This window comes from Lactuca sativa, chromosome 5, assembly GCF_002870075.4.
Source record: "Lactuca sativa cultivar Salinas chromosome 5, Lsat_Salinas_v11, whole genome shotgun sequence".
In the NCBI taxonomy this organism is placed as follows: Eukaryota; Viridiplantae; Streptophyta; class Magnoliopsida; order Asterales; family Asteraceae; genus Lactuca; species Lactuca sativa.
Window position 1 is genome coordinate 61,274,713 of NC_056627.2, and position 72,089 is coordinate 61,346,801.

Consider the following 72,089-nt stretch of genomic DNA (forward strand, 5'->3'; position numbering starts at 1 on the left):
TAATGTATTCACCACAAGTCGACCGGATAATATCAATGCAACAAGCTTATGTGCTCGGTACCAAGATGACCCTAAAGTATCTCACTTGACCGCAGTCAAGAAAATTCTTAGATATATAAAGGGAAGTATAGTGTTAGGCCTCTGGTACCCTACATGTAATGACTTCAGCCTGCAGCCTTCAAGGAAGCAAAATTGTGTTTCTTTGTCTACCGCAAAGGAGGAATATGTGGCTGCAGCCAACTACTGTTTCCAAGTTCTTTGGATGAAGACTCAACTTATGAACTACAATTACGGAATGATGTGGGTGCCAATTTAATGTGATTCAGAGAGTGCTATAGTGATTTCTTATAATCCTATTCACCATTCTAAGACGAAGCACATCGAGCTACGGTACCACTTCATCAAGGACCAGATCCTCAAAGGTAACATCGAACTCTTTTTTGTTCCCACTCACAAAGAAATAACTAATGTTTTTACTATGGCACTTAATGCTCCAAAATTAAATGGCTTTCTAGAAACTATAGGAATGATGAACCCAGACCCGCAATTCTTCTTGAATTGATAGCTACCATAGACCACATTTGGTCTCCAAGCGTGAAGGAATTTCCTCTTTTCTTTTTAAATAAAAAACTTTTGAAGCACTCTGTTCCCTACGGTTCTAGAATAATATATTTATCATATTTTTCAGTATACATAGTATACCGTAATCACTTATGACCGACATATTCTCTGGGTATTTTGTTTCTTTTATTTATAATCTTCTTGATCAAGTGTTCTTTCAGCTAATGGTACCACAGTCATACTACATACTACCGCAATCACCGAAACCAAACCGCAGTTGCAACGAATGATCCTGCAGTGAAAACTTCATAAACGCCTTGAGTAATGTTGTGTGATATTTAACGAACTTTAATAAAAAACATTCTTCAAAAAAAACAATCATTTTTTCGCACATAACATTCTCGGTCCTTTTCAAATAACTTTCCTTTGTCAGGTTCCTTTTTCGGATAAAAACATGTGAATCGTTTTTCCCATAAACAAAATCTTTTAAGAAATCTTTTCCTCAACCAGTCATATCACTCGGCCGTTGGATATCAAATCCGTTTCCACATCCCCATTTTTCACAACGGGTAAAACGACTCTCAACCCCACGTTCAGGCGGAGTGTGATCATCGTTATGTTAATGCAATAAATACTCCTATTTTCGTCGAAACATTTTAATTTCGATTTATTTTAATTGTGGCTGATAATGGTAAAAAACCAAAAGGTTTTTTTTGAAACTTCAATTGAACATTCAAAGTTTGAAACTTCATTTCAACATTCAAGGATTTATACATTACACCAACTTAATTGTTGGCACCTTTAAAGTTACTGCAAGCAGTTACCCAGTTACCCTTCAAAGTTTATACATGACACCAACTTAGTTGTTGACACCTTTTCAAAATTACTTGTATTCTCAGAAAATCAGTAGACAGGTACATCCAAGGATTTTTGTGAAGACATAGCTTCATTGACTCATGTCTTTTAAGTTTTTCGTGTCATGTATACAATGACATGTACTATTCAATACATAGTTGTTGTAATTTGATTACTATTATGCAATTGTTGTGATAGTGTACATGAAGTCATCCGCCCCCGAACATTTCCGCCGTTCCGGTTTCGTGGTGTGATAGATTGGTATCAGACCATTGTTTATATTGAACTAAGTATATCAAACCATAAAAAGATATACAATTATAAATACTATGGGGCTAAAGCGCTCTGACTAAAAGTATACTTTTAAAATCTAAATATTTTATTAGATGTATACTAACATGCATACATACAAGAAACAGTATCAAAGTAAAAACTACATAAAAGTATTTAGATGTTGGACGTTGCAGATAAACCTAGACAGTTATGTAATCATATCTGGGATAAATATAGCCTGATCAACTATATTTATTTGAGATATGACCAACATGTTTTTGGGAGTAATCGTGGTGTTGCAACAAGTCTAAAACTTACCAAACCTATATACTTGAAGAACTCTAGAACCAAACATAAATTTAAATACTATAGGAGTATTTATAACACGATAAAACAATCTCTGGATTTATTAATATCTCTTACACGCCTATTCTCGCATAGATAACATGGCTGGATTTCATCTACTAAGGGATTCGTACTTTCCCAACCAAGGGAACGGAGGACGGCTCGAAGAGGAACCAGAAGACGACACTGTGGTCCAATAGAAGAAGACTTCGAGGAAGAGGATCTTAAGGAAGACTCTAACTTGGAACCAGAAGTCTATGATCCACCTTAAGTTGCCCAAAATCCCAATCCTCGACAAAACTTCCAAGGTCCGACACCACATTGGGCTATAGACTTAGAGGGATGGAGTCGTGAACATGGTCATCACCTTCCCTATAATGGAGAACGAAGCTTCTACAACCTTGATGAGGGAGGCTCAACAGGCAGACCCATCCCTGTGTTAGTACATTGAGTTGCTCGTCACGATGAGCAAGCAAGAACAGCCATCCACTAATTCGTAGAGGTTGGTGCTACCACAGTAGTGAACACGGTTCGCCTCCGCTACTTGGGCGAAGACCAAGAGTTAACCAGGAATCACACCGAGGCCCGACATAGATAACTAACTGCCAGCCGAGCCGAAGTTAGAGAACTTCAGCAGCGCCAAGCAACATTAGAAAGGTGTGTGCTGGAAGCAGAACACCAGTTGGCCACGTCTAGGGTTGTACTTGTACGAAGCAGAACGACACTCCTCGCGAGTAGGGCATACCCTACTCATTCTTTTGGATATACATTAAGTTTACTTATAGACTATAGTGTTATTTTTCATGTCTATCGTTAGACCTCGAAATTTCATTTTCGAAAGGTCAGTATTTTGTCAAAGTCTTCTTGTTAAGTTGGTATGTTGTAGACCTAGTTCAGGGTCAAATTTTCCGAACTCTATACATCTAATATACCAATGAAATTGACATAAATTTTCTTTTCTTTAGAAAATATCTATGAATATTCTTTATGATATTTTACAATTTATTACTTGTGGTAGACTCTATTTTCAACTCTTTGCAAAATACGTATTGAACCAGTGTGTATTGGTTCAAAGTCTCCTGATTTATAACCACTGTTAAATTCTTACCATCATTTTCATCTTTGAAAACTTTATAGAAAAAAGGTGCCACCACATAAATCAAATAGGCATTTCAACAACAATCCACTTATTCCACCACCACCACCTCCTCCATAGTATGATACTCCTGTTTTCCATGCAGCAGTAGCCACCGTCGTGGCTACTGCCAAGACGCAAATAAATGCCTGTGGTACTAGTGGAGCTCATAATTCAAATCACAGAGAAATTCTTGGACACCCAAGGGAGTGTTCGTATAAAGACTTCTCAAATGCTACACCCGAATTTTCGATGGCACTAGAGGTGTCATTGCACTGACACGCTGGTTCGAGAAAACTGAATAAGTGTTTGAAATCTGTGCTTGACCTGAAGCAAGTAAAGTAAAGTTTGAAGCATGCCCCTTTTTAGACAGAGCCCTTTCTTGGTGGAATGGCTACATCAAATCGTTATCTCTTCCGGTCGAAAACGCCATGAGCTAGGAAGGCCTAAAGGTTCTAATGCTAGCAAAATATTGTCCTAGGGGTGAAATACAAAAGTTAAAGCAGGAACTCTGGAGTCCGGCGATGAAGGACTTCGATATTGCTGTGTATACTGCTAGATTCAGAGAACAGACTCTACTATGTCCCGAAATGGTCACCCCAGAGAGTAAAAAGGTGGGGAGGTATATTTTGGGATTAACACCCCCGACTCAAGGAAACATTACTACCGCCAATCCACTTACATTCAACAGTGCCAAGCATATGGCTCAGATCCTTGTAGATCATGGATATCGTCAAGGATCCATGCCAACTGTTCCTAAAAAGCCCAAAGAAGGAGGCAGCAAAAAGAAGTTCTGGAATATGTGAAAGGTGTAATCCCCACAGGAGCCCTCCAAGAAATAGTAAACTGTAGCAGTACACACTACTATTGCTCATATTGTTGTTCCTACTCCTACACCTACAACCGTTTCTACTACTCTAAAAACCCCGATTCGATACGTTGGAACATTGCCAAAGTGCAATAAATGCAACTTCCATCACACGGGAGTTTGCAGGGAAATGCACTACATACTACTCGCTTCTCTAAAGCACCAGCACAACCCATCTCTCAAGTCCCTGCTGTAGGAGTAAGCCAAGCTTGTTATGAGTGCGGCGAAATTGGGCACTTCAAGAGAAACTTCCCAAAGACAAAGAATGCTGGTGGTGTGGGAAGAATATTAGTAATTGGCCATGAAGAAGGGAGGACATATCCTCATGTGGTTACCAATACGTGTCTTCTCAACAATTCTTACACATGCATTCTTTTCGATAGTGGTGTGTAGAAAAGCTTCGTGAGTCATAAATTCAATACTTTACTAAAACAAAACCCTCAATCATTAAAAGATACATTCACAGTAGAGATGGAAAACGGAAAAACGAAGAGCACAAATTGTTGGGTTTTGAGCATTCTAACACTCCTATGGTATACATGCAACCCTATAAACCTTGGATCTATGTTTTATCTATTATACATGAAAATATTCAATATTCTAAAGTTTCATCCTAACTAGCATAATATGAAGTATATACAATACAAGAATCTAGTAGAATGACATACATTTTATCGAGCTTGAAGTCTTGAACCTTTAAGAGCTTAGTGCCCCAAGTGTTGCACCTCAAATGGTTCACACTACACCAAAAATAATTGGAAAAACTTAAGAAGAAGGTTACTTAGGTTCACCTTATGAAAATGGGTGTTGCCCTCTTTTGTGTATGCAAACTAGCCCATTGCATGAACCATAGACCTCTTTATATAGTGTGGAGGATTAGGTTTACATTCATGTAAACCCTAATACCCATGACCTTTCATTTCCATAGGATCCATGGGTTAAAACTCCATGGACTATCCATGAAAGCTTAGCCCAACCTAAATGAACTTGGCCCATCCTATATATATTAGAGTCCAACTTAATTAGTTTCTTTTTTATCACTAAATTAATTCTAAATTAATTCTTGATCAATACTAGTTAAATAATATTATTTCATATTAATATAATAGAACATATAATATATTAATATAAATCATTAGTATCCTTTTTCTCATTTTGTCTATCCAATTGTTCCGATGCCATGCAACCCAAACGGACCATGCTACTCTTGGGTCGAATACATACCAATAATAGTTATGGGATTAGACATCCAATCCAACAATCCCCACATCATAATTCCTGATCGGTTGCCATATTTAGTTCCAAACCGCTTCTTTTCGAGCTCAGTCACAGTCAATTGAGGCTAGTCTCCACGAACATTCTTATCAGCATTCTTCATGAAGAGCCATTTCCCCTTCTTTTGAGTAGAGAGTCGCTTATGGGCTAGCTTCAGAGTAACTCTGGGAGTAGCTTGAACATGTTTGACTTCAAAGCGGTCAACAATATGAGTGGTTCTGACAGGTGGAGGATCATCAAGTGGATCTTGTTGAGATGCTTGGGCAGGGGCAATGAGAGGAGTCTTGGCCGCACTTATCTCTCCGCTGGATGTTTTGAATTTGTCACCAAATTCACTTATCAACTTGTTCTTCAGATCGTAGTATCTAGCAGAGAGAGCGCCGAGATTGAGCTGCAGAGCTGAAATTTGTTGTGATTTTTCAAGGTTTTATTTTTCAAGATTAGAAACTCTAACGTCTAGAGTTCCTATCAAAACATCTTTCTTAATGATATTTTGGTTTAAAATTCCAATCACTGTTTTGAGCTCATAAATTAATGGATCTTCTCCCTCGGAACTCCATGCACCAATTGATATCCCTTTGCCCCGAGGTGCAGGGTCAAAATCCTGTTGAGCTAAGAACCTGGCAAGCCTCTCCGAGGCAACATCGTGTGCAGGTTGGGGAGTTGATGAGCCACCAGGAGATGAAGAATTCCCTGCTTCAAAAAATGAGAGAACGGTGTTGGGCTCCACATGAAATGCTTGGCTGTTAGAATGGGTTGGTTGGGTTGGAGTATTGGCTGCAACAAACTATTGAATATCTTGAGTTTGTTCCCTGATAAGCACTCCCGGCCTTAGATCGGCTCTTCTCCATTTAAGTGGAGGTTGGTGGGCTTGTGTCTCATGAAGATCACTCTCAGATGGCGTAATGGCTGGAGTAGCATCTGCTCGGGGAGGAATCCTCGCAAAAGAATCCAGATTAGCAATAACATGGACCATCTGATCATTTGTTGGAGGTGGCATTTTAAGAACATTAACATCTCCCCCAGTCTCCGTTGAAGGATTTACAACATCATTGATGTTATTAAAAAACTAATTGAGGTCATCATTGCTTGGCTCAAAATCAATACTCTTCTCGAAATCAAAGCATAAATCCTCATTATCAAAACCTGAAAAAATCATCACCTTGAACCATTTCATATCCATCATCATCCTCATCATCATTAGAATCTAAGACATTATCCTCTTGACGCATCTCATCATCACCTTGATCATTATCATCATCATCATTGTCATCTACATTAGTCACTAGCACATGTTCCTCTGCAACAATTGCGACAGAAGGAACAACATCTTCTTCATGATTAGAAACAGTTACATCATCGTCTTCATCATTTGAGGAACTTTCTAATTCAGAGGCTTCGCTAATCTCAGCAAAATGACCAATCTTCTCAAACAAACGCTTTCCTTGAAACACAAGTTTTGTACCTTTGTGGTTTTGCTTCATTAGACCAAATGTGTTTGCACCCGGAGACTTCAAATCCAAGGTTTCACCTCTCCTTTCTAAATCCGAATAGTAACTGTCAAGGATCATATGAAGAAACCTTGGATACATTAAAAATTTGTCCTTCCTTTTCCCTTATAAACTGCTCTTCATTTCATTCAACACAAATTTTGAAAAATTGAATTCCAGATGCACGATTAAAGCAACGATGGCTCGAGTGTTCAAAAGGGAAATTTCATGAGCACTTGTTTTCCTGCCAGAGATGCAAATCACAAGGGAGTGAGCAAGAAACTGCCAATACGGAGGCAAGAATTTCTTTAATGTTAAAGGGAACAATTCTTCATAGCCCATTCTATCAAGAATCTCTTCGGTCTTATCTTTACGAATTCCAGTTGGAAATCCTGGCTGGTCCTTGAATTGAAGCACTTTGCGAATAATCTATTCAGACACCACGATCTTTCTTCCTTGGATAAGGGATTCCACTTTTCTTTCTCCATTTTCTCCTTCATTAATTGAAGCGTTGTCCCAAAACTGCCTTACTAACTCTTGATAAATGACAGGATTCGATTGAAAAGCATAAGCAAGTCTGAAATTTCTAAGTCCATGAATCATGGACCTAAACTCTTCACGTCCCACTGGAGGATCAGACAAGTATGCAACAATGTTGTGACTTTCCGAAAAAATCAAGTTAGCCATTTGATCTACATCAAGACGAACCAAGTGAGAAAATCAAGAAATTAAGCAATTAAAAATAAAATTTTCTCAATTACAAGTTGATTTGGCCTTAAATTAAATTTTCATTCAAATGAGAAATAAGTATATAGATGGAAACGAGTTTACAAATGTAAACAGGTTTACCCTTGTCAACGGGTTTACGGCTATAAACGTGTCTACAGCTGTAAATAGGTTAACAGATGTAAACGCTTCTAGTTTGACGGCGAACACATTTTGGCTTCTATAACCTGTAAAATAAGATCGAGTCAAGTTATATTTAACAGTGTGGGCTTTGCAATCGATATACCTTGAGGAATCGAGGTTCATTTTCAGAAATAAACACAAACAGATGATGAATCAAAATCAAAATTTGAGAGAAAAAAGGAATAGGAGTTTCCAACTGTAAACGATAGAATGAGTAAAGTGGAGTTTATAGCCGTAAATCCTCCCTTTTATACCTTAGACCAGATCAGGCACAAAAACCCATGGGCTGCAAACCAAAAGCCTTAAATCCAAACCCAATATATCCAATTTTAATTAAAATGAAAACACATTTTGAAGACATAAAAATTAAAATTAAAATTAAAATTAAAATTAAAATAAAATCTAAAAAATCAAATACAAACTAATATTTTTTAATTTTTAGAAAATAAAATAAAAAATAAAAATAAAATAATATAACTCTAATAGCTTTTCACCATTTCAATTTTTATAATTTTGGGATCAAAGATTTGAGACAACCTTAACCTGTTTTTCAGTACCTTCACCATCAAAAATAGATTTGGTTAACCGTAGGTATTGTGGCCCACTTAAATAAGAAAGATTGAGACAGTATTTTACAGATTATAAGTGACAAGACTTTTGACCCTGTATACCTAAATAATATTCCTAAAGGGACCATTTGGCTGACCACAACCAAGGATATTGTTGTCCACCTAAATTTAGCAACGAGATCTATAGACAACCTATTAAATGTTCAATTTTAGATGAACTAGAATGTGTTTCCCACTTCCCGGTAATCAAAAACTTCCAAAGTAATCCTTACTTTAGATGTGCAAGCAATTATTAAGAAAGACGATAGGTTTAGAAATGCATATGTCTTATTCCCAGGTCGGATATCTTCCAATCACACAGATGGAAAACATATGACTAATAAGAATAGAGGGGTTGAGAAGTAGAGTGTTGCATATAATGTGCTCCAGGTCGGATCATTTCATATCACGCAAAGGAGACAACATATGACTAACAGACAGAAAGAATTACATATAGAAGGAGATGCATAGAGATAGAATTGCATATGTTGCATTCCAGGTCAGATCTCTTCCAATCACGTAGAGGAGGTAACATATGACTGGCAGAAAGAAAGCGAGAAAATAGTCTTCTACAGAGCTATTTTATCGGAATTCCCCAGTCGCCCTATCAGTCCCAGAATAAAGAACACGAGACCACACATCGAGGAAACGTTAATCCACTATTCTAGATACATATTACTTTAGTGTATCCCGTAAGTTCCCATGTATATCTCACTGCTCAATACCCGATCGTCGTATTGTCAGACCAACCGAAACTAACTAGGTCCACAAAGTCAAGTCCTTTCAATTGTCAATCTATTTCTAGTTTGTTTGAATTTTTTATTCCTACCAACTCATTGAACACAGAGCCTAAAAAATTTAGATTCGGTACTTTACACAAGTTAAAATTGCCCATTATCACTTGCTTGATATGACTTCCCAAATAAGCACCTGCAAACGAACCATCATGAGACAATATTTTTGGGGTTTTGTTTTATATTTCTTTTGTGTTTTATTTCTCCCCCAAAATTTGTGCATAGGAAAGAAACGAAATAAAATGCACAAATTTAAACTAATAAAGTCTATCCTAAAAAATTAGTCTTCAAAACGGATCATTTTAAGAAAGCTCACAAGCACATAGAATTGAGATTTGTTGAATGTTTTGGTAAACAAATCCACCACATTGTTATCAGTGTGGATTTGTTCCAAACAAATGAGCGAGTGCTCATAACAATCTCGAATAAAACGAACCTTCATGTCGATGTGCTTGGTTTTGGAGTGTTGGACTGGATTTTTAGCAATTTGGATAGCAACATCATTGTCACAAAATATTGGAGTTTAAAGAAAATTCAAACCATAATCGAGAAGTTGATGTTGAATCCAGATGAGTTGGGAGCAACAAGGAGAAGCAACAACATATTCAACCTCAACTGTTGATTTTGACACGGTTTGTTGTTTCTTACACTGCCTAGACACCAACTGGTCTCCCAAAAATTGACACCCTCCCGATGTTTATTTCCTGTCAAGCTCACATCCTCCATACTTATTGTCAACAAATGCATATAAATCGAAATCAGGATTTTTAGTATACCAAAGACCCAATTTAGGGATACCTTTTAGATACCTACAAATCCTTTTGACAACAATTAAATGAGAAAGTTTAGGATTATCCTGATAACTCGCGCATTGAAAGACTACAAACATGATGTCGGGTCTACTGACCATTAGATACATCAGGGAACCAATCATCCAGTGGTAGTATGTCTGATCAACAGGCTCCCCCTTAGGGTCTGGAGACAACATCGGTCTTTCAGCCATTAGAGTCAGTGTGATCTTTGAATCTTTAAATCTAAACTTCTGCAGTATGTCTTCAACAAATTTTCCTTGATGTAACAAGATTACTGCTGAATCTTTTTGAACATGAAGCCCTAAAAACATCGTAATTTCACCCAACGAACGCATCTCAAATCTTTTCTTCATTACAATATCGAACTCTTTGCACAACTTGGAACCTGTCGAACCGAAAATGATGTCGTCCACATAGATTTGTACAAGAATCAGGTCTGCACCCACATGCTTGATGAATAAGGTCTGATCGATCGTTCCTCGTGTATACCCATGCGCAAGCAAGTCATCTGTAAGAGAGGCATACCATGCTTTGGGAGCCTGATGTAACCCATATAGAGCCTTGTCCAACTTGTATACATGATTCGGAAACTTGGAATTCACAAACCCAGGAGGTTGATGAACATAAATTTCCTTCGTCACAGTTTTGTACAAGAAGGCGGTCTTGACATCCATCAGATAAATAGTAAAGTTCATGTATGAAGCATATGCAAGGAATATACCAATGGATTCCAAACGTGCAACCGGAGCATATACTAATGTTTAGTCTACACCCTCAATCTGCCTGAATCCACGAACGGCCAATCGAGCCTTATTATGCAAAATTACCACGTAATCGTCTTGCTTATTTCTAAAAACACAGCGTGTGTCTAAAGACTTCTTTCCCTTCGGTAACTAAACCAGCTTCCAAACACCTAGTTTTTCAAATTGATTTAACTCTTCATGCATCGTATCAACCCAGCTCGGTTCATTTAACGCCATTGCCACACTCTTGGGCTCGATCTTAGAAATAAAGCAAGAATAGAGACATGTGTTCATATCTCCACCATGACTTCTCGTTTTAACGCCTTCTCCCAGTGGGCCGATGACATTTTCAATCGGATGATTGCGTTGAATTCTTGTTTAGATTTCATGGCTGATATCATCGACTGAGACTGGAAGTGTGTTGATATTAAAGAATCCATATTCAGCTGAATCACTCACCTTAGACGATCTAGGATCGTGATAGGTACTCGCCAAGTATTCATTTGAAATTGGTTCACGAAAGACAAGCTCCATGAACAATTGAGTAACAACGGAAGTATCCCTTGACATGACCTCTCTTTCAACAGGAGTAAGTGGAGTGGCTTCAGCATCAGAACAAATTCTATGACTTGGAGAACTTTATGAAATACTTGGAGCAGCTTCATCCACTCTAGGAGAAGCGGGATTCACCAGGGGTGGTCTGTAAACAACATCTTCCTCTTCATCTTCAACAACTATACCTGAGCGTGAGTAAGAACCTGAAACATTATCAGAATACACAATAAAATATTTAAACAATGATGTATAATCAAATAACCAGTCAGGTACAACTCTCGCATCTGTCTTATTCTCCTCCAGCTAATGCACGTCATAAGATTCCACAATTTTCTTGGTGGCTTTGTTGTATACTCGCTAACCAGTGCATGTAGTGTATCCCATAAAATAACAGTCATCGGCCTTTAAGTTGAACTTGGGGTTGGATTCGAGGTGATGAAGGGTGCAAGGACATCCAAATATTCTGAAATTAGTAACTAATGGCTTGTGATTGTATAATATCTCGCACGATGTCTTCATCTGAGCTTTGTTGATCAGGACTCTATTCTGAATGTAATAAGCATTGTTGATCGCCTCAGCCCAGATGAAGACCGACAATTTAGAATCACAAAGCATCGTCCTTACAGCATCCATCTGAGTACGATTTCTCCGTTTTACAACACCGTTTTGTTATGTTGTCCAAACAGAACTGCATTGAAACAAGATTCTCTTTCCTCCATAGAAGTAATCAAGAACTGCATTCCTGAACTCCATGCCATTATCAGTTCGAAGTGCCTTTACCTTTTAATTCGTCTGATTCTCAATAAACACAATGAACTACTTAATCAAGTCAGTAATCCCACTCTTGTTGGATAGAAAGAAAACCCATGTGAAACAAGAGTAATCATCAATCACATAAAGACAATAAGAGTTCTTGTTGATGCTGAGAACGTTAACTGGACCAAAAAAATCCATATGCAACAATTGAAGAACGTTGTTGATTGAATTAAGTGTCTTTGGCAAATGTGGCTTGCTATGATGTTTGCCCTGAGAACACGCCACACATTTTTCAAAGGTTATCAAGTCCTTGACTGGATGACCACGTACAATCTTATTTTTAGCAAGACGATTGAGGTTCTTTGTCACACCCCAAAACCAGAACGGCGGAAACATTCTGGGGTGGAGGACGTCATGTCAAGTATCACAACATATGCAGTATAGTAATCAAAGTACAACAACCATTGCATTAATAGTAATAATTTTACATAGGTTACATTTCATAGCGACATCAAAGTAAATACATAGATTAACATAGATGCAGCTTGGTACTAGGCTGTCTTTGCAAAAAGCTCCCGGGATGTACCTGTCTATCGATAACCTGAGAATACAAGATATTTTGAAAGCGAGTATCAGCATTTTTATAATGCTGGTGAATTCATAAGTATTTAGTGTCATTTTTATAAATACACATTTTTATTCGAAATAACTTTATGATAGATAGTAGTTTAGAATTTACGGTGTATTAGCGTTATTTCTAGAAAATCCTATATTTTCTAAATAATAGCAGTCTTCTTGACAGATTTATGTTTTAAGGAGTAATTTCCCCAAAATACTATCAGTACCAAAATGCAGTTTTGACTTTAAAGGAATTGTGAGAAATCTACAAGTAAAAATACTAGGGGAAGCTAACATATACTTTAGCAGTAATACTGCTGACTAAAGCAAATGAAAACATAGACTCCAGGAGAGTATCGAATGAATGATACGCCTGGCTCAGTCTAACACAAGGAAGCACAGACTCTAGACAGTATCGAATCAACGATACAGCTAGCAAAGTCTAAAACAAGGAAGTACGGACTCCAGACAGTATCGAATGAACAATACGCCCTACTCAGTCTAAAATATTCGGTAATCCTAAGTGGGTTGGTTTAAAGGTTTATAACGTGACCTAGTATATAACTTGGAAAATAGGTTAAGATGGTTTCAAAAATACAGTGATAATTCTTGTTACCTTAAAGCCATGAATTATATGGTAAACATGAAGATACTCGTAACCATATTGATTGACAATCGAATACTTGACGACCTGCTGGCGTCGGAATGAAAATGACATTTGTCACCCCTTTGCTTGGTCGGCCGGGACTGTGGCTAGCAGTCAGGGTGTGGGAGTGTCTGTCCCGTATAGATCTATACATACAATGTGCGCTCTCCCTCCAAGAGACTCTCGTTACCAACTTGAAAACGGTGGAATCGGTGTCCTGAGGATGTATCTCGTATATCGAATTCTATTATAAATATTGGAATAATGATATAGACTCACGAATGAACTGAGTCCTTTTGAATTCTCCGTACTGGAAAGAGTAAATTGAATCTCCTAACTATTCTCATAATAGTTACTAATGTTTCAGGTATATGAATAATGGAAGGATGCCTTTACTACCGAAAGGAAATGAACTGGTTGATGGAAACCTTTATGTCTATATAGGTATACCTAATATATAACTAATATTTAAATGACCTTCGGACGGATCACTGATACCCACTAGACCACATCCCAATGAGGAAAAGAAAATAGGGCGAACTAGCCGTTCTAAGTCCTTTAAACATTATTTATACAACTATACAAATATAAGCATGCATTTAACGAAATAGAAGCATAGAAGAAAACTTTGGTAAAACCTTTGGAAAATCTCTACAAATAAGAATTTATGACTTGATGTCATTTTATAAAACAAGCTTTGAAAACCTTTGGAAAACCTTTGAAATACTTTTGATAATCTAAAAGAGAAATTCATACTTTAACAAGATTTGAAAATGATATTTGGAAAACCTTTTGTTAGATGAAGCAGTTTAACATGTAAAAATCCATTTGTTATCCAGTTATTAATCACATCTGATTTATCTAATAACTATATAGTTCACTTGTATCCCCCCCCCCCCCCCCCCGCATAAAAACAGTTAAAACCATTTAATAGGTTGATTTAGGGGTATGAACTCACCTGTAGCGAGTGGATCAGATGGAAGTGTCGGCTGAGTGCTTGGTGTCAAGTGAAGACTTGAACACACTTAGTGACCCTAGTAACATATGAAGACACATGTTTACATATAATTAGTGATTACAACACTAATTAAACACGTATAAACATCCTAATGCGTGGAAAAAACACTTTGGTCATGTGCTAGGAGGCTATTGGGTTGCAATAAAGGAGTGTATGGCTTTATACGGAAATGTATGGTCAAATGACCATGTTTGTTGGAGTTTACGGCCCAGGGGAGTTTACTCCTGGCTGTAAACTCTCCATTGGGTCTCCAAACAAGTCTTAAAATTACTATAACTTATGTGGTTACGTGCTCCAAGGCCTAAACAAGAGATTGGGTGAGTTTAAGGTCCAATAATGGTCTTGTGTTGAGTTTACGGCCTGGGGACCACTTCCCCATGAGTTTACGGCCGTAAACTCATGGCGTGAAGTGCCAAATCATTTATTTAAGCCCCTAACTCATTGAGGTATAATTCTAGGTTAATGTCCAAGGTTAGGTGAGGTGATTAGGGCACATTTTGCACCATTTAAGGGAGTTTACGGCCTAAGAAGATCCTGGGATTCAAACTCTCATTCAAACCTCCAAAACTTAATGTTTAAGGTCCATAACACTTCAAGGGTATGATCTAAGCTAGTCTCTAGGCACAAGGAAGGAGATAGGGGCATTTTGGCACCCTTTTTAAGGGTTTACGGCCTACGAAGTTCTTGGGTCGTAAACACCTTGTTTATGCTATTTTTGGATGATTCCGATGGTTTATGGACATGTAAGAAGCTTTAACACAACCTAGGTTAAGAGAACATACAGTTTGGGGACAAAAACTTAAAGATTCTTGGGAGAAATCGGGTCTTGCAGAGAGAGAGAGAGAGAGGGTAGAAAGAGAGTGGAAAGAGTGTTATGAGGTGCACTCAACCCTTATATAGGGTAAGTTTACTGCCCTGGAGTTTACCACCTGAGTTTACCGCCCAGAGTTTACCGCTCGGAAACTCCATCTTATCAGGTTTATGGCATGATTTTTGGTGTTAGGGCTTTAGTGGTTACTTTCTAAGACTTGATCATTAAGTGTGAGAAGCTCGGAATACTAAAACGGATTTTAAATTTGCTAAAAGATGGCGGAAATGAATTTGACTTCCAAATGAAGTGTTTGACTGTAGAAATTACATATATGAAATATTCGGGTTGTCACATTCATGGCATTAGCATGGCCGAGACGACGATGCCAAATCATCACATTCTGTTCTGAGACTTTTGAGAAAAGACAAGTGACTTGCTCGGGAATTTTATGATTCATGTAAATAACATAGGCATTCCCTTCTCTTTCAGATCTAACCAAAATACAATCTTTAGGTATGATGATTGCGGGCTTTAAAATGAGACACTCTTTATTCGTAAAATGAGTCGAATAACCTTTATCACAGATGTAAGATAGGCTGAATAGACTGTGTTTCAGCTCAGGAGCATGGTTAACATTCTCAAAGCTAAGCACACCATTTGTGATTGTACCTTTCTGAGTAATCTTTCCTTCTTCTCCTCCCGCAAAGGAAACAAACCCCGCATTAAAATTTTGAATGTCTTGCAACTGGGAGATGTCTCATGTCATGTGCCTGGAACAACCACTATCGACATACCAAGGTCTGACGATATTACTCTGTAGCTGTTTCTGTACGATGTGCATGATTAATTAGATTTTAGAACCCAGGTCATAGAAACACTAGGTTTTCTTTTGTAAGCAACATAATTAACTTTTTCACTTATTAAAACAGATTGATTACCAGATACACACAGAACGTTGAGGTGATTGAACATTTGAAATTTTGGGCACCCATTTATAATTAGGTTTAGAAACGTTTATAGGTGTTTTCGAAATGATTTTCTTTGGTTTTGATTGTTTGGGTTTTCGTCTAATATTAGCCGACGACCCAGACGATGACTTTGATAATAACAAATTTGGCTTAACCACTTTCGGTCTCGTTAAAGTACCTGTTGAATTTTTTTTTAAAAAGTCGTTTGTTCTTCTCATGATTAGCCCATTTTCGTTCTTTATTAATGTTCTGATCACCATCAACTGAATGAGATCTCGAGGATTTTCCCTTAAGAGATCTTCCTCGTGACTCATTCACTCCCCTTTGTGTATAAAAAGGAACAAATGCACGGTTTACGCAGTTTCGAGTAATATGACCAGGGGTTCTATAGTTGAAACATGTATGTCTCTTTACATAAAGTTTGTTACTGCTCTTTTCTAATTTAGTGTCTTTATTTCGTTCTTTACTTTTCAAATCACACTATGCAATTATATTATAATAAAGAAGATTCTTACTTTTAGATGTTAGCTTAAATCTTAGAAAATTTTCAATCATGTATGTTTTCTCCCTTGAAAATTCACTTACTGTTTATAGTCAAACTATATCGAGGAAGATTAACCAAGCCCATACTTGATAATCATACATGAATGCATCTCTATGTGTTTTATTAGTTTCTGATCAACTATTGAGCAGATTCAACAACGGTTGAAAACTTGCTAGTTCCAAACTATGATGCATTTAGCTTATGGATCTTTAGATCTTAAATCTCTAAATTGCTCCCACTTATGAAAAGCACTTTCTAATCACTTATTCTCTAACATAAGCTCTATAACTCTATAGCTTTTAGATAATGATAAACCATTTCATCCTTAGTCAAATATATGTATCGAATCCACTTGTTTGGGTTGAAATGTATATTCAATATATATTTGTTGCAGTGAGCATAATTCCAAAATTTTATAAAGTAAATCGCTCTTTTAAAACATCATATAATAGACTGCATGGTCTATGTTTTATCCTCTTTAAAAACTTGTACTATCGACATTCAGCTAGTGGCTAGGTGACCCTATCCCACTAGATAATACAAAGGCTACATCGAATATCAAAAGATAGATTCAAGTGACCAGGTGATCATGTGCCACATGAAACATGCAAATGACAAGTGAGTGTTTCGATCGGAATGAGTTATGAATCAATTCCACAATTCCACATTCAGATGTGGATGATATCATATTTGGATCAACAAATTAGGGTATGGTGAATGACTTTGCAAAGCTCTTGAAAAGTAAATTTCAAATGAGCATGAATAGAGAGATCAACTTTTTTCTAGGACTTCAAGTGAAACAAGTCCCTCAAGAGATATTCATTAATCAAGAAAAATATACCACTGAGTTGCTGAAAAAATTCACAATGGACAATTGTTCCTTAGCCAAGGTCCCGATGGCCTTTGGATACAAGATTTCAGTTGATCCTACCAGAGAGTCAGGTGACCTAAATGTTGGATAAGGTGTCTAAGTCCATAACTATTTATGGTTAGTACTTAACCCGACCCGGCATGGTCCATTTGGGTTGCATGGCACCATGCAATTGGATAGACTAAATGAGAGATATAACACTTGGAGATTATTAAGATATTATAAGTTCTAATATATTAATAATATTATTTGATTAGTTTGATCAAAGAATTAATTTGGAATTAATTAAGTGATCAAAAGATAACTAATTAAATATATATGGGTTGATTATGTAAATCATTCATATCTTGTATAGTGGGCTAAGAGGATCCATGGATTATCAAGTTGGGTTCTACCCATAGGATGCTCCATGGGAGTTACAAACCCATGGGTCGTGGAAATGAAGAGTCATGACACATTAGGGTTTACATGGTGTAACCCTAGATGTGTCAACACTATATAAGAGTCCCATTCTCCACCAAAATCGGCTACATATAAGAAACAAGAGGGCTAGGCCGATTTCAAGAAGTGTGTATTCTCTTAAAAGTCTTTCCAAGAGCATTTGGTGTTGTGTGAAGCATTTGAGGCATCACACTTGGGGTGCTAGGCTCACAAGGTTTCAAGGAACATAAGCAACAACAAGGTAAGTTATTCTATCTTTCATTCAAGTTAGAAATTGTTCCCCATGTATGCTAGATAGGAATATAACCTTGGAATTCAACTTTGCATGATAATTAGACAAACATAGATCCAAGGTTATTAGGGTTGCATGTACACTTAGGAAGTGTTAGAATGCTCAAAACCCATCAGTGGTATCAGAGCCTAGGCTTGTTTGTTTGTTATTTGTGCTTAAAAGTTGAAAAAAGTCAAAAAAATTGTTGTATGCCTGATGAACTCGCCGAGTCCATGGGGAGACTCGTCGAGTTCACTTGTATCTTCAACCTACTCGCCGAGTAGGTTCATGCACTCGGCAAGTAGGAGCCACAGAGTGCAGATTTTCAACTTTAGTTACTGGAAATGGACTAGAAACATTACCCTAAACTGTTTTGGTACTTGAAAACTTGTTTTAGATGGTGTAATGTGTTTGCTATTCCATTTACAACAACTAGTTATCAAAATTACAAAGGTTTAAGTGTAGTTTTGATTCATGAAAGTGCTTATGTTCATGTTCTTAATCTTATGATGTTTAGATGATCATAGGAATTATTTGTAACCTATGTGGTAGTTTAATTCTTGATCATAATGTGTTTTAATGGAGTCCATAACTTGTCCTCAAGTTATGGAAAACCAGAAGTCACTTGAGTTAAAAACCATTAAAAGAACACAAGAGTTAGAAAAATGAAGAGTCTTCATTTTTATTACTCTAATAAACTCATAAGTTACAAGAAATGAAAAGTTTTGAAAGTTTACAAAACTTGCCCTCAAGTTTTGGAACAAGTAAAGTCATGTTAAAAACTTTAGTTCCAACCCTTAGAATTTTGAAAGTTAAAATTCAACCCTTATACGTATATTATTATGATTTAATAATTATAGATATATATATATATATATATATATATATATATATATATATATATATATATATATATATATGTATAAGAACAAAGTCGTCTTACATCTAGTACGCCTCATTCACGAAGCCGGTCTATAAGGTAGGTATAAGGTTGTTGCCTATAAAATGGCAACTTAATGGGTGTCCACTCTCACCCACCGCTTGCTTGACTGGTGGAGGGTCGTTAGCCGAACAGGTAAGACAAGGACTTATAAATTCTCATTAAAAGTATGATGAATATTATAAAGTAACTAAATGTTTTATTAAATTCCCAATCATAATTACTTTAGGAAAAATGTGAATAAGGTGCTAATCCATGAAATTACACTTTACACTTTGTTTAAGTCGTTGGTGGAGCGTGTGTGGTTAACCGGCACACTAACTTCGACTTAACAAGGTAGGTAAAGGGTGACTTAAGGTTTATTATAGTATCGGTGGAGCGTGTGTGGTTTACCGACACATCGATTGAGTGATAAACTTTAAGGGTACCAAGTGATTTGCATGGTTACTTCACACCTCGTTTTGTGATCCTCGATATCCCAATCACAAAACTTGGAAGGCACCCTCGAGATTGAAACATGCCTTTGAAAAGTTCATTGAATCTCAAAGAATCTAGGAATTTCTAAGAACCAATCAAAAACCTAATATTTAATATTTCGGTTTTCGTGGTGGAAATTGGTGAATCGTCATTCACCTACCTTTCAAATATGTTATAGCTTGGATTACGGCATAACTCTTCTAAGTTATAATATATTATGATTGGTTCCTAGCCTTAATATTACAATTAGGTGTTTTATTAAGGACTCTCTAAATATCTAAACTAATCTTGTCCTTTTCCTTCAGATGTCTTCAAACAATGCTGCTTCTGGCTCTAACCCTAATGGCTCCTTTACCCTTATGAACTTGTGTGGGAAAGTCACTTTTGATGGATCCAACTTCAATGTGTGGATCAGAAACATCAGGATGATTACCCACTACGAGGACAAAGAATATAGCCTTGACAAGGAGCTTAAGGAGATTGATGAGACCACTGCAACTCCCCAGGAGATCGCTGACTTTCGGGCACATGAAAGGGATGCTACGAAAGTGGCATGCATCATGATGGCCACGATGACAGCGGAACTCCAAAAGTCTTATGAGGATTTCTACCCTTATGAAATGCACCAAGATCTGATGGAAAGATACCATCAAAGTGCACGACAAGAGAGGTATGAAATCATCTGCTCCATGATAACAACCATGATGATGGACGGGGAATCCGTCACGAGCGACATGCAGAAAATGCAAAGGTATGTGGATCGGTTGCTGAAGCTTAATGTGAACTTCCCTGAGGAGCTTGCAATAGATATCATTTTGCACTCCTTACCATCGTGCTATGATCAATTCCGCATGACATATCACATGAATAAGGAAGAGGTCACACTCAGCAAACTTCAGGGACTTCTCAAGACCGCAGAAACAGGTCTTAAGGGGAAGTCGGTTGTTAACACTCCTACTCCAAATTCTACTCCAGTTTTGGCAATCGGGAAAAGTCGAGGGAAGAAGAGAAAGAGCTCTTCTAAGGGTACCAAGGCTCGGACCCTTGATGGCATTTCTTCAAGTGGAACCAAGAAAGGTTTCGTCACTCCTTCTTCTGACCCAAAAGAGGTTGAATGCTTCTATTGCCATGAAAAATCACATTGGAAGCGGAACTGCCCAAAATACCAGCAAGATGTGAAGGATGGGAAAGTTAAACCCAACCATGCAGGTATTTACACTATCATTTCTAATGACTCACCCCATTCTAAATCTTGGGTCCTTAATACCGGTTGTGGTATTCATATTTGTTGTGACTTGCAGGGACTAAGAAGAAGTGAGAATGTGGAGCAAGGAAGAATAAACTTAATCATGGGGAATAGGAAAGCTTTACCTGTCACCAAGATTGGAGTTTATACTTTATCGCTAAGTAGTGGGTTTAGTTTAGATTTGAATAAGTGTTCTTATTCGCCAGAAATGGCAAGAAATATTATTTCCTTTCTTGCATTGTATAAACAAGGTTTCACCTTTTCATTTGATAATGAAGTTGGTTTCATTAATGCTTTCTTTAATAATGTTCTTTATTTCAAAGCATTACCTTGTGATGGCGTGTATAAAACAGTATCTATGGTTGATAATTTAGGAAATAATGTATTGTGTATTGATTCTGTTAATAATAATAACTTCGAAAAAGCATCATTATGGCATTGTCGTCTTGGACATATAAGCAAGAAACGCATAGGCCAACTCCAAAAGGATGAAGTCTTGGAGTCATTTAACCTAAAGTCAGATGATAGTTGCGAATCATGCTTACTTGGAAAAATGACAAAGTCACCCTTCCCAGGCTCGTGTGAGAAGGGTGAAGGTTTGTTAGACCTTGTACACACGGATGTGTGTGGACCATTCAAACATGCCACAAGGGATGCTAATCGTTATTATTTGACTTTTACTGATGATTACAGTAGATATGGATATGTCTACTTGATCAAGCATAAGTCAGAGACTTTCGGAAGGTTTAAGGAATTTAAACAGGAAGTCAAGAATCAATTGGGCAGGAACATTAAGATGCTCCGATCCGATCGTGGTGGTGAGTATCTTAGTTCAGAGTTCCTTGACTATCTAAGGGAATGTGGGATAGTCTCACAATTGACACCTCCCAGGACACCACAGTTGAATGGTGTGACTAAGAGGCATAATTGAACCTTGTTGGATATGGTTCGTTCCATGATGAGTCGAGCTTCGCTACCAATCTCATTTTGGGGGTATGCCTTAGAGACTGCCGCCCATATCCTTAATCTAGTCCCTACAAAGAAAGTTGCCAAAAATCCTCACGAGATGTGGACTGGTAAAGTGACTAAACTAGACCACATCAAGATTTGGGGGTGCGAGGCTTTCGTGAGACGCGAGACTCATGATAAACTCGAACCCCGAAGTGAGAGGTGTATTTTCATCGGCTACCCACAACAATCCTTTGGTTACCTCTTGTACAGACCTAGTGAAAATGTGGTCTTTGTAGCTAGGAGGGCTTTCTTTAGAGATAGATAGTTCATGAGCCAAGGAAACAGTGGGAGGCAAGTTGATCTTGAAGAAATTCAAGAGTCAAGCGGTGAAGGAACTTCAAACTCTAGCACTCAACTTGAGGAGGAAACTTCTGTTGAGCCAATTGACAAGTCTGTACCTCTGAGGCGCTCCAAAAGGGTTAGGAATGCTCCTGAGCATTACTATGGATTCCACATTACTACATAAGGTGATACACTTATCAGTGATGAGACACTGATAGGTCTGGATGAACCTAACAGTTACGCGGAAGCCATGGGAGGCCCTGAGTTAGCCAAGTGGAAAGAGGCAATGGACAGCGAAATACAGTCCATGTATGACAATCAAGTTTGGAACTTGGTTGAGAATGTACCAGGTCGTAAGACAGTAGGGTGCAAATGGGTCTTCAAGAAGAAGACCGACATGGATGGTAAAGTACACACTTATAAGGCTAGATGGTTGCAAAGGGCTTCTCTCATATTCCAACATGGATGGTAAAGTACACACTTAAGTCTGTTCGGGTTCTGTTGGCCATAGCTGCATTTCATGACTATGAAATATGGCAAATGGATGTCAAAACCGCTTTCCTTAATGGAAAGTTGGCTGAAGATGTTTACATGAGTCAGCCAGAGGGTTTTGTCAGCAATGAGTACCCTAATAGAGTGTGTAAGCTTGAGAAATCCATTTATGGATTGAAGCAAGCACCTCACAAATGGAATCTTTGCTTTGATGAAAAGTTCAAGGAATTTGGCTTTTCTAGGAGTGAAGATGAGTCTTGCGTGTATGTCAAGGCTAGTGGGAATATAGTTAGCTTTTTGGTATTGTATGTGGATGACATACTACTCATAGGAAATGACATCCAAACTCTGCAGGTAGTTAATTCCTGACTTGGGAAGTGTTTCTCTATGAAGGACCTAGGAGAAGCTGCCTATATTCTAGGGATAAGGATCTTGAGAGATCGGAGTAAAAGACTAATTGGACTTAGTCAGAGTACTTACTTGGATAAGGTGCTGAAGTGATTCAGCATGCAGGACTCCAAGAAAGGAGAGTTACCCATCCAGAGTAACACCATATTGAGTAAGACACAAAGCCCTGTTGAGATAGCAGAAATGAGTCGAATACCTTATGCTTCGGCAGTATGATCGATCATGTATGCTATGACGTGTACTCGACCTGATGTAGCCTTTGCCCTGAGCATGGTTAGCAGGTATCAGGCGAACCCTTGCAAAGCACATTGGACTGCAGTAAAGAATATCCTCAAGTACCTACGGAGGACTAAGGACTGGGTCCTTTCCCTCGGTGGGAGTGATGACTTGAGATTTGTAGGGTATAGTGATGCTAGCTTCCAGACTGATAGGGATAATTTCCGCTCTCAGTCGGGCTGGGTCTTCACCCTAAATGGAGGAGCAATTTCTTGGAAGAGTTCCAAGCAAAAGACAGTGGCTGATTCAACTTGTGAATCAGAGTATATTGCAGCTAGCGAGGCGACAAAGGAGGAGATATGGCTGAAGAACTTCATTGGAGACCTTGGAGTTGTACCAGCTATAAAAGAGCCAATGGAAATTTTCTGTGATAATGAAAGTGTTGTTGCCTTAGCCAAGGAACCAAGGGATCACGGGAGATCCAGACACATCGACAGAAAATACCATTTTATTAGACATCGGATAGAAGAAGGACTCCTCATGGCAAAGAGGGTATCATCGGATGAGAAGCCAGCAGATCCCCTCACGAAGGGACTGACTCGGGTTAAGCATCTCCACCATGCTCGGAGCATAGGGCTGAAAAAATGATACTAGATTTAGTAGTTAGATAACCTAGAAATTTTTAAAGTGTAATTGACATTAGATGATGAAAAAAAGGTGTTTTATTTATGAGTAAAGTGTTGTTATCTCTTGTCGATCGTTTGCTATATTTCTTTTTCATGTTTTGACTTCCAGAATAATTTTGTTTGGTATAACATATTATTCAAACCTCCACAGTCGGTCATATGTCGGAAGTAGGTATGAATCAAGACTGTCATGATTGGTTGCAGAGGTCTAAGGTGTTGGACAAGGCTACAACAATCATGAGTGCTCATAAATTCTGAGCATTGGACTCAACCCACGCTCACTGGAATCACTTCATGGAATTCTATCTCGAGTGATCGTGAGTCGGTAATATCATATAAGTCTTCAAACCTAGAGATATGATTTGTTACTTACAAGTTGGTTATGCGTTGATTGTACGAAAACGCATTGGTAACTCGATGTTATAAAACGTGCTTTTGTGTATAATTCAATGAGTGGTAGAACAAACATATGAGTCGAAGTTTATCTGTTCCTTCTTGGATTAGAAACTGATATCTGGGCCCCTCGATGATTTTGTTTTGACCTATGTACCGGGCCCGATCAGAACTAAGTTGAGGTGTTCAATTAAGTTCTTTGTCAAACAAATCAGAAATCGGGAAACAAACTGCTGGACAATAAGTAAGACATTGTTCCATGTATTTGTCCGGTTGATATCTAGAACAGAGGATTATATGATCACTTATCTTGAATGGCGTATCAACATCTTCTCAGTTCCGAGAGACCTTGAAAGAGCTACGTGTTGGATAAGGTGTCTAAGTCCATAACTATTTCTGGTATGTACTTGACCCGACCCGGCATGGTCCATTTGGGTTGCATGGCACCATGCAATTGGATAGACTAAATGAGAGAAATAACACTTGGAGATTATTGATATATTATAAGTTCTAATATATTAATAATATTATTTGATTAGTTGATCAAAGAATTAATTTGGAATTAATTAAGTGATCAAAGGATAACTAATTAAATATATGGGTTGATTATGTAAATCATCCATATCTTGTATAGTGGGCTAAGAGGCTCCATGGATTATCAAGTTGGGTTCTACCCATAGGATGCTCCAGGGATGCTCCATGGGAGTTACAAACCCATGGGTCATGAAAATGAAGAGTCATGACACATTAGGGTTTACATGGTGTAACCCTAGATGTGTCAACACTATATAAGAGTCCCATTCTCCACAAAATTGGCTACACAAGTTAGACAAAAAGAAACTAGAGGGCTTGGCCGATTTTGAGAAGTGTGTGTTATCTCAAGAGTCTTTCCAAGAGCATTTGGTGTTGTGTGAAGCATTTGAGGCATCACACTTGGGGTGCTAGGCTCACAAGGTTTCAAGGAACACAAGCAACAACAAGGTAAGTTATTCTATCTTTCATTCAAGTTAAAATTGTTCCCCATGTATGCTAGATAGGAATATAACCTTGGAAATTCAACTTTGCATGATAATTAGACAAACATAGATCCAAGGTTATTAGGGTTGCATGTACACTTAGGAAGTGTTAGAATGCTCAAAACCCATCAGTGGTATCAGAGCCTAGGCTTGTTTGTTTGTTATTTGTGCTTAAAAGTTGAAAAAAGTCGAAATCTTGCTGTCTGACTGATGGACTCGCCGAGTCCATCGGGAGGACTCGCCGAGTTCAGTTGTATCTTCAACCTACTCGGCGAGTAGGTTCATGCAACTCGGCGAGTAGGGTCGACAGAGTGCAGAATTTCGACTTCAGTTGCTGGAAATGGATTAGAAACATTACCCTAAATTGTTTTGGTACTTGAAAATCTGTTTTAGGAGGTGTAATGTCTTTTCTAACTCATTTACAACAACTAGCTATCAAAATTACAAAGATTAAATGTGATTTTGATTCTTGAAGGTGTTCATGTTCATATTCTTGTTCTTATGATGTTTAGATGATCATAGGAATTATTTGTAACCTATGTGGTAGTTTAATTCTTGATCATAATGTGTTTTAATGGAGTCCATAACTTGTCCTCAAGTTATGGAAAACCAAAAGTCTCTTGGATTAAAAAAAACCATTAAAAGAACACAAGAGTTAGAAAAATGAAAAGTCCTCATTTTAATACTCTATTAAACTCATAAGTTACAAGAAATGAAAAGTTTTGAAAGTTTACAAAACTTGCCCTCATGTTTTGGAACAAGTTAAGTTAAGTTAAAACTTTAGTTCCAACCCTTAGAATTTTAAAAGTCAAAATTCAACCCTTATACTTATATTATTATGATTTAATAATTATATATATATGTATAAGAACAAAGTCGTCTTACCGCTAGTACGCCTCATTCACGAAGCCGGTCTATAAGGTGGGTATAAGGTTGTTGCCTATAAAATGGTGACTTAATGGGTGTCTACTCTCACCCACCGCTTGCTTGACTGGTGGAGGGTCGTTAGCCGAACGGGTAAGACAAGGACTTACAAATTCTCATTCTAAGTATGATGAATATTATAAAGTAACTAAATGTTTTATTAAATTCCCAATCTTAGTTACTTTAGGAAAAATGTGAATAAGGTGCTATTCCATGAAATTACACTTTACACTTTGATTAAGTCGTTGGTGGAGCGTGTGTGGTTAACTGGCACACTAACTTGGACTTAACAAGGTAGGTAAAGGGTGACTTAGGGTTTATTATAGTATCGATGGAGCGTGTGTGGTTTACCGGCACATCGATTGAGTGATAAACTTTAAGGGTACCAAGTGATTTGCATGGTTACTTCACACCTCGTTTTGTGATCCTCGGTATCCCAGTCACAAAACTTGGAGGGCACACTCGAGATTGAAACATGCCTTTGAAAAGTTCATTGAATCTCAAAGAATCTAGGAATTTCTAAGAACCATTCAAAAACCTAATACTTAAATATTGCGGTTTTCGTGGTGGAAATTGGTGAATCGTCATTCACCTACCTTTCAAATATGATATAGCTTAGATTACGGCATACCTCTTCTAAGTTATATTATATTGTGATTGGATCCTAGCCTTAATATTACATTTGGGTGTTTTATTAAGGACTCTCTTATATCTAAACTAATCTTGTCCTTTTTCTTCAGATGTCTTTCAATAATGCTTCTGGCTCTAATGCTAATGGCTCCTTTACCCTTATGAACTTGTGTGGGAAAGTCACCTTTGATGGATCCAACTTCAATGAGTGGATCAGAAACATCAGAATGATTACCCGCTACGAGGACAAAGAATATGTCCTTGACAAGGAGCTTAAGGAGATTGATGAGACCACTGCAACTCCTCAGGAGATCGCTGACTTTCGGGCACATGAAAGGGATGCTACGAAAGTGGCTTGCATCATGATGGCCACGATGACAGCGGAACTCCAAAAGTCTTATGAGGATTTCTACCCTTATGAAATGCACCAAGACTTGATGGAAAGATACCATCAAAGTGCAAGACAAGAGAGGTATGAAATCATCTGCTCCTTGATAACAACCATGATGAAGGACGGGGAATCCGTCACGAGCCACATGCAGAAAATGCAAAGGTATGTGGATCGTTTGCTGAAGCTTAATGTGAACTTCCCGGAGGATCTTGCAATAGATATCATTTTGCACTCCTTACCATCGTGCTATGATCAATTCCGCATGACATATCACATGAATAAGGAAGAGGTCACACTCAGCAAACTTCAGGGACTTCTCAAGACCGCAGAAACAGGTCTTAAGGGGAAGTCGGTTGCTATCACTCCTACTCCAAACTCAACTCCGGTTTTGGCAATCGGGAAAAGTCGAGGGATGAAGAGAAAGAGCTCTTCGAAGGGTACCAAGGCTCGGACCCTTGATGGCTCTTCTTCAAGTGGAACCAAGAAAGGTTTCATTACTCCTTCTTCTGACCCAAAGGAGGCTGAATGCTTCTATTGCCATGAAAAGGCTCATTGGAAGCGGAACTGCCCAAAGTACCAGCAGGATGTGAAGGATGGGAAAGTTAAACCCAACCATGCAGGTATTTACACTATCATTTCTAATAACTCACCCCATTCTAATTCTTGGGTCCTTGATATCGGTTGTGGTATTCATATTTGTTGTGACTTGCAGGGACTAAGAAGAAGTGAGGATGTGGAGCAAGGAAGAATAAACTTGATCATGGGGAATAGGAAAGCTTTACCTGTTACCAAGATTGGAGTTTATACTTTATCGCTAAGTAGTGGGTTTAGTTTAGATTTGAATAAATGTTGTTACTCGCCAGGAATGGCAAGAAATATTATTTCCTTTCATGCTTTGTACAAACAAGGGTTTACCTTTTCGTTTAATAATGAAGTTGGTGCTATTGATGCTTTCTTTAATAATGTTCTTTATTTTAAAGCATTACCTTGTAATGGTGTGTATGAAGCCGTGTCTGTTGTAGACAACTTAGGAAATAATGTTTTGTGTATTGATTCTACTCATAATAATAACTTGGATAAAGCATCATTATGGCATTGTCGTCTTAGACATATAAGCAAGAAACGCATAGGCCAACTCCAAAAGGATGGAGTCTTGGAGTCGTTTGACCTAAAGTCAGATGATAGTTGCGAATCATGCTTACTTGGAAAAATGACAAAATCACCCTTCATGGGCTCGTGTGAAAGGGGTGAAGGTTTGTTGGACCTTATACACACGGATGTGTGTGGACCATTCAAACATGCCACAAGGGATGCTAATCGTTATTATTTGACTTTTACTAATGATTACAGTAGATATGGATATGTCTACTTGATCAAGCATAAGTCAGAGACTTTCGAGAGGTTTAAGGAATTTAAACAGGAAGTCGAGAATCAATTGGGCAGGAACATTAAGATGCTTCGATCCGATCGAGGAGGAGAGTATCTTAGTTCAGAGTTCCTCGACTATCTTAGGGAATGTGGGATTGTCTCACAATTGACACCTCCCAGGACACCACAGTTAAATGGTGTGGCTGAGAGGCGTAATCGAACCCTGTTAGATATGGTTCGTTCCATGATGAGTCGAGTTTTGCTACCAATCTCATTCTGGGGGTATGCCTTAGAGACTGCCGCCCATATCCTTAATCTAGTCCCTACAAAGAAAGTTGCCAAAACTCCTCACGAGATGTGGACTGGTAAAGTACCCAAACTAGACCACATCAAGATTTGGGGTTGTGAGGCTTTCGTGAGACGCGAGACTCATGATAAGCTCGAACCCCGAAGCGAGAGGTGTATTTTCATCGGCTATCCACAACAGTCCTTTGGTTACCTCTTCTACAGACCTAGTGAAAATGTGGTCTTTGTAGCTAGGAGGGCTTTCTTTAGAGAAAGAGAGTTCATAAGCCAAGGAAACAGTGGGAGGCAAGTTGATCTTGAAGAAATTCAAGAGTCAAGCGGTGAAGGAACTTCAAACCCTAGCACTCAACTTGAGGAGGAAACTCCTGTTGAGCCAATTGACGAGTCTATACCTCTGAGGCGTTCCACAAGGGTTAGGAATGCTCTTGAACATTACTATGGCTTTCATATTACTGCAGAAGGAGATACACTTATCAGTGATGAGACACTGATAGGTCTGGATGAACCTAACAGTTACGCGGAAGCCATGGCAGGCCCTGAGTCAGCCAAGTGGAAAGAGGCAATGGACAGTGAAATACAGTCTATGTATGACAATCAAGTTTGGAACTTGGTTGAGAATGTACCAGGTCGTAAGACAGTAGGGTGCAAATGGGTCTTCAAGAAGAAGACCGACATGGATGGTAAAGTACACACTTATAAGGGTAGACTGGTTGCAAATGGTTTCTCTCAAATTCCTGGAGTGGACTATGATGAGACCTTTTCTCCAGTAGCCAAGATTAAGTCTATTCGGGTTCTGTTGGCCATAACTGCATTTCATGACTATGAAATATGGCAAATGGATGTCAAAACCGCGTTTCTTAATGGAAAGTTGGCTGAAGATGTTTACATGAGTCAGCCAGAGGGTTTTGTCAGCAACGAGTACCCTAATAGAGTGTGTAAGCTTGAGAAATCCATTTATGGATTGAAGCAAGCACCCCGCAGATGGAATCTTCGCTTTGATGAAAAGGTCAAGGAATTTGGCTTTTCTAGGAGTGAAGATGAGTCTTGCGTGTATGTCAAGGCTAGTGGGAGTATAGTTAGCTTTTTGGTGCTGTATGTGGATGACATACTACTCATAGGAAATGACATCCCAAATCTGCAGGAAGTTAAGTCCTGGCTTGGGAAGTGTTTCTCTATGAAAGACCTTGGTGAAGCTGCCTATATTTTAGGGATAAGGATCTTGAGAGATCGGAGTAAAAGGCTAATTGGACTTAGTCAGAGTACCTACTTGGATAAGGTGCTGAAGAGATTCAGCATGCAGGATTCCAAGAAAGGAGAGTTACCCATCCAGAGTAACACAAGATTGAGTAAGACACAAAGCCCTAGCACTGAGGCTGAGATAGCAGAAATGAGTCGAACACCTTATGCTTCGGCTGTAGGATCGATCATGTATGCTATGACGTGTACTCGACCCGATGTAGCCTTTGCCCTGAGTATGGTTAGCAGGTATCAGGCGAACCCTGGCAAGGCACACTGGACTGCGGTAAAGAATATCCTCAAGTACCTACGGAGGACTAAGGACTGGGTCCTTACCCTCGGTGGGAGTGATGACTTGAGAGTAGTAGGGTATAGTGATGCTAGCTTCCAGACTGATAGGGATAATTTCCGCTCTCAGTCGGGCTGGGTCTTTACCCTAAATGGAGGAGCAATTTCTTGGAAGAGTTCCAAGCAAAAGACAGTGGCTGATTCAACTTGTGAATCAGAGTATATTGCAGCTATCTCTTGTCGATCGTTTACTATATTTCTTTTGCATGTTTTGACTTCCAGAATAATTTTTGTTTGGTATAACATATTTTTCAAGCCTCCACAGTCAGTCATATGTCGGAAGTAGGTATGAATCAAGACTGTCATGTTTGGTTGTAGAGGTCTTGGACAAGGCTACAACAATCATGAGTGCTCATAAGTTCTGAGCATTGGACACAACCCACGCTCACTGGAATCACTTCATGGAATTCTATCTCGAGTGATCGTGAGACGGTAATATCATATAAGTCTTCAAACCTAGAAATATGATTTGTTACTTACAAGTTGGTTATGCATTGACTGTACGAAAACGCATTGGTAACTCGATGTTATAAAACGTGCTTTTGTGTGTAATTCAATGAGTGGTAGAACAAACATATGAGTCGAAGTTTATCTGTTCCTTCTTGGATTAGAAGCTGATATCTGGGCCCCTCGATGATTTTGTTTTGACCTATGTACCGGGCCCGGTCAGAACTAAGTTGATGTGTTCAATTAAGTTCTATGTCAAACAAATCGGAAATCGGGAAACAAATGCTGGACAATAAGCAAGACAATGTTCCATGTATTTGTCCGGCTGATATCTAGAATAGAGGATTATATGATCACTTATCTTAAATGGCGTACCATCATCTTCTCAGTTCCGAGAAACCTTGAAAAGAGCTACGATTGCCGATCGGTTCCTGAAGTCATACTTGCAGTAATAGTTATTAGACTTATCCAAGTGGGAGACTGTTGGATAAGGTGTCTAAGTCCATAACTATTTCTGGTATGTACTTGACCCGACCCGGCATGGTCCATTTGGGTTGCATGGCACCATGCAATTGGATAGACTAAATGAGAGAAATAACACTTGGAGATTATTGATATATTATAAGTTCTAATATATTAATAATATTATTTGATTAGTTGATCAAAGAATTAATTTGGAATTAATTAAGTGATCAAAGGATAACTAATTAAATATATGGGTTGATTATGTAAATCATCCATATCTTGTATAGTGGGCTAAGAGGCTCCATGGATTATCAAGTTGGGTTCTACCCATAGGATGCTCCATGGATGCTCCATGGGAGTTACAAACCCATGGGTCATGAAAATGAAGAGTCATGACACATTAGGGTTTACATGGTGTAACCCTAGATGTGTCAACACTATATAAGAGTCCCATTCTCCACAAAATTGGCTACACAAGTTAGACAAAAAGAAACTAGAGGGCTTGGCCGATTTTGAGAAGTGTGTGTTATCTCAAGAGTCTTTCCAAGAGCATTTGGTGTTGTGTGAAGCATTTGAGGCATCACACTTGGGGTGCTAGGCTCACAAGGTTTCAAGGAACACAAGCAACAACAAGGTAAGTTATTCTATCTTTCATTCAAGTTAAAATTGTTCCCCATGTATGCTAGATAGGAATATAACCTTGGAAATTCAACTTTGCATGATAATTAGACAAACATAGATCCAAGGTTATTAGGGTTGCATGTACACTTAGGAAGTGTTAGAATGCTCAAAACCCATCACTACGATTGCCGGTCGGTTCCTGAAGTATTGGAGTTATAGTTATTAGACTTATCCAAGTGGGAGACTATTGGATAAGGTGTCTATGTCCATAACTATTTCTGGTTAGTACTTGACCCGACCCGGCATGGTCCGTTTGGGTTGCATGGCACCATGCAATTGGATAGACTAAATGAGAGATATAACACTTGGAGATTATTAATATATTATAAGTTCTAATATATTAATAATATTATTTGATTAGTTTGATCAAAGAATGAATTTGGAATTAATTAAGTGATCAAAAGATAACTAATTAAATATATGGGTTGATTATGTAAATCATTCATATCTTGTATAGTGGACTAAGAGGCTCCATGGATTATCAAGTTAGGTTCTACCCATAGGATGCTCCATGGATGCTCCATGGGAGTTACAAACCCATGGGTCATGGAAATGAAGAGTCATGACACATTAGGGTTTACATGGTGTAACCCTAGATGTGTCAACACTATATAAGAGTCCCATTCTCCACCAAAATCGGCTACACATAAGAAACAAGAGGGCTAGGCTGATTTCAAGAAGTGTGTATTCTCTCAAAAGTCTTTCCAAGAGCATTTGGTGTTGTGTGAAGCATTTGAGGCATCACACTTAGGGTGCTAGGCTCACAAGGTTTCAAGGAACATAAGCAACAACAAGGTAAGTTATTCTATCTTTCATTCAAGTTAGAAATTGTTCCCCATGTATGCTAGATAGGAATATAACCTTGGAATTCAACTTTGCATGATAATTAGACAAACATAGATCCAAGGTTATTAGGGTTGCATGTACACTTAGGAAGTGTTAGAATGCTCAAAACCCATCACTAAAAACCTACCAAGGAATGATTGGGTCGTTAATGTACCTCACCGCAAGTCGACCGGATATTATCAATACAACAAGATTATGTGCTCAGTACCAAGATGACCCTAAAGTATCTCACTTGACCGCAGTTAAGAAAATTCTTAGATATCTAAAGCGAAGTAAAGTGTTAGGCCTCTGGTACCCTACATGCAATGACTTCAACCTTCAAGCGTTCACAGATGCAGATCATGCATGATGTAGATTAGATCATGCAAGTCCTTCGGGTGGATGCCAATTCTTAGGAGGAAGACTAGTCAGCTGGTCTTCAAGGAAGCAAAATTGTGTTTCTTTGACTACCGTAGAGGAGGAATATGTGGCTACAGCCAACTGCTGTTCCCAAGTTCTTTGTATGTAGACTCAAATTATGGACTACAGTTACGGAATCATGTATGTGCCAATTTAATGTGATTCAGAGAGTGCTATAGTGATATTTTATAATCCTATTCACCACTCTAAGACGAACCACATTGAGCTACGGTACCACTTCATCAAGGACCAGATCCTCAAAGGTAACATCGAACTCTTATTTGTTCCCACTCACAAAGAAATAACTAATGTTTTTACTAAGGCACTTAATGCTCCAAAATTAAATGGCTTTTCTGGAAATTATAGGAATGATGAACCTAGACGCGCAATTCTTCTTGAATTTATAGCTACCACATACCACATTTGGTCTCCAAGCGTGAAGGAATTTCTTCTTTTCTTTTCAAATTAAAAACTTTTGAAGCACTCTCTTCCCTACGGTTCTAGAATAATATATTTATCATATTTTTCAGTATACATAGTATACCGTAATCACTTATGATCGACATATTCTCTGGGTATTTTATTTATTTTATTTATAATCTTCTTGATCAAGTGTTCTTTCAGCTAATGCTACCACAATCATACTACATACTAACGCAGTCACCGGAACCAAACCGCAGTTGCAATGAATGATCCTGCAGTCAAAACTTCATAAACGCCTTGGATAATGTTGTGTGCTATTTAACGAACTTTAATAAAAAACATTCTTAAAAAAAACATTCATTTTGTCGCACATAACATTCTCGGTCCTTTTCAAATAAAATTCCTTTGGCAGGTTCTTTTTTTGGATAAAAACATGTGAATCGTTTTTTCCATAAACAAAATCTTTTAAGAAATCTTTTCCTCAACCAGTCATATCATTCGGCCGTTGGATGTCAAATCCGTTTCGACATCCCCATTTTTCACAACGGGTAAAACGACTCTCAACCCCAGGTTCAGGCGGCGTGTGATCATGGTAATGTTAATGCAATAAATGCTCCTCTTTTCCCGAAAACATTTTAAATTCGATTTATTTTAATTGTGGCTCATAATGGTTAAAAACCCAAAAGTTTTTTTGAACTTTAACAGTTGTAATTAAAGTAATAACAATGATTTTTGAAACTTCAATTGAACATTCAATGTTTGAAACTTCATTTGAACATTCAAGGATTTATACATGTCACCAAATTAATTCTTGGCACCTTTAAAGTTATTGCAAGCAGTTACCTAGTTAACCTTCAAAGTTTATACATGACACCAACTTAGTTGTTGACACCTTTTCAAAATTACTTGTATTCTCAAAAAATCAGTGGACAGGTACATCCAAGGATTTTTGTGAAGACAGAGCTTCATTGATTCATCTCTTTTAAGTTTTTGGTGTCATGTATACAATGACATGAACACATATCTAAAAACTTATACTTTTCAATACATAGTTGTTGCACTTTGATTACTATTATGCAATTGTTGTGATAGTATACATGAAGTCATCCGCCCCTGAATATTTCCGCCGTTCCGGTTTCAGGGTGTGATAGATTGGTATCAGACCATTGTTTATATTGAACTAAGTATATCAAACCATAAAAAGATATACAATTATAAATACTATGGGGCTGAAGCGCTCTGACTAAAAGTATACTTTTAAAATCTAAGTATTTTATTAGATGTATACTAACATGCATACATACAAGAAACAGTATCACAGTAAAAACTACATAAAAGTATTTAGATGTTGGACACTGCAGTTAAACCTGGACAGTTATGTAATCATATCTGGGATAAATATACCCTGATCAACTATATTTATTTGAGATATGACCAACATGTGTTTGGGAGTAATCGTAGTGTTGCAACACATCTAAAACATACCAAACCTATATACCAGAAGAACTCTAGAACCAAACATAAATTTATATACTATAGGAGTATTAATATCTCTTACACCCCTATTCTCGCATAGATAACATGGCTGGATTTCATCTACTGGGGGATTTGTACTTCCCCAACCAAAGGAATGGAGGATGGCTCGAAGAGGAACCAGAAGACGACCCTGTGGTCCAATAGAAGAAGACTTCGAGGAATAGGATATTTAAGAAGACTCTGACTTGGAACAAGAAGTTTATGATCCACCTCAAGTTGCCCAAAATCCCAATCCTTGACAAAACTTCCAAGGTTTGACACCATAGTGAGCAATAGACTTAGAGGGGTGGAGTCGTGAACAGGGTCATCACCTTCCCTATAATGGAGAACGAAGCTTCTACAACCTTGATGAGTGAGGCTCAACAAGCAGACGCCTCCATGTGTTAGTACGTCGAGTTTCGCGTAACGATTAGCAAGCAAGAACAGCCAACCACCGAGTCGTAGAGGTCGGTGCTACCACGGTAGTCAACACGGTTCGCCTCCGCCACTTGGGTGAAGACCAAGAGTTAGCCAGGAATCACACTGAGGCCCGGCAGAGATAACTAACTGCCAGCCGAGCCGAAGTTAAAGAACCTCAGCTGCACCAAGCAGCATTAGAAAGGTTTGTGCTGGAAGCAGAACACCAATTGGCCACATCCAGGGCTATACTTGTACGAAGCAGAACGACACTCCTCGCGAGTAGGGCATACCCTACTCACTCTTTTGGATATACATTAAGTTTACTTATAGACTCTAGTGTTATTTTTCATGTCTATCGTTAGACCTCGAAATTTTATTTTCGAAAGGTCAGTATTTTGCAAAGTTTTCTTATTAAGTTGGTATGTTGTAGACCTAGTTTAGGGTCAAATTTTTCGAAATCTATACATCTAATATACCAATGAAATTGACATGCATTTTCTTTTCTTTAAAAAATATCTATGAAAATTCTTTATGATATTTTACAATTTATTACTTGTGGTAGACTCTATTTTAAACTCTTTGCAAAATACGTATTGAACCAGTGTGTATTGGTTCAAAGTCTCCTGATTTATAATCACTATTAAATTCTTATCATCATTTTCATCTTTGAAAACTTCATAGAAAAAGATGCCACCACATAAATCAAATAGGCGTTTCAACAACAATCCACCTATTCCACCACCACCACCTCCTCCACAATATGGTACTCTTGTTTTCCATGCAGTAGTAGCCACCACCGTGGCTACTACCAAGACGTAAAAAAATGTCAGTGGTACTAGTGGAGCTGGAAGTGGTACTCATAATGTTGGATTAGTGTCTAAGTCCATAACCATTTTGGTATGTACTTGACCCGATGGTGCATGGTCCTTTTGGGTTGCCTTCACCAAAGCAACTTGATAGGATGAATTATGGAGAGAAAGGATTAAATATGATTTATTAATATATTATGAGAATAATATATTAAAGGAGAAATCATATTGTTTAATTAATATTATTCAAGAATTAATAAGAATTAAGTTTGTAACTAAAAGAGATTAATTAAACATAAGGGACTGGAATTGTAATTATAAGATAGTTTTAATTGGGCCATGGATTGCCTTATATTATAAGGCTGGACGAATTCTATAGGGAAACTCATTAGAAATCGTGCAAGGCCTTTAAGGAAAGGAGTCCATGGGTTGCTTAGGGCTTAAGCATCCAAATTAGGGTTTCCTTGCTAGATAACCCTAATAGCCTCACTATATATAGAACCCTTATGCACCAAAAACGTGGTGAACAAGATCCTTAGGGTTTCTACACGTTTTTGAGAGCCTCCTTCTCTTCTCCTCTTCATCCTCTTGCTCTTGGTGTTTGTGAACCATTAGAGGAGTGACATTTGTGACTCTAAGCTTTCTAAAGTCATACAAGAAGGATTTGAGATTGTTATTACTACATAACAATCAAGGTATGATCTAAACCCTAATTTATATGTTATCATATACTAGATCTAGGGTTTATAGTCTTGGATGAATTGCATGTACAATAGAGAAACCTAGATCCAAGCATTAGGGTTTGTATGAGCACATAGGATGTTCTTATGGGTAAAACCCATCAGTGGTATCAGAGCGATAATTGGTTTCTATTGTACAGATGCCTTGTATGTTTGTTCAAGTTGAAAAAATTCGATTTTTGTGAAACTGCCTGATGAACTCGGCGAGTCCCATTGAGGACTCGGCGAGTAGGCCCCTACTCGGCGAGTCCATATGGGTAGTCGGCGAGTTCGAGCGTCAGAAAGAGGGGATTTCGGGATTTCTTGTTGTTTTTCTCATAGATACTTGCCTTATCTGTTTTAGATCATTAAAATCCGATTTTATTCATATTTTTTAGTATATCCTTGATTAAACAAAAGATAATTACCAATTGATTAGATAATAACTTCCTTATATGATTAAAGTTGATTATTGGTATTAATTGGGTAACTTATTTTGCAAGAAATTGAAATTAGGTCAAATATAGATAATGATTAAAGTTGATTATTGGTATTAATTGGGTAACTTATTTTGATCCTTGTGTTATGAAAAGTTTCAATTTTTCCCCTTTAGGGTTTATAGTTTAAATTTAAACTCAAAAGTTTAGTTTTGAAATTTAAATAGTTGAAACCCTAATGTTTTGAAAAGGTTTCAAAACTTGTCCTCAAGTATTGGAATTTAAATTTTGATTAAAAGTTTAATTTTGATGTATATTTAAATTCTAAACCTAAATGTTTTGAAATGTTTCAAAACTTGCCCTCAAGTTTTGGAATTTAAAAGTTGATTAAAAGTTTAATTTAGGAATGTTAAATTCTAAAACCCTAGTATTGTTTTGAAAAGTTCAAATCACACCCTTATGGTTTTATTAATTAATTAAGGTGTATAATTAAAGGAGGTTTAATAAATCCATAAAAAGTTTAGGTTTACAATTTAATTGAATTAAAAGTATAATTGTTAAATTTGACCTTCTAGTATTTTAAAAGTGTAAAATACACCCTATACTATATATAACATTAAAAGTCTAACATTATATATATGTTTGAGTAAAAGTCAGTCTTACCGTTAGTAGGTCTCATTCACGAAGCTGGTCTATAAGGGGTGTTTAAGGAAATTGCCTATAAAATGGCGATTGAATGGGTATCCGCTCTTACCCACCGCACTCTTGACTAGTGGAGGGTCGTTAGCCGAACGGGTAGGATAAGACAAAACCTTCCATTATAAGTATAATGAAGTACAAAAGTAACTAAATGTTTTATAAATTCCCAATCTTAGTTACTTAGGCAAAAGTGAATTGATGCAATTCCATGAAATTACACTTTGTGCCCTTGCGAAGACGTTAATGGAGCGTGTGTGGTTAACCGGCACACTAAATGGTTCTAAGTAAAGGTAGCAAAGGGTGACTCAATGTCTTTCATAGTTCGGTGGAGCGTGTGTGGTTTACCGGCACATCAAATAGGTGACTGTAACATGTGAGGGCACCATGTAAATTTGCATGGTTATTCACACCCGCTTTGTGATCCTCGGCATCCCAGTCACAAACTAGAGGGGCATATCGAGATTTAAACATGCCATTGAAATGTTCAATGAATCTCAAAGAATCTAGGAATTTTCATAGATTTAAAACTTAAATCTTTCTTTTTTGTTTTTCATGGTGGAAATTATTGAATCGTCATTCACTTACCTTCAAATATTCTGCAACTAGATTACGACACCCCTTTTCTAGGTTGTAGCGTATTGTGTTGGGTCCTAGACTTAGTATCTCATTTGGGTGATTTACTAAGGACTCAATCAATCAACTAACTTGAATTTGTTTTCTCCCGTTTTGTAGATGTCAAAGTACAATAACTATGGTCTTCCCAAATCCTGTGGAACAAGTTTTCCACATGAAGATGATATTCCACGATTTGATCGAGGAACAAGAAATCATGCTTCACTTCCTCCACCTCCTCAAATTATTCTCCCTAACCCACAAGTTCGAAGGCTTGAAAAGTTCAAGCTCACTCAAGCCCTTTTGGCAAGTAAACATGAAGAGGGAAAGTCGGTGTGTGCACACGTCCTAGAGATGAAGTCACACACTGATAGGTTAAGAATGTTGGGATCTGTTGTCTGTGAGGAGATGGCTGTTGATTGGGTTCTTCAGTGACTTCCTAACTCGTATAGTGAGTTCGTAAAAGAGTACTATATGATGAATTGCGACGTGACCCTTATAGATCTCACCTATATGCTTATTGCTGCTGAATCAGCAATGGTTTGGCGCAATAGAAAAGCAAAGTTGATTGGTGAATCTGCCTTCAAGACCTCTATGGATATAGAGAATAGCAACGAAAGACATGCTATGATCGAAAAGTTTGATCATAAGAGAAAGGCAATGTCTGAAGTAGTTCCATGTCCTGCTCCAAAAGAGTCAATTTGCTTTTATTGCCAAGAGAAGGGACATTGGAGACGAAGCTGCCCTATTTACCTAAGAGATCTAAGAGATAGGAGAGTCAAAACGTATGGCTCTGGTTTAGGTAAAATCCATTGACTAACTCTTTTAAGCTCCTATTCTAGATTCTTAATACATAATGTGATAAGATTACAATTGATGTTTTGTAGGATCAAAGAAAAGAGAGGAAGCTTAAGGGAAGAAGTGAGCATAATCTAAGCATTAAGAAATGGATTTCGATCGCATTACTTGAAGATTAGATTCTTGAGCTACTAATTAGAGTTAGAATTAGATTGCTAAGAAATATGTATTAGCACAATTTTTCAATGAATTGCATTGTAAGGACAAATTTTTTCCGCAATAAAATAAATTTTGATTTTATATTATTTATTTATCCTTGCAATGGCGTGTATGAAAAAAATTGATGTTTGAATGTTTCTATTATTAGCAATAATGGGTTTCATTCTTAATTACGGAAATGTCGAAAATTTACCAAATAAGGAGAGTTTCGCATCACCTAAGTTTCAATTGGACAGAAACTTAGAATCATGCAACTTGCTTGCACGATGAACGAGAAATTTCATATTTGGAAATTAGACTAATTCATTGACAAAGTGTTAATTGAAGGACTAGGAGATCGAGTACACAAAGTTGCATATTGATCAAGTCCACCATAAGAGTAACAAAGATGTTCATCATGATTTACTAAAGGTTTACTCAATATGATTATACTTATAAGATTAAGTGTAACTCTGAATTGATTGAAAAAGTTTAAATCAATAGCAGAATGAATAAGAAGAATAAAGTAGGCAGAAAGATAAAAGTTTCTCCGTTCTAAGAAGAAGGGAGAGTACCTTTTATGCTTTATGATAGGTATTAATGATTAAGACCCATATCTCAATTGATCCTCTAAGTGAGTCTTAGTATAATTGTATGTCTAAGAAGAGGAATCAAGAATTGAAGAAATGGTTAAATCAAGAAGTCAATCATACTTCGTTCCAAAACAAGTCTTAGAGTTAAGATTGTGAAATTGAGTGATAAGTATTAAGATGGTTTATTACATTCATCAAATGTGGAAAGTTGTGATGTCTTGGATAAGACAAAGACCAACTAGGACCAATTTATGAAGTGGTTTGATAAAAACTACACTAACTCTTGAATATTTTTTTGTCAAGAAATGTTTATTGACAAGAGAATCTTATATGTCAAGGAGTCAGTGGGAGTCTTAATGATCTTAAAAGGTTTCAAGAACAAATCAAAATAAACCTTATCGATCATCACTAGCACACGAGTTGAGGTTTACAACCTATCGTGTTGACACTATTTTGTTTTTGTGCCATTCCAATTGAGTTAATTATGCATGTGACTTCTATGAGTTCTCATTTGAACGCATAAAAGGCAGGCACCTTGATCAATGAAAAGTACATTGATAGGAAAAGGTGAGCTGCTTAACTACTTGGAAGACATGGTGGGCAGCTGTGCTACCATAAGGCAAGAAATTAAGATTAAGAAAGTTCGGTCCATATGAGTTTGAATATGTCGTAAACTTTGGTTTTGACAAATTCACATGGATAGGAACACATACACCATTAAAATCTAAGTGTCATAAGATTCCCTCCTTCCTGAAAATGACTGTGAGGAAATGCTTTCACTAAGAGAGATTTTAAAAAGATAGTGACTGTGAAAATTGGATTCTCGAATTCGATTATGGTTACGGTATCCCTTTCCATGATTCGAATTGTGAGATTTGGAAATTAGTCTGAATTGTTTAGACACACATATGAGCTATCTAAGGGAAAGAGGTATAAGCTTAGATAAAGGATTATCAAAGCATTAGGTATTAGAAATATGAACTTAAGAAATTCAATAAGTATTGTTTTTCTGGAAGTTAAGTTGGTTTCTGAATACATGTCAAAGCTAGTGGGAGCATAAGTGTTATGTTTATAATAATCATCATGATAGTGGGAGCATAAACGTTATGATTGTATGATTATTATGGAAAGCATTGCAAGTTAACAATATTAATTATAGAAAACAAGAGTTATACTTTGCAAAGTTGTAACAGTTAAAAAGTTGTTTTGCTATAATTAAGGGAGAGAATATTATGCTTCATTTCAAATTTAAAGGTTTAGGTTGTGCAATGTTAATAAATTTAGTCAAGGAAACATAGTGTGTTCTCAAATTTCGATTATGATTACGGCATTCCTCTTCATACTTCGAATTTTGAGAACGTAGCACATAAAATATTATGGCAGAAGATTGATAAAGTATCAAATCTTTATGTAAGACATTATGCATCGTGTCCCATACACTTCGGGTATAGGATTGATTGCAAATGCTATAATATTTGACGATTCTAAAATTTTCCAAATGTCTAGCGCATTTAGAGGGAAAAAGGACAAGAATCGGTTTTGACTAAGATAATTAAACAACTATCAAAGGACAATCCAAAGTTCGCAAAGGATTGGTCGCTTGTGAGTAGTTGGAAGTATAGTATTGGATGGACCATATCGACATTATTATGAATAGATAAGATTCTATTAAGAATGAGTTATCATATGGAAAATATGGAAACGTGTCCATATAGGAAATTGAATATTGAAAATATATGTCTAGATTAGAAACTTTTATGCAAAAGGATGTTCAAAGGAATGTACTTTGAGTGAGAGACATCATATCTAAGGAATTGTATTGTAACAATCTCCGATGGAGGACTTTGTAATATCGTTGGCAATAGTCATTGTGACTTTTATGCTATGACATTACGAAAGGATCATTGCATAAAATGTTAGAATCTAGCATATTCCATATGTGGCAAGAATTTGATATTCTTTCACTTGTGAAAAGGATTGGGAGTTGTGAAATGAGTATGATTGGAAATGTGTTCATTTGATCTATTTCACAAAGTAAGAACCATAGGTAAACATTGTGTGCATGCTAAGAGCATGGGACAAGTGTTGTAATAATTAAAGTAAAAAAAGTTGATTACCCGAAACAACAAATAATTAGTAATCGATATGGTGATAAATAAAAGGTGTTTTATTTATGCTCAAAAGTTTGAGGCCATATGGGATTAGTATTATTCTTGTGTTTCACTTTGCATGTTTTGACTTCCTGAATAATTTAATTGGTTTAGAACAGTCAAATTATTCGAACGGGCCACAGTCGTTCATATGTTGGAAGTAAGTATGAATAAAGACTGTCGTGAATTGGTGTGTGGATTGTCTAAAGAGTATTAGACATAAGCAAATATTTGTTGTAATGTTCATGAGTGCTTATGAATATGATTTGAGCATTGGATTAAACCCACGCTCACTTGGATCACTCCATGAGTTGTATCACGAGTGATTGGTGAGATGATAACATCTTATATTCTTGAAACCAAGATGTGTGAGTTGTATCTTGCAAATCGGTTGCACATTGATAATATGTAAACGCACCAGTAACTTGGTGTTATAAAACATATTGTTGTGTGTGATTCGGTGAGTGAGTGCAAGCGAGCATTGAATCCAAGTTTATCCGTTCCTTTTATCCAAAGAAGGATAAAAGCGATATCTTTAGGCCCCTTGATGATTTAGTGATGACAAACGTAAATGCTCCGCCGGGCTAGGGCTAATTTGATTTGTTCAATTAGTCAGTCGTCATAAATCGGAAGTCGAGAAATAGTATAGAGAGAATGATTAGAAATCATGTCTTATACGATATCTAGAATAGAGGAATATATGATCCCTTATCTAAAGGACACGCGTATCTGATAGGATCAGAGTTGACAACGACTTTGGAAAGCTACGATTGCAGATCAGGATCTGAAGTCATACGTAGAATAGTTATTAGACTTATCCAAGTGGAAGACTGTTGGATTAGTGTCTAAGTCCATAACTATTTTGGTATGTACTTGACCCGATGGTGCATGGTCCTTTTGGGTTGCCTTCACCAAAGCAACTTGATAGGATGAATTATGGAGAGAAAGGATTAAATATGATTTACTAATATATTATGAGAATAATATATTAAAGGAGAAATCATATTGTTTAATTAATATTAGTGAAGAATTAATAAGAATTAACTTTGTGACTAAAAGAGATTAATTAAACTTAAGGGACTAGAATTGTAATTATAAGATAATTGCAATTGGGCCATGGATTGCCTTATATTATAAGGTTGGACGAATTCTATGGGGAAACCCATTAGAAATCGTCCAAGGCCTTTAAGGAAAGGAGTCCTTGGGTTGCTTAGGGCTTAAGCATCCAAATTAGGGTTTCCTTGTTAGATAACCCTAATAGCCTCACCATATATAGAACCCTTATGCCCCAAAAACGTGGTGAACAAGATCCTTAGGGTTTCTACATGTTTTTGAGAGCCTCCTTCTCTTCTCCTCTTCATCCTCTTGCTCTTGGTGTTTGTGAACTCTAAGCTTTCTAAAGTCAATACAAGAAGGATTTGAGATTGTTATTACTACATAACAATCAAGGTATGATCTAAACCCTAATTTATATGTTATCATATACTAGATCTAGGGTTTATAGTCTTGGATGAATTGCATGTACAATAGAGAAACCTAGATCCAAGCATTAGGGTTTGTATGAGCACATAGGATGTTCTTATGGGTAAAACCCATCACATAATTCAAATCATGGATAAAGTCTTGGACACCCAAGGGAGTGTTCGTATAAAGACTTCTCAAATGCCACACCCAAATATTTCGATGGCACTAGAGGTGTCATTGCACTGACACGCTGGTACGAGAAAACCGAATAAGTGTTTGAAATTTGTGCTTGGACTGAAGCAAGTAAAGTAATGTTTGAAGCATGCACCTTTTTAGACAGAGCCCTTTCCTCGTGGAATGGCTACGTCAAATCGTTATCTCTTCCGGTTGTAAACGCCATGAGCTAGGGAGGCCTAAAGGTTCTAATGCTAGTAGAATATTGTCCTAGGGGTGAAATACAAAAGTTAGGGCAAGAACTCTGGAGTTTGAAGATGAAGGACTTCGATATTGTTGTGTGTACTGCTAAATTCAGCGAACTGACTCTACTATGTCCCGAAATGGTCACCCCAGAGAGTAAAAATGTGGGGAGGTATATTAGGGGTTAACACCCCCGACTCAAGGAAACATTATTGCCGCCAATCCACTTACATTCGAAAGTGCCAAGCGTATGGCTCATATCCTTGTAGATCATGGATATCGTCAAGACTCCATGCCAACTCTTCCTAAAAAGCCCAAAGAAGGAGGCGGCAAAAAGAAGTTCTGCAATATGTGAAAGGGGTAATCATCACAGGAGCCCTCCAAGAAATACCAAACTATAGCAGTACACACTACTATTGCTCCTACTATTTTTCCTAGTCCTACACCTACAATCGTTTTTGCTACTCTGACAACCCCGAGTCGATACGTTGGAACTTTGCCGATGTGCAATAACTTCAACTTCCATCACATGGGAGTTTGCAGGGAAATGTACTACAGAAACTGTAACAAAAAGGGGCACACTGCCCGTTTCTCTAAATCAACAGCACAATCTATCTCTCAAGTCCCAGCTGTGGCAGTAAGCCAAGCTTCTTATGAGTGCGCCAAAATTGGGCACTACAAGAGAAACTGCCCAAAGACAAATAATGTTGGTGGTTTGGGAAGAATATTAGTGATTGGCCATGAAGAAGTGAGGACATATCCCTCATGGTTACCAATACATGTCTTCTCAAAAATTCTTACGCATGCATTCTTTTCGATACTGGTGCGGAGAAAAGCTTCGTGAGTCATAAATTCAAGCATCTACTAAAACTAAACCCTCAATCATTAAAAGATACATTCACAGTAGAGATGGAAAACGGAAAAACCAAGAGCACAAATTGTTGGGTTTTGACCATTCTAACACTCCTATGGTGTGCAACCCTATAAACCTTGGATCTACGTTTTCTCTCTTATACATGCAAATACGAACTTTCCAAGGCTTTAATCCTAACTAGCATACTATGAGGCAACTCTACTACAAAGACTAGTTAGATGACATACCTTTTGGTGTAGCTTGATGACTTCAAGCTTTAATGGCTTAGCCCCAATAGTGTGGATGCCTCAAGTGGAATCACAAATCACCAAAACACCTTGGAAGACTTTGAGAATAAGAATACTTTGGTTCTCTCTAGTGAAATCGGCTAGCCCTCTTAGTGTACCCACAGTAGTGCCAATTTCACCAACCAAGGACATCTTTATATAGTGTGGAGACTAGGGTTAAACCCATGACCTTTCATTTCATATGATCCATAGGTTAAACACTCCATGGACTATCCATGAAACTTCGCCCAACCTAAATGAACTTGGCCCATCACACACATATATCTAAGAGTCCATATTTAATTTGTTCATTTTAATCACTTAATTAATTCTAAATTAATTCTTCATCGGTACTAATTAAATAATATGATTATATATTAATATATTAGAACTTATAATATATTAATATAGTATTCTCAAAAGATTATCCATATAAATTGTGTCGGTGAAGTGCAACCCAAACGGACCATGCCTGGTCGGGTCAAGTACATACCAAATATAGTTATGGACTTAGAAATTAATCCAATAGTTTTCCACTTGGATAAGTCTCAAACTATTATTGAGTATGACTTCAAAAACCAATTGGCAATCGTAGCTCTTAAAGCCATTGTCGAACTCTGATCTTGTCAACGAACTCTGACCATTGTCAATGACTTGTCCATTAGATAGGGATCATATATTCCTCCATTCTAGATATCATATGGACTGAGACATGGATTATAAGCATTCTCTCTATCCATTTGTTGTTTCCCGATTTCCGATTCATGAAGATTGACTAATTGAACAAATCAAATCAGTCCTGGCTTGGCCAAGCACTCACATGTGTCATCATTAAACCATCCAGGGGCCCACAGATATCGCTTTTATCCAGAAGGTAAAAGGCATGGATAAACTTCGACTCATATGGCTTGTTCTACTACTTGTTGAATGATACACAAAGGCATATTTTATAACATCGAGTTACCGAATACGTTTTCGAGCAATCAATGTACAACCAACTCATAGTAACAACTCATATCTCTAGGTTTGAAGAATATAAGATATTAATCGTCTCATGATCGCTTGTGATAAATACATGAAGTGATTCAAATGAGCGCGGGTTGAATCCAATACTCAGAACTTATGAACACTCATGAGTGTTGTAGCACAACTTTGTCCGCCAACTTGGACCTCTACAAGCCAACCCATGACAGTCTTGATTCATATCAACTTCTAACATATGACCAACTGTGGATGTTTTGAATAACTTAGTCATTCCGGAAGAATAACCTAGCTATTATGGAAGTCAAAACATGCAAAGTGAAACACAAGAATAAATGAATCTAATATGGTATCAAAACCTATGAATATAAATAAACCACTTTTATTTATCACCATACTGATTACTCATTATTCATTGTTTTGGTTTTATCAACTTAATACTTGAATTAAAACACTAGGTGTCCCATGCTCCAAGCATGTACACTATGTTTTTCTAAACAATAGCTTTACCATACACCAAGTATGAACTCCATGTTTGTCTATGATCCTTTTCTTTATGAACTAGATCGATTGAACATAAGTTCAATGATTCTCTTTTCACACTTCTAAATCCTTGTCGTAAATGTAAGAATTCCTAACATTTATCGAAATTTGTTTAGATTTTAAACTTATATGCACTGTTCCTCTTGTAATGATTATGCACAAAGCCACAAAGACTTGGCAACAATCATTATAGAGTATTCCAATGGAGAGCAATTCCATGGAAATGATGTCTCACATTCAAAGCGCATTGCTTTGAATATGCTTCTTGCATTAAGTTTATTTAACCTTACACATATTGCTTCCACCTATGAAGACAACTCTATATTCCCATTTTGACTACCACTTCTGAACAAGAGTTGGCTCTTTTCAGGCTATGTCAATATGGTCCTTCGAATATAAACAGTATACTTCCAACTGTCCTTGAGCAACCAATCTTTGGTAAACCTTAGATTGTCCTCGATAATTGCTTAATCACTTTAGTCATATCCAATTCTAGACATTGTTCCCCTTAATGCCCCAAGGCATTTGGAAAATTCAAAAAGGATAAATATTATAGCACATGTAATCGATCTTGTACCCAAAGTAAACGGGACACGATTCATGATGTTTCACATAAAGACATGGTTCTAGACCAGTCTTCTGCCATAATAATTTTTTGTTTTCCATATTCTCAAAATTTGACTATGAAAAGGGATGCCGTAATCATAATCGAATTTTGAGAATGCAATATATGGAATTTTCTTAAGTTGAACCAATCCAACATGAAATTCTTATATATATTCTTGACTAAAGGTGATTAAAATCTCAATATAAGCTTTTTAGAATGATTATAAATTCAATCTACTCTTTTTAGAATTGACATGAAGTATAATTTCGTCTCCCTTAATTATAGCAAAACAACTTTTTGAATCCCCGCAACCTCACGAATTGAAACTTTTGTTATCTATAATTAACATTGCTAACTTGTAATACTTATCATAATTATCATGCTCCCAGTAACATGATGATTATTAGCAATACACTCATGCTCCCACTAGCTTTGACATGTACTCAGAAATCAGTTGAACTTCTAGAAATCAATACTTTATTGACTTTCTTACCAAAGTTCAGATTTCTAAGACAAGATTGCCTTGATAAGAACTTTATCAAAATCATACACCTTTCCTTAGATAGCATACAGGTGTGTCTAAACAATTTCAGAACTATGGAAAGGGACGTCGTAATCATAGTCTCAATTGTTTAGACCTTTTCCCATTTCTCATAAGTCGATGCTAGTGTGCCGGTTAACCACGCACGCTCCAATAACGATTTTGAGAACTGCAAATATCACAATTGCTATCTACTTAAAATCTACTTAGTGAAAGAGTTTCCTTACCATCATTTTAATGAATCGAAGAGAAACCATATGACACTTGGAACAAAGTATGTATCATCTTCTTGATTTAACCACTTCAAGAATTCATAACTCCTCTTCTTAACTATCATAATGCACTTAGAGGATGAATTGTGATAAGGTCTCAAAATCATTAAGATGATCTTAAAACAAGATACTAAAGTACTCTCCCATCTTTTCAGATTTGCGAAACTTTTATCCTTCTGCCTAATTTGATTCTTCTCATTCGTTCTGCCATACATTGAAAATTTTCCAATGTATCAGAATTACACTTAATCTTGTAAGTGTAACCATATTTACTAAACTTTAGTAAATCATGAGGAATAGTCTTATAGATCTTTTGTGGTGGACTTGATCAGTGCACAAGAATGTGTACTCGATCTCTTAGTCCTTCACTTGATTCACATATACATGTGAACAAGGGACTAGTCTTAATTTTCCAAAGCTGAAAGTTCTCATTCATCATACTATACAACTTGCATAATTTCCAAGTTTCTATCCAACTGAAACTTGGGTGATGAGAATCTTTCCTTGTTTGGTAAATTTGGACACTACCGCAAACGAAATAATCAAATCCATTTTTCCAATATTGTTATCAATGGAATCATATAAGCAACACTTTTTCACAAATGTCATTGTAAGGATCCTTAAAATAAATAAAATCAAATATCTTCCTTTTATTTTAAAACTTTGCGAAAACTGTCCTTACAGTGCAAATGAAAACCTTGTTGTTATATATTCCTAAGCAATGTGTCATAACTCCTAAGTAACAGCTTAAAATTCTGATGCGATCGAAATCCATCTTGCGATCAGAATCAGCATATACTTCCTTTAAGCTTTCTCTCTTTATTTCATTCTTATAACATCACCAGGTGACCCAGTCACATTATGTAATAGAATCTCCAAATAGGAGCTTAACAGAGTTAGACAATGGACTTTACCTAAAGTAGAGTCAAACTTATTGACTTTAACATCCTTAGGTAAATTTGGCAGCTTCGCAAACAATGCCCCTTCCTTTGGCAATTTAACATATGGATGCTTTGGTAATGGTACATGGGATTATCAGAGACTTAGCATTTCTCGTTACCATTTGGTCAACTGAGTTGACTATGGCCAAACCCTTTCCATTGGGAAGAGAATGGTTTTCCAGGATTTCCAGTGTCATCATTGTCAATGTCCATAAAGTTTTGGGAAGTCGATCTTCTAATCAAATTTGCTTCACTAGCCTTCCAAATCATTGTTGATTCAGTAGTACCAAGCAAATAGATAAGATGATTAAGGGTCTTGTCATAGTCTGTTTCATAAGAGTCCCAAAGGAACTCACTATGTGACTCAGAAAGTGATTGAACCACCAACTCTCTCAAGACTTTGACACCCAACTCTCCTGGCTTGTCAATATGTGACTTCATCTCCAAGATGCGACCACACATAGACCTTGCTTGCCAATAGGGCTTGATTGACCTTGAACTTGTGGGTAAAGGAGAATAATTGGAGATGGTGAAGGAGGTGAAGTTCCAAGAGATTTGGGAAGATCATAGATGGATGAACTAGAAATCTTTTAGGAGATATTCAAGATAGTTGATTTAAAGTCCTTAATATAACACACAATATGAAATATTAAGGCTAGGACCCAACAAACTATTTTATAACTTGGAAGAGGATGCCGTAATCCAAGCTATAAAATATTTGAAGGTAGGTGAATGACGATTCACCAATTTCCACCAAGATAAACGAAATGTATTATTAGGTTTTAATTGGTTTTAGAAACTCCTAGTTCTTTTGAGATTCATTGAACTTTTCAATGGCATGTTTCAATTTCAAGTTTGCCCTTCAAGTTTTGTGACTGGGATGTCGAGGATCACAAAACAAGGTGTGACGTAACCATGCAAATTACTTGGTACCCTTAAGTATTTACCCCCAATCGATGTGCCGGTTAACCACACACGCTTCATCGATACTATGAAAAAAATTAAGTTACCCTTTGCCTACCTTGTTAAATACGAGTTAGTGTTTCGGTTAACCACACACTCTCCACTAACCGACTTAAACAAAGTGCAAAGTGTAATTTCATGGATTAACACCTTATTCACATTTTCCTAAGTAACTAAGATTGGGTATTTATAAAAGGTTTAGTTACTTAGTATTTATCATTAGTATAGGGAGAATTTATAGCCTTTGTCCTACCCATTCGGCTAACGACCCTCCACCAGTTAAGAAAGCGGTGGCTGTGAGTGGACACCCATTAAACTGCCATTTTATAGGCAGTAACCTTATACCCCCCTTATAGACCGGCTTCGTGAATGAGGCCTAGTAACGGTAAGATTGACTTTACTCTTATACATATATATAAACATTATTAACTTATAATATTATAAAGTATAAGGTTGAATTTTAACTTTTAAAATTCTAAGGGCTAACTTGGAATTAAAGTATTCATAAGTGAAAACTATTCAAATTCCAAAACTTGAGGGCAAGTTTTGAAACTATTCAAACTAATTAATTCCGTAACTTATGTGTTTAAAGTAGTTTCAATTAAAAAACTCTTCAAGTTCCATAACTTAAGGACAAGTTATGGAAGACTTTAAACTAATAAAAGAATGTAACTTTTCTTTATTTTATAACTTATGGAATTAATTAAGGTTACACATTTTATTTCTTAATGAAGTGACTCTTGAACCTCCATAACTTGAGCTCAAGTTATGAAGTCATAAAACCATTTAATGAGGACAAGACTCTTCATTTTGTAACCATTGCCAATTTTTATGAGTTTTAAGAAACTTTAATGTGACTTTTCATGTAACTAGAGGACAAGTTACACAAACACATTTTAGAATCTATTCTTAGATTAAAATGGATCAAAGACACATAATCAATCAACCTTTTCTATTAATCTTTGCAACAAATATGAACCAGATAATTGGAATCAAACTTTTTGATGTAATGAGCATAACACTTAAACTAATACAAAACATGAATCTATTGACAATTATCTTTTGAATTGGATTAGAATGATCATTACCACATCAAAAATAGGTTTATAGGTTCAAAAACAGCTTATGGTAATGTTCCTAGTCCAATTCCAGCCAAAAAGCACGAAGATATGCATTCTGGGAGACAAACTCGTCGAGTTCTTCAGGGAACTCGTCGAGTTCATGCTCTAATACATGAACTCATCGAGTTTACCTCCAGAACTTGTCGATTTTCAGGTCCTGACAGATTCTTGGCTTCGAAAAATCAGTTTACATCAAGTACAATTGAAAACAAGCCTAGGCTCTAATACAACTGTTGGGTTTTGAGCATTCTAACACTCCTATGGTGTATATGCAACCCTATAAACCTTGGATCTATGTTTTTTGTTGAAACATAAAAGTGACCCTCTTGAACTCAGCTACCACAACAATCTCTCTACCACAACGGTTCAGCACCCGCATCGATTTCAGCATCTGGAGTCAGTTCTTCATCAGCAACCGCAATCAGACTTTTGCCACTACAGTCTACTTATCTAGATTACTTTACTTATCTTTATGTAATACACTCTATTATCCAGTATGCCTTGCATTGCTGCTTATCCAGTATGCCTTGTGAATTATTCTAAATATATTTCTCCAAGTTATCTTCTTCATTTATCTATCTTTCTACTCTTCTTACTATAAATTGTTACTGAAACATATCAGGCTATAACCTCTCTCCAGAGCAAGTCTTTAAGACTTAATAACTAAGCTTGATCTTCCTTATTAACTCTGAGTGAATGCATTCCTTGTTATGAATCAGCTTAAGTGTATTCTTGATATAACAATTGCTGTCATTTATATTTCCTTACTTTCCGCAACTAACTATCTAACTATCTAACTATATTATTGTTGAGATTTTAGATCCTTTGAGATTAACTATTCTGCAATATACTTGTTCTAATGTTTCTTCAAGTGTGTCTCCAAGTTTTTCTCTCAACAATTGGTATCAGAGCCAAAGTAGTTGCTTTTTGAATATCGGAACTCTGATTTTTCATAAGGCCTTCTATACCACTAAAGCACATTTAAAAAAAAATAAAAAAAAAACAAAAAAATCTCAAATGGCACAATCGTTATCTCTGAATCTCTCCAACAGTGTTTGTGGTTCTAACCGAGCTCCAATACTGGTAGCAAATGAATATCATCACTGGTCACAAAGAATGGAGAGGTACTTAAGAAGACTGGGAAGAGATGTATGGCGATCCGTGGAGGACGGACCACACGTTCCAGTTCTTACACCAGTCCAAACGGGCGGTGCTGCAACCAGACTAAGAGGAGGTCAACCAGCCATAAGCCGTCCCACCAAGGATGATCTCGATAAAATGGAAAATGATGTTGTTGTTTTCTATGAAATTTCCTGTGGCGTTGCTCCTGACAACTTTGATATTATCAAAAAATGCAAGTCAGCAAAAGAGATCTGGGATGTACTCCAGAATCTGTACGAAGGCTCAGAACAAGCACAAGACAAGAAGCTCACTATAGCACTAAATGAATTCAACAACTTTAAAGCTAATACTGGTGAAAGTTTGGAAGATTCCTTCAAGAGGTTCAACCTGATAGTCATTAAGTTATCCAATACGGGTACCATCTGCAGTAACCATGAAACCAATCTCCAGTTTCTTAATGGTTTAGGAAGACATTGGACTACGGCTAAGATGATAGTTCAAGGCGACAGGAAGATTCACTCTCTGTCACTCTACAAGCTCTATGGAGAGCTTCAAGCACAAGAATCCATTGTACTTACAGACTGTGCTGACTTCGGAGGACCGCTTGCTCTCATAGTAGAAGCCCCACTGCAATCACCCTACTCTTCATCGTATGACACTCCACCGCAGTCAAACAAAGCGGATTCTGAGTATGATGATGAAGAAGAGTTTCAGAAGGCTATTGCTCTGGTTAGTCAACAGTTCAACCGTATACCACCTCCTTCCTTCCGCAAGAATCAACAGTTCAACAAACCTCCATTCAACCGTAACTTCGGTTCTCAGAACAACCATTCTCGATATCCCAAAGGCTCTCAGAACAATCAACCAAAGGAGATACCGCAGTATCCTTAGAACGCTGACTCCGGTAATCAATCAGAAGACAAGACTGATGTAGTGATTTGTCACAAATGCAATAAAGAAAATCACTTTGCAAAAGATTGTAAGGCCAATATAGTCAAAGATAGAGCATTCTACTTTAGAATGGCTCAAGAGCTGGAAGAAAAGGAAAAGACAAGGGCATATGTGGCCCATATCAAATGAGACCATCAAGTTTGGTCATCCGGAGACGAAGAAGAGACCATCAGCAGTGTTAAAGGAAAAGGGAAAATCTGCATGCTGGCCACTACGGATGATGATGGGTCAACAATATTGTTCAAAAACTACTGCTACATGGCAAAGGATGGGACTCTAAGCATCGTCGAACAGGTAAAACTCAAGATCCAAACTTTAAATTATAGTATGCATGACTGTCAACCCTACATAGATGATCTTAATGACACTTGTGCTGCCATCCTTACAGACTATAACAAAGCCTTAGATAAGAAGAACATTGCATCCCAAGAGATATTCCATGTGAGAGGACGACTGGATAACAAGAAACTTAAGATCGCTATATTAGAGAAGGATCTAGACTTAGAGAAAGATGCTATAATGTTAAGTGAAACCCAATTAGAGATAGCTTTGAACCAGAGAGATTTAGCTCAGAGAGAAATTGTACGCTTAAATCTCTTAATTGAAAAATTGTTTAATGAAAGTGAGGCTATTGAAAATTTGGTAAATAATGGAACCGTGGACAATACATATAATTGGGGTTGGTCTAATGGATATCCAACCGCAATGGATTCCTCGCCCCGGTTCAACAAAGACAGATTGTATGTCCCTCCTGATAGAGAATTTCATTTTCCTGTCAATGACAAGACTTTTCCCGAAGATATCAAAACTCACTTCGGTAGACTACGCAATTTAAGAAATAATTGTGTCATTGAGGAAATTGTGCCTAAGGCTTCTGGTCACACATGTGATCAAATTCCAATCAGTGGCACCATCCATTCAAATTATCGGACTTCATCCATAAATGATGAAGAGATTGTTGTTGAAGGCCCCAAAGTCTCAAAGGACTTTCCATCTTTGTCCTCAGACCACAGTGTCTCACATTGTAGTCAAAAGTCCCAGAAGTGTCCCACCGCAGTTCCATCTAAAACCTACTCTGCGGTAGTTAAATCATCTCTACCAAAGTCATCAGTTCAAGGAACCACAACCCTTCAGCCAATATTTCATTAGTTACCTATAGAAAATTTTGAAGTAGGTCAATGCTCTCAAATTCCAGAATCCTCAAGTTCTGATGATTCAAGCCCACGTTTTCAAAATCATTCGAAAAATTCTAGGAAACCGCAGTTCAATAACAATGACTGCGGTTCACCAAAATCTTTGGCATAAAAGGCTTTCAAAGAAGAAATTCGATCTCGAGGCACAAACAGATAAAGTCTTTCAAAAAATAAAAAAACATGTGAGAATTCCAAAATCTAAGAGTCCAGAAAAATTTGTTTTCACAAACTACTTTTCAAAAAATTCTTCTTTCTTGGAAACAAGCAAAAAGGGAAGTCCAGTTTCAAAAGTCATTCCTGCTACTTCTGACACAACCCAAAAAGGTGTCAAACTTGTAAGAAACTACGTTTTTCAGGTCTATTCCTCAAATGACCCTAATTGGAAAGGAATTTTACCCACTCCAACACTTTTAAAATCACATCAAACTTTCAACAGATGGAAGTGTATCTTACCAAATCCACTTAAAGGGACTCGAATACTTACACGTGCTAAACCTGGTTCAAAACAAACTCTTCAGAAACCAAACAACATGTATGTCAGAAGTTACCCACCTCGGACCAGTACCAAGTCCAATTCACTCTATAGACCGTTGACCAAGCAAAATGTCAGATTCAATGACAAGCTCTCTCTTTGTCAATGTCAGTGTAGTTGTCAAAAGTTTTTATCTCATGTCAAATCAAATGAAAGTCAGAAACCTCGTACTTTTTCCAAAACTCACAACAATTCAAATCTGAACAAACACCCAGGACTAGGTCTAAAAGTTAACAAGAGACCTGTCCATGCAACCTCGGACTATGCTTCATTCAGAAATACATCAATTGTCCCTGGATCCAAACTTGTTTGTATGCCTAAACTAACCGATTAATTCTCAGGCTTTGTGTAAGGAGGAACAAGAAGAAGAATGGTTAATTGACAGTTCCTTATCCTTGCACATGATCAGAAGGTTAGAGTACCTTCGGGATTTCAGGCCTATATGCAACGGTGGAAATGTCACGTTTGGCAACAATGCAAACAGTGTCATCCGAGGTTATGGTGTTCTCACTACGGGAAAATTTTCCATTCAGGAGGTTGCTTATGTAGAAAGCCTTAAACACAATCTCATCAATGTTGGCCAACTACGTAAAGCAGGACATCATGTTGAATTTGATGATCAATTATGTTACATAATGACGGGTGACCGAAGCACTTGCTTAATCATATCTCGCTCCGAAGGCACGATGTATCCTCTAGATGTTTCTCTCATCATTAGTAAACCACAACTGTGCTTCCTATACAAAGCTGTATCCAAAGTTAGTTGGCTATGGCATCGCAAGCTAGTTCATCTCAGCTTTTGGTACATCAACAACCTGGTCACTGGAGAACTAGTCCGCGGTCTCCCTATTCTCAAATTCAGCAATGACACTCTCTGTCCAGCTTGTGAATGCGGCAAACAATCAAAATCAAGTCACCCTCTGATAATGGACTCTTTTATTACCGAACCATTGGAACTGTTACACATTGATCTCTATGGTCCCTCAACCGTAGCCAGTCTCCACCACAAAAAGTATATAGTAGTTGTTGTTGATGATTATACATGCTTCACATGAGTCTTCTTTCTTAGACTTAAATCAGAGACACCGCAAATCTTCATCAACTTCATCAAAGAAATCGAACTTCAGATCAAGCTTCCAGTTAGACGCATCCGTAATGATAATGGAACCGAGTTCACTAATCATCTTCTCAACAATTTCTTGGTTTCCAAAGGCATCTCTCACAACTTCTCAGCACCCTTTACACCGTAACAAAATGGTGTAGTAGAAAGAAGGAACCACATACTAGTAGAAGCAGCTAGATCCATGCTTAACTTCACCCAACTTCCTCTCTACTTCTGGGCTGAAGCAGTAGCAACTGCATGCTTTGTTCAAAACCGAAGTATTGTGTGCAAACGCCTCAATAAAACACCATATGAGGGTCTCAATAACCGCAAACCAAATGTTCGCTTCTTTAATATTTTTGGATGTAGATGCTTCGTGATCAACAACAGAGACCAAATCAACAAGTTTGCACCAAAGTCTGACGAAGGTGTCTTCATTGGTTATTCCACTAACAAGGTTGCATATCGTGTGCTCATCAGACGTACAAGGTTGATCGTTAAAAGCTTTGATGTGAAATTTGATGATTCTCTCATCCTCAATGCCCCTCCGTCCACCGAAACCTCTGCAATCATGGAATGTGACATTCCTGCCTCTTGGGACCTTTAAATCTAGTTGAAGTCAATTATGGTGATCTTTTTGATCCTGTTGAAACGGCAAAACTATCCGAAGTTCTAGTGTCACCTGCAGCTCAACAACAACATGCTAATGTATCTGGACCATCTCTATCGGAAGTAGTATGTCTCAATACTTCCACCTCTCCGGTTGAAGGGGAAAGCTCTACTCTGGACCTAGTCGCAACCATTAAAGTTCCAGTACTTGATGTTGCTCAAATTCCTGCCCGCAGAGAAGCATTACCATCCAACACATCTTTGGATTCGGATGATGAATTCATAGAGAATATTGACACTAGAACCGATCCAAGGATTGTCACTCTCCCATCTGCAGTCCAGGGGGAACCTTCTCAGGTTTCAGAGGAACTCCCATCTGCAATCCAGGGGGAACCTCAACCTCTCCCACTTACTCAAGAAAATTATGCTCCACTACATCAAGATGATTCAGCAGGATGTTCTCAAATCCAGGGGGAACTGCCATCTCCAACCGCAGATTCCTCTAACATCCAAGATATCCCTTCTACCGCAGCTGCTAATCATCTGCTGCCACGTCTTCATGTATGGACGAAAGACCACCCACCAGGTCAAATTATTGGCAACCCATCCACAGGTATCCAGACTCGGTCTTCCAAGGACTTATCTGATCACTGCCACTATGCAGCATTTATGTCCTCGGTAGAACCCAAAACAATCAAAGAAGCATTGCTTGAACCGGACTGGATAGCCGCAATGCAAGAAGAACTAGAAGAATTTGAAAGAAACAAAGTGTGGCAACTTGCTCCCCTCCCACAAGGTCATACTATTTTTGGTACAAGATGGGTTTTCAAGAACAAGGTAGATGAATCTGGCGCAGTAATCAGAAACAAGGGAAGACTTATTGCCAAGGGGTATAGTCAACTGGAAGGTATTGACTACGATGAAATGTATGCTCCGGTAGCACACATGGAATCCATCCGGATCTTTCTAGCATACGCATCTCACAAAAAAGTTAAGGTACACAAAATGGACGTTAAAAGTGTCTTTCTCAATGGGGAACTAAAAGAAGAGGTTTATCTTCAGCAACCTCCAAGATTTGAAAATGCTGAATTTCCAGACTACTGCTACAAGCTTGAAAAAGCAGTCTATGGTTTGAAACAAGCTCCAAGAGCTTGGTATGAGACACTCTCTGAATTCCTTGTCTCATACGGGTACAAGAGAGGAGTGATTGATCCTACACTATTTAGAAAAGCAAATGGTGACCACCTTATGATGGTACAAATATATGTGGATGATATTATCTTCGGGTCATTTGATCAAGGGTTGGTGGATGAATTTGCTAAGCTCATGACCAAGAAGTTCAAAATGAGCATGAATAGAGAAATTAACTTCTTTCTAGGCCTTCAAGTAAAACAAGTATCGCAAGGAATATTTATTCATTAAGAGAAATACACCGCTGAACTTCTGAACAAATACTCAATGGACAACTGTTCTTCTGCTAAGGTCTCTATGGCCTTCGGTTATAAGATCTCTGTTGATCCCTCTGGTGAATCGGTGGATCACAAGACTTAAAGAGGTATCATTGGTTCGCTGATGTATCTCACCGCAAGCAGACCTGACATTGTCTTCGCAACTGGTGTGTGTGCAAGGTACCAGGCTGATCCAAAAGTGTCGCACATGACCGCAACCAAACAAATCCTTCGGTACCTGAAAGCAAGAAAATCTCTTGGTCTATCGTATCCCGCAGGCAATGACTTTCAGCCTACAAGCCCTCACAGATGCTGATCATGCCGGATGCAAGCTCGATCGAAAAAATACATCTGGTGGATGCCAATTCTTAGGAGGAAGACTTGTCAGCTGGTCTTCAACAAAACAAACTTGTGTATCTTTATCTACTGCAGAAGCCGAGTATGTGGCCACAACCAGCTGCTGTTCCCAAGTTCTTTGGATGAAGACACAATTGCTAGACTATGGGTACAGAATGTTGCGGATACCAATTTACTGTGACTTTGAAAGTGCTATAGCAATCTCTCATAATCCTATTCAGCACTCCAAGACAAAACATATTGAGTTACGGTATCATTTCATCAAAGAACATATTCTGAAAGGTAATATTGAACTCATCTTTGTTCCTACTCATGAAGAGATTGCTGATGTCTTTACAAAAGCACTTGACTCTACAAAACTTAATGCATTCTTACAAATGTTAGGAATGATGAATCCAAACCCGCAATTCTTTCTGAAGTGTTAGCTACCGCAGACCATCATTGGTCTCCATTGCAGTTCTAACCGAGAATTACATATGATAGATGGTTTTGGTCCCGCAGTCTAGGTACCGCAACCATATGTCATACGTATCTCTCATGGGTCCTAATGGTTTGCTATTACTAATTTTTGTACAAGTTTTTTCCTCAGTTTCTCGCTACCATCTTTCCTTTGTACATCCGCGATGACGACTCTTAACTGCAAAACTTTTTCATCCACAATAAAGATTCTCAACCGCAATGACGCCTCCATCTGCGACCATCTTAGTATCTTCCAACAGTTTCATCAACTCTCTAATCTTTGTGTGCTATTTAACGATCCTTCAGTTGTAACACCCAAAGTATGGAAGGCCAAGAAAGGAAAGAAAACCCTAATTTTAAGGGGCGACTCAGCGAGTCCAAGGAGGAACTCGGCGAGTCCGAGCAGGACAGGGTCGAGGAGTAAGTGACCGACTCGGCGAGTCGGCCAAGGAGACTCGGCGAGTCTGGTTTGTGCGAGGAAAACCCTAAATTCGCGACTTGGAGCCTATTTAAGCGCCTCATTCTCTTCCCTAGGGTTCCTTTACTGCCTCTCTAACCCAGAACACCAAACCCTAGCCGCCATATCCATTGATTGAGCCAATTGTTGCCTTGAAGAGTGCATTAAAGCTTGGAGAAGGAAGCAGGATCTTGGAGGTGCAAGAAGGGGCTATAGATCTGGGATTGGGAAGATATTTTTGAGCATTTGGAGGCAATAAACTAGTTCTTGGACTCTTTTGCACCTAGATCTATGTGTGAGTTTTGGGTCTTTTTAGCCATAATGGTATCTATTTGAGTTAGAAGCTAGATCTGAAGTTGCAACTTCGGATCTAAACATATTATGGTCTTGAGAAGCATAAAGTATCTGCCCTTGAGTTGATTATGGAGCCTCTTTGCCTTAAACCCTATTTTATGGTGTATTTTGCCTAGATCTCCTTCTCTACACGTAAAGTTTGCAGCTTTACGTGAGGAATAGGCTTGGGAAGGGTAGATCTACAGTTTGGAGTCCATGCATGACTCAAAAGTCCACTGCATGTATGGAGATCTGAATGGACTCGGCGAGTCCTTGGAGTGGACTCGGCGAGTAGCATGAAGATTTGGAGCAACTCAACGAGTGTGATGAATAGCTCGTCGAGTCAGATGAAGTTGGGCAGGAACTCGACGAGTTGGAAGAACAACTCGGCGAGTCTGTTGAAGGTTGTCTTGGACTCGGCGAGTCTGTTCTTGGACTCGACGAGTCTGGTCACGAAACCCCAAACCATTCGAGTTGAGACTCGAATCGGTGAGTCGAGTGGAGACTCAGTGAGTTGGACAGGTCAGGACTCAGAAATCGGTAGACTCGGCGAGTCATGGACTGACTCGGCGAGTCGAGTCACGAATGGAAGGACTCTGAACATATGAACTCGGCGAGTCAGTAGGGTGACTCGGCGAGTAGGGTTAACCTGGAAGGTTGGCTTTAACCAGGACTTTGACTTTGACCAGAGTTGACTTGGTTGTTTTTCGGGCGTCAGTTAGACTTAGTGTTGCATTGATATTGGTAGCTCGGAGAGCGAGTGGAGCAGAAGTTCAGAGAGTTTCTGGGCAGCAGCTAGTGGGATAATCAGCAAGTTCAGCCAGTGCAGGTGAGTTTCCCTTTATCTGAATGCGTCTAAGGCCACAATGTCGGCCCATGTAATTATGAGTAGAAGACCCGGGGGTTAGCCCTAAGCGCAATATGCTAGTATGATATTCAGGACGAGGTCCAATGATAGCGGGCGGGTACCTAAGGAATGGTTTATGTGATAGTTTATACTTGTTATCTGTGTGATACTTGTATGTGCCTGGTAAGGAGGTGAGTGTGGGCGAGGTCCCGTAACTCACCAATAGCAGAGTATGGATGGTGTTCCACATCTCATTAGCAGTAGATCAGGGGCGAGGCCCAAGTTAGGGAAGGAGTGAGAGTGGGTTGGGCCCGTACCTCACTATCAGCAGGAGTATGGACGGGGTTCCATGACTCATCAGTAGCAGGACAAGGGCGAGGCCCAGAGACAGGCGAGGCCTTAGGACAAGATTCGTTAGTATGTGTTTAGCTTATGTGATGTGACATGTTTATGTGCTATTATATGTTAGCGGGCGAGGCCCTGTGACAAGCGAGGCCTAAGTGAAACAGATATGTATCCGAGCGAGGCTCGAAGCCAAGCGGGGCCTGGAGCGGTGGGGCCGTTGTAGTGGGCGAGGCCCAAGGTAGGGGGCGAGGTCCAGGTTAGCGGGCATGGCCCAGTGTGTGTAGTATATGGTTGTACATGGTATGTGGTAAGGTGGGGAAACTCACTAAGTTTCATGCTTACGCTTTTCAGTTTTGGTTTCAGGTGCTTCCGGTAGCGGAGGGAAGAGCTCGGGGTGATCGCATGGCACACACACACCATAGATTAGACAGCCTGGGAATGTTTACTCTGATAACGAACATGTATTTTGGAAATTAATACTTTTTTTATGTTTTGGAATGATGAATTTGCTTAAAGAATTGTTTTATTAAAATAATTTTTTAGTCTTGAGTTTTGGGACGTTACAAGTTGGTATCAGAGCCTTGGTTTGAGGGATTCGGGCATACTCTCGGGTGTGCCTGAACTCAAACTAAGGGGTCGGATATAAAGTTTTCAAAAATGACAAGACAGTTTTGTAAAAGAATTTTGAGACGAAAAATAGTTTTAGAAAAGCAAAAAGAATTCAGAAACAAAAGAACTTTGAAAAGAGAAAAGAGGTGTGCTGCATGTAATCAACCGAGCTCAAGTAAGTACCCCAAAATACCCATACAAGTTTATGTTATGATTATCAGTTAATAGAATTGTTGGATAAGGTGTCTAAGTCCATAACTATTTCGGGCTTGTATTTGACCCGACCCGGCATGGTCCATTTGGGTTGCATGGCACCATGCAATTGGTTAGACTAAATGAGAGGAATAACACTTGGAGATTATTAATATATTATAAGTTCTAATATATTAATAATAATATTATTTGATTAGTTTGATCAAGAATTAATTTGGAATTAATTAAGTGATCAAAGGATAACTAATTAAATATATGGGGTGATTATGTAAATCATCCATATCTTGTATAGTGGGCTAAGAGGCTCCATGGATTATCAAGTTGGGTTCTACCCATAGGATGCTCCATGGGAGTTACAAACTCATGGGTCATGGAAATGAAGAGTCATGACACATTAGGGTTTACATGGTGTAACCCTAGATGTGTCAACACTATATAAGAAGCATATTCTCCACCAAAATCGGCTACACAAGTTGGACACTAAGAAACTAGAGGGCTTGGCTGATTTTGAGAAGTGTGTGTTATCTCAAGAGTCTTTCCAAGAGCATTTGGTGTTGTGTGAAGCATTTGAGGCATCACACTTGGGGTGCTAGGCTCACAAGGTTTCAAGGAACATAAGCAACAACAAGGTAAGTTATTCTATCTTTCATTCAAGTTAAAATTGTTCCCCATGTATGCTAGATAGGAATATAACCTTGGAAATTCAACTTTGCATGATAATTAGACAAACATAGATCCAAGGTTATTAGGGTTGCATGTACACTTAGGAAGTGTTAGAATGCTCAAAACCCATCAGTGGTATCAGAGCCTAGGCTTGTTTGTTTGTTATTTGTGCTTAAAAGTTGAAGAAAGTCGAAAATTCTGCTGTCTGACTGATGGACTCGGCGAGTCCATGGGGAGGACTCGTCGAGTTCATGTGTATCTTCAACCTACTCGGCGAGTAGGTTTATGCACTCGGCGAGTAGGGTCGACAGAGTGCAGAATTTCGACTTGACTTGCTGGAAATGGATTAGAATCATTACCCTAAAATGTTTTGGTACTTGAAAACTTGTTTTAGAAGGTGTAATGTCTTTTCTAACTCATTTACAACAACTAGTTATCAAAATTACAAAGATACAATGTGATTTTGATTCTTGAAAGTGTTCATATTCATATTCTTGTTCTTATGATGTTTAGATGATCATAGGAATTATTTGTAACCTATGTGGTAGATTAATTCATGATCATAATGTGTTTTAATGGAGTCCATAACTTGTCCTCAAGTTATGGAAAACCAAAAGTCTCTTGGATTAAAAACCATTAAAAGAACACAAGAGTTAGGAAAAATGAAAAGTTCTCATTTTATTACTCTATTAAACTCATAAGTTACAAGAAATGAAAAGTTTTGAAAGTTTACAAAACTTGCCCTCAAGTTTTGGAACAAGTAAAGTTAAGTTAAAACTTTAGTTCCAACCCCTAGAATTTTAAAAGTTAAAATTCAACCCTTATACTTATATTATTATGATTTAATAATTATATATATATGTATAAGAACAAAGTCGTCTTACCGCTAGTACGCCTCATTCACGAAGCCGGTCTATAAGGTGGGTATAAGGTTGTTGCCTATAAAATGGTGACTTAATGGGTGTCCACTCTCACCCACCGCTTGCTTGATCGGTGGAGGGTCGTTAGTCGAACGGGTAAGACAAGGACTTATTAATTCTCATTCAAAGTATGATGAATATTATAAAGTAACTAAATGTTTTATTAAATTCCCAATCTTAGTTACTTTAGGAAAAATGTGAATAAGGTGCTATTCCATGAAATTACACTTTACACTTTGATTAAGTCGTTGGTGGAGCGTGTGTGGTTAACCGGCACACTAACTTGGACTTAACAAGGTAGGTAAAGGGTGACTTAGGGTTTATTATAGTATCGATGGAGCGTGTGTGGTTAACCGGCACATCGATTGAGTGATAAACTTTAAGGGTACCAAGTGATTTGCATGGTTCCTTTACACCTCGTTTTGTGAACCTCGGTATCCCAGTCACAAAACTTGGAGGGCACACTCGAGATTGAAACATGCCTTTGAAAAGTTCATTGAATCTCAAAGAATCTAGGAATTTCTAAGAACCATTCAAAAACCTAATACTAAAATATTGCGCTTTTCGTGGTGGAAATTGGTGAATCGTCATTCACCTACCTTTCAAATATGATATAGCTTAGATTATGGCATACCTCTTCTAAGTTATATTATATTGTGATTAGATCCTAGCCTTAATATTACATTTGGGTGTTTTATTAAGGACCCTCTTATATCTAAACTAATCTTGTCCTCTTTCCTTCAGATGTCTTTCAACAGTGCTTCTGGCTCTAATCCTAATGGCTCCTTTACCCTTATGAACTTGTGTGGGAAAGTCACCTTTGATGGATCCAACTTCAATGAGTGGATCAGAAACATCAGGATGATTACCCGCTACGAGGACAAAGAATATGTCCTTGACAAGGAGCTTAAGGAGATTGATGAGTCCACTGCAACTCCTCAGGAGATCGCTGAATTTCGGGCACATGAAAGGGATGCTACAAAAGTGGCTTGCATCATGACAGCCACGATGACAGCGGAACTCCAAAAGTCTTATGAGGATTTCTACCCTTATGACATGCACCAAGATTTGATGGAAAGATACCATCAAAGTGCAAGACAAGAGAGGTATGAAATCATCTGCTCCATGATAACAACCATGATGAAGGACGGAGAATCCGTCACGAGCCACATGCAGGAAATGCAAAGGTATGTGGATCGTTTGCTGAAGCTTAATGTGAACTTCCCGGAGGATCTTGCAATAGATATTATTTTGCATTCCTTACCATCGTGCTATGATCAATTCTGCATGACATATCACATGAACAAGGAAGAAGTCACCCTCAGCAAACTTCAGGGACTTCTCAAGACCGTAGAATCAGGTCTTAAGGGGAAGTCGGTTGCTATCACTCCTACTCAAAACTCCTCTCCGGTTTTGGCAATCGGGAAAAGTCGTGGGAGGAAGAGAAAGAGCTCTTCTAAGGGTACCAAGGTTCGGACCCTTGATGGCTCTTCTTCAAGTGGAACCAAGAAAGGTTTCATTACTCCTTCTTTTGACCCAAAAGAGGCTGAATGCTTCTATTGCCATGAAAAAGCTCATTGGAAGCGGAACTGCCCAAAATACCAGCAAGATGTGAAGGATGGGAAAGTCAAACCCAACCATGCAGGTATTTACACTATCATTTCTAATAACTCACCCTATTCTAATTCTTGGGTTTATACTTTATCGCTAAGTAGTGGGTTTAGTTTAGATTTGAATAAATGTTGTTACTCGCCAGGAATGGCAAGAAATATTATTTCCTTTCATGCTTTGTACAAACAAGGGTTTACCTTTTCATTTAATAATGAAGTTGGTTCTATTGATGCTTTCTTTAATAATGTTCTTTATTTTAAAGCATTACCTTGTGATGGTGTGTATGAAGTTGTATCTGTTGTAGATAACTTAGGAAATAATGTTTTGTGTATTGATTCTACTAATAATAACTTGGATAAAGCATCTTTATGGCATTGTCGTCTTGGACATATAAGCAAGAAGCGCATAGGCCAACTCCAAAAGGATGGAGTCTTGGAGTCGTTTGACCTAAAGTCAGATGATAGTTGCGAATCATGCTTACTTGGAAAAATGACAAAGTCACCCTTCACAGGTTCGTGTGAGAGGGGTGAAGGTTTGTTGGACCTTATACACACGGATGTGTGTGGACCATTCAAACATGCCACAAGGGATGCAAATCGTTATTATTTGACTTTTACTGATGATTATAGTAGATATGGATATGTCTACTTGATCAAGCATAAGTCAGAGACTTTCGAGAGGTTTAAGGAATTTAAACAGGAAGTCGAGAATCAATTGGGCAGGAACATTAAGATGCTTCGATCCGATCGTGGTGGTGAGTATCTTAGTTCAGAGTTCCTCGACTATCTAAGGGAATGTGGGATAGTCTCACAATTGACACCTCCTAGGACACCACAGTTGAATGGTGTGGTTGAGAGGCGAAATCGAACCTTGCTAGATATGGTTCGTTCCATGATGAGTCGAGCTACGCTACCAATCTCATTCTGGGGGTATGCCTTGGAGACTGCCGCCCATATTCTTAATCTAGTCCCTACAAAGAAAGTTGCCAAAACTCCTCACGAGATGTGGACTGGCAAAGTACCTAAACTAGACCACATCAAGATTTGGGGTTGCGAGGCTCTCGTGAGACGCGAGACTCATGATAAGCTCGAACCTTGAAGCGAGAGGTGTATTTTCATCGGTTACCCACAGCGATCCTTTGGTTACCTCTTCTACATACCTAGTGACAATATGGTCTTTGTAGCAAGAAGAGGAGTCTTTCGAGAAAGAGAGTTTATAAGCCAAGGAGACAGTGGGAGGCAAATTGATCTTGAAGAAATTCAAGAATCAAGCGGTGAAGGAACTTCAAACTCTAGCCCTCAACTTGAGGAGGAAACTCCTGTTGAGCCAATTGACAAATTTGTACCTCTGAGACGTTCCACGAGAGTTAGGAGTGCACCTGAGCATTACTATGGATTCCATATTACTGCAGAAGGTGAGACACTTATTAGTGATGAAACACTAGTAAGTCAAGATGACCCTAACAGCTACGAGGAAGCCATGGCAGGCCCCGAGTCTGCAAAATGGAAAGAGGCTATGGATAGCGAGATACCATCCATGTATGACAATCAAGTTTGGAACTTGGTTGAAAATGTACCAGGTCGTAAGACAGTAGGGTGCAAATGGGTCTTCAAGAAGAAGACCGACATGGATGGTAAAGTACACACTTATAAGGCTAGACTGGTTGCAAAGGGCTTCTCTCAAATTCCTGGAGTGGATTATGATGAGACCTTTTCTCCTGTAGCCAAGATTAAGTCTATTCGGGTTATGTTAGCCATAGCTGCATTTCATGACTATGAAATATGGCAGATGGATGTCAAAACCGCTTTCCTTAATGGAAAGTTGGCTGAAGATGTTTACATGAGTCAGCCAGAGGGTTTTGTCAGCAACGAGTACCCTAATAGAGTGTGTAAGCTTGAGAAATCCATTTATGGATTAAAGCAAGCACCTCGCAGATGGAATCTTTGCTTTGATGAAAAGGTCAAGGAATTTCGCTTTTCTAGGAGTGAAGATGAATCTTGTGTGTATGTCAAGGCTAGTGGGAGTATAGTTAGCTTTTTGGTATTGTATGTGGATGACATACTACTCATAGGAAACGACATTCCAACCCTGCAGGAAGTAAAGTCCTGGCTTGGGAAGTGTTTCGCTATGAAGGACCTTGGTGAAGCTGCCTATATTCTAGGGATAAGAATCTTGAGAGATCGGAGTAAAAGACTAATTGGACTTAGTCAGAGTACCTACTTGGATAAGGTGCTGAAGAGATTTAGCATGCAGGATTCCAAGAAAGGAGAGTTACCCATCCAGAGTAACACCAGATTGAGTAAGACACAAAGCCCTAGCACTGAGGCTGAGATAGCAGAAATGAGTCGAACACCTTACGCTTCGGCTGTAGGATCGATCATGTATGCTATGACGTGTACTCGACCCAATGTAGCTTTTGCCTTGAGCATGGTTAGAAGATATCAGGCGAACCCTGGCAAGGCACACTGGACTGCGGTAAAGAATATCCTCAAGTACCTACGAAGGACTAAGGACTGGGTTCTTACCCTCGGTGGGAGTGATGACTTGAGAGTTGTTGGGTATAGTGATGCTAGCTTCCAGACTGATAGGGATAATTTCCGCTCTCAGTCGGGCTGGGTCTTTACCCTAAACGGAGGAGCAATTTCTTGGAAGAGTTCCAAGCAAGAGACAGTGGCAGATTCTACTTGTGAATCAGAGTATATTGCAGCTAGTGAAGCAGCAAAGGAGGCGATATGGCTGAAGAACTTCATTGGAGACGTTGGAGTTGTACCAGCTATTAAAGAGCCAATGGAAATTTTATGTGATAGTGAAAGTGCTGTTGCCTTAGGCAAGGAACCAAGGGATCATGGGAGATCCAGACACATCGACAGAAAATACCATTTCCTTAGACATCGGATCGAAGAAAGACACCTCGTGGCAAAGAGGGTATCATCAGATGAGAATCCGGCAGATCCCCTCACAAAGGGACTGACTCGGGTTAAGCATCTTCAGCATGCTCGGAGCATAGGGCTGAAGGATGATATTAGATTCAGTAGTTAGATAATCTCAAAATTTGTAAAGTGTAATTGACATTTGATGATGAATAAAAGGTGTTTTATTTATGAGTAAAGTGTTGCTATCTCTTGTCAATCGTTTACTATATTTCTTTTGCATGTTTTGACTTCCAGAATAATTTTGTTTGGTATAACATATTATTCAAACCTCCACAGTCGGTCATATGTTGGAAGTAGATATGAATCAAGACTGTCATGTTTGGTTGTAGAGGTCTTGGACAAGGCTACAACAATCATGAGTGCTCATAAGTTCTGAGCATTGGACTCAACCCACGCTCACTGGAATCACTTCATGGAATTCTATCTCGAGTGATCGTGAGACGGTAATATCATATAAGTCTTCAAACCTAGAGATATGATTTGTTACTTACAAGTTGGTTATGCATTGACTGTACGAAACCGCATTGGTAACTCGATGTTATAAAACGTACTTTTGTGTGTAATTCAATGAGTGGTAGAACAAACATACGAGTCGAAGTTTATCTGTTCCTTCTTGGATTAGAAGCTGATATCTGGGCCCCTCGATGATTTTGTTTTGACCCATGTACCGGGCCTGGTCAGAACTAAGTTGATGTGTTCAATTAAGTTCTATGTCAAACAAATCGGAAATCGGGAAACAAATGCTGGACAATAAGCAAGACAATGTTCCATGTATTTGTCCGGCTGATATCTAGAACGGAGGATTATATGATCACTTATCTTAAATGGCGTACCATCATCTTCTCAGTTCCGAGAGACCTTGAAAGAGCTACGATTGCCGGTCGGTTCCTGAAGTACTAGAGATATAGTTATTAGACTTATCCAAGTGGGAGACTGTTGGATAAGGTGTCTAAGTCCATAACTATTTCGGGCTTGTATTTGACCCGACCCGGCATGGTCCATTTGGGTTGCATGGCACCATGCAATTGGTTAGACTAAATGAGAGGAATAACACTTGGAGATTATTAATATATTATAAGTTCTAATATATTAATAATAATATTATTTGATTAGTTTGATCAAGAATTAATTTGGAATTAATTAAGTGATCAAAGGATAACTAATTAAATATATGGGTTGATTATGTAAATCATCCATATCTTGTATAGTGGGCTAAGAGGCTCCATGGATTATCAAGTTGGGTTCTACCCATAGGATGCTCCATGGATGCTCCATGGGAGTTACAAACCCATGGGTCATGGAAATGAAGAGTCATGACACATTAGGGTTTACATGGTGTAACCCGAGATGTGTCAACACTATATAAGAAGCATATTCTCCACCAAAATCGGCTACACAAGTTGGACACTAAGAAACTAGAGGGCTTGGCCGATTTTGAGAAGTGTGTGTTATCTCAAGAGTCTTTCCAAGAGCATTTGGTGTTGTGTGAAGCATTTGAGGCATCACACTTGGGGTGCTAGGCTCACAAGGTTTCAAGGAACATAAGCAACAACAAGGTAAGTTATTCTATCTTTCATTCAAGTTAAAATTGTTCCCCATGTATGCTAGATAGGAATATAACCTTGGAAATTCAACTTTGCATGATAATTAGACAAACATAGATCCAAGGTTATTAGGGTTGCATGTACACTTAGGAAGTGTTAGAATGCTCAAAACCCATCAAGAATAGCATGCTAGATTAGGACTAAGGATCTAGGCATGATGCCTTATGTGCATGTTATATGTGCTTTTGAGCTGCATGATAGTGCTGATTAGACAGTAGTAGGATAGCCTGTTTTGGTTATGCATGAGTATATGAGTTTGTGTGAGTCTATGAGTTTGTGTTGCATGCTAGTTCAGATTCTTGCTATGTGGATATGATTGCTTGAGTATGTTATGGTTAGATTTTCCCTTTTCTGAATGCTGCTTGCTTTATGCATTGTGGGATTCTGAGTGATGGGAGTTAGCCATTAGGTGGATACGACACGTCACATGTGATCAGGGTTGAATAATCTCAGAGTGCTGGATTTGGTCCTATTGCAAAACTCTTGTTTGAGTCCAACCGTTGTAGGGACGAGTCTTTTACTTGAAGGGTTGAGTCAGAGGTTTCCCTAGGGTAAGCCGAGGATGAGATAGTGCTGGGAGCAGTAATAGTGGATAAGGGACCTGGTGGAGTCGAAGCAATTCCTGAGGAAAGTACGGATAGATGTGGAAGGTAGTATGGGCCCGTCCTACTGAAAGCAGAGGATCCGTACTCGATTCGGGAAAAGCCGAGACAAGACCGGGAACCTGGTAGGGTGTGTTTAGTCTTGCATCAGTGATCAGTATTCTGATGGTGGTTGTGGTATATTTTCAGTATGGTGACGTGGCGAGAGAGACCAGTGGGCGGATCAGGCGCCGGAGAGGGATCAGGCTCAGGTTCAATGGTCGAGCAGCTCGAGGAGCGAATGAGGGAATTAATATCCGCCGAGGTTACGCGCAGTATTCTAGATCAGACTCCTGTGATGTTTGGCACGGTCAAGGAGGGTATATTGGAGATTTTGGATGAGAGGCTGGGAGCCTTCCGTACTGACATGATAGCATTGATGGGAGCACGTACCTTGACATTTCGGGAGTTCAGGGCTTGCGGGGCACCAGATTATCATGGAGCTAGGGACCCCATCGCTAGCAGCAGATGGTTGGCTAATGTTGCCAATGCATTCCGTACGAGCCGGTGTCCTGAGGAGGACAAGGTCAGACTCGCTTCCTGTCTTCTAAAGGACAAAGTGAGGGATTGGTGGGAGGAGATTGGTCATGCTCTGGGGAGTGATGCCGCGTTGGACGCGATGACTTGCAGCGATTTCTCGTCCAGGTTCAGGGCGGAGTTTACACCAATTATTGAGGTGCAGCAGTTGGCACGGGAGTTTCAGGATTTAACGCAGACCACTGAGACTGTGGCAGAGATCACCGCCAAGTTCAGGGAGAGGGCTCTTCTTGTACCGCAGTATGTCGCGGATGAGGAGATAAAGAAAGCCCGATATCACGAGATGTTGAGGGCTAACATTAGGGAGTTCGTGAGCAGGTCCGGCTGTAAGACGCTGGAAGATATGATTTCTCGGGCTAGGGAGAGGGAAATTGATTTCGAGCGGATCCGGAACAGGAAGCCGGATGAGGTTCAGGTAGCCGCGAGTTCAGGCAAAAGGCCTAAGGGATCGGATTCGAGATGGAGGGATTATCAGGACCGCAGCCGATGCGGGAAGTGTGGCAGGGCACACGGGGGCGCGTGCAGGAGTGGTAGCGGCGGTGAGTCTAGATGCTTCAAGTGCGACCGGGCTGGTCATTTTAGCAGGGATTTTACTGCTACCACGACATAGGGATCAAACTTGATATGTTTTCACTGCAATCAGCGGGGCCACAAGAAGGCCCAGTGCCCCAGTTTGTTTTCAGCAGGACGGGTGATGGCACCTACCCCTACAACTTTGAGGATCACAGGCGGCCGTCAGGGCCGTGCAGAGGCGCCTGCAGTAGGAGGCAGGGCTTTTCAGATGACTGCCTTGGAGGCGGGAGCAACATCGGACGTTGCAGGTATGCGATTTCCGTTTTCAGTTCTTTTATTTGTGCATGATTAT